This window comes from Diabrotica virgifera, chromosome 3 (assembly GCF_917563875.1).
Source record: "Diabrotica virgifera virgifera chromosome 3, PGI_DIABVI_V3a".
NCBI lineage: Eukaryota > Metazoa > Arthropoda > Insecta > Coleoptera > Chrysomelidae > Diabrotica > Diabrotica virgifera.
This window is the reverse complement of record NC_065445.1, coordinates 226,031,157-226,103,245: the sequence shown is the minus strand read 5'-3', so window position 1 is coordinate 226,103,245 and position 72,089 is coordinate 226,031,157. Positions and strand designations below refer to the sequence as shown.

Below are 72,089 nucleotides of genomic sequence, written 5' to 3'. Positions count from 1 at the left end.
CCAAAAAAGTAGAAGAACAGCTTGGTGATACACAGTTTGGATTCCGCAATAACCTTGGGACCAGAGAAGCACTGTTTAGTATTCAGTAGGGTGGATCGATTATCGCAATATTTTAAAAAAATTAACACATTGATTTGGAATACCCACCAAAAGTTTACTTTAGTAACGACAATAAAAAAGTGTTATTACAACTTTTTGATAAAATTACATCTTCTGTGCTCTACCGGCCTTTGAAGAACGAAAAAAAAATAGAGTAATAATCACAAAATAAAAAAAAATTGACAAATTGAATTGGAATACCCACCAAAATTTACCTTTAGTAACGACAATAAGAAAGTATCATTATGACTTTTTGATAAAATTACATCTTCTGCCCTCTACAGGCTTTTGAAAACGAAAAAAAAAACAATTTTTTGGCATTATTAACAAAAGCCCGGTCCTGGCGGCCCTGGTTTGTTTAGTCTATTAGTCCAATCTTCGGGGTGCGGGGGTGCTGTGACTTTGGACCTTCAAGAAACAAACTGAGAAGAGCAAGAGATCAACCAAGAAAAGGTTTTGTGCAAAACTTCCCCGAAATTTTGAAGGCCATATATTTTGACGGAAGGAAAGATAAAACCTTCGTTATCCAAAATATTGAAGGCAAGCCACACAGAAGAACCGCAATTGAAGAGCACGTTTCATTAGTTCAAGAGCCAGGCTCCATATTTTTAGGTCACACAGTACCCCTTTCTGGATCTGCTCTAAGCATTTATCAAAGTATTGTGAACTTTTTAGAGAATTATAGGTAAAATCTAGAAGAACTAGTGGTAGTAGGATATGACGGAACTGTGGTAAATATGTGAAGAAAAAATGGTATAATTTTTCAACTATAGAGTTAAAGTTAGGCCGCCCTTTACAAAGATTTATCTGTCAGCTTCACGCGAATGAATTGCTTTTACGGCATCTTTTCCAAAAGCTTGACGGTCAAACTCAAAATCCAAGAGCTTTTGCAGGAACTATAAGAAATCAAATAGTGAATTGCGAAAATATGCCGGACTGTGAGTTACCAGAAGTAGATTTAATTGACTTAAGTGCCGATCAGAAATATTTGTTTCAAATTTGTGTCTCAATTTCTACAGGCGAATGTTCTGTGGATTTTTAAACCAAAACCCTGGAAAGTTAAGTCATTCTCGATGGCTAACGTTGGCGAATCGCATTATACGTCTTTATGTTAGCACTGAAAATCCAACATTAGAATTAAAGGAACTGACCAAATTTACTGTCACGGTTTATGCTCTTTTATGGTTTCAGATCAAATGCAATTCATCATGTGTGAATGGTGGAAAGCATGTTTTACAAACAACTAAGCGTAGTTTATACTTAGAGCAAAATTTGAAAAGTTTTATAGACCCTGTAATTCAAATAAATTCCTATTTTTTTACATCCGGAAAATCTTCTGCTATGCAGGCTGCATGACGCTCGCCTGCATATAAGAGACCTTGCACTTCGTCGCATTCTCAATGCAAAAACTAAGGCCAATAATAATTCATCTAACGTTGTTCTGAAGCTATTTCCTTGTGGCATTTTTATAATTTTACGTATTTTTTATGGGAAATAAGCCACAATTTTACTAAAAAATGAATTTATTAACGTTTCGAAGCCCAAATCGGGTTTCGTTGTCAAAATACAAAATACTATTAAAATAAAACAAACATGTTGCTAAGTAAAAAAATTAACGAAACGTTAATAAATTCATTTTTTAGTAAAATTTTGGCTTATTTCCCATAAAAAATACGTAAAATTCATCTAACATCCTACCTTTTATTATTCCACAAATTAATTTTGAAGCAGATGACTATATTGATTTTATTGATTGACAAAACAATAAAATAACTTGCCCTCCATTGCCTCAAGGTTTGAAAGTAGAGGATTTAAAAAATATTCAAATATTGAATGGGTTGCATATAATGTGAGTCCATATTAAATGTAGTAATGAAACACAGACTTACAATCATTTAATTATGCTTTGACGACCGGTTTCGATCTCTACATTATACAGATCATCTTCAGGTCGGCGTTACAAGTAGTTAAATAATACAATAAAAGAAAACCAGAATTAGAACATTATCTGGTTGCACAAATATTAATAGAGAGCCAAATTCGAAAAAAATTTTTTTGAAATAAAGGTTTGCAACTGTTGACATTTCAGAATATTGATACATACAAATGCACACCTATGAGTTAAAATGCTCATAAGCATATATGAGCATTCATAAGGTCGTCAAAGTATAATTAAATGATTGTGAGTAAGTCTGTGTTTCATTACTACATTTAAAAAATATTATTTCCGGATCTCCTGAGAAAATCATTGACATCGCTACATTTCCCTGTCACACCCAATCTGTAGAGAGAATCGTGAAGCTCGTAACTGAAGCATCTTCGTCGGTTATTGGGTCACAAAAAAGAGACAATTTTATCAAGGCAAAAATTGATTCGCGCAAAGATATGTAAAAATTTGAGTCCAAAAGAGACTACAAACAATAGTTAATCAAAATTAAGGGGGAGGGTAGGGAGTGAGTAGAAGAATAAATATGACATATTTCAAAAATATTGCAATTGGATATCATTTTTATAATAATAACATGTACTTATTGCGTAACTTTTCAATTAAAATGAAGTTCGTATTTTTTATTTTTTTTTTATTTTTTAACCCCCGGTAGAGGGCAGAACATGAAATTTTTTTGAAAAATCGCAAATAAAGATTAGGTTTGTAACATTAATTGGCAACTTTTGCGCACTATTCCAAAACAGTTTTCGAAACTTCGATTTTTCGATCCACCCTAGTATTCAGGTTACGGTACAGAGATGCAGATATGTCGGACATCCGGTTTATATTATGTGTTTCATTGACTTACCATACCGAGGTGATTGCTATTCTTCAGAAAACGGGTACTGATGATAAAGCAATCAAAAAACGCATTATTAAAACGCATCCTACGCATTATCAAAAATGTTTACTGACATCAACGTGCAAACATCAGGATTGGCCGGGACACGTCTGAAGAACTTCAAATACGAAGAGGGGTAAGGCAAGGCTGCATTTTGTTCACACTAATATTTAACATCTATTCTGAGTTTGTTTTCAATAAAGCAGTGCATAATGCTCAATGTGGTATCAAAATGAATTGCGTCAATATTAATAATTTGCGAGCAATTATAAAGAACTTCAACGTCTTATTAATAGGATTACCACAACGTGGGATAAATATGGACTCAAGTTGAATACCGCAAAGACCAAGGTGATGGTTTTCAGTAAGACGTCAATACAACCGGAAGTAGTAACAGCTTATGGTGAACAATTAGAGAGAACTAACAGTATCCTACCTTGGTTGAAATCTAAATGAGAACTGGGACATCAGCAAAGAAATTAGAATAGGTATAGAGAAGATCACAGCTGCATTCTTTAAGATAAAGAAATTTTTATGTGAAAACAACATTACTCTGAATCCGAAAATTAGATTAGTGAGAAGTTCTGTGTTGTCTACTCTTTTGTACGATGTCAAAGGTTGGACTTTAACAGATACACTTCTCAAGAAATAGGAAGCCTTTGAAATCTGGGTATATCGGAGAATCCTACGAATAAGTTGGGTGGATAGAGTACGTAACGAAGTTGTTTTGAACCGAATAGGAAAAGTCACGGAAGTTGTCAGAACAGTTTAAAATCGAAAACTTTAATATTTTGGTCATGTTATGCGGCAACCAGATAGATATAATATACTCCACTTAATAATACAAGACAAGGTAGACGAAAGAAGAGGGCCAGTTCGAAAAAGAACGTCATGGCTTAAAAACCTGAGAAAACGGTTTAACAGATCCTCTGCATCCCTTTTCCGAGCTGCTGTCAACAAAATAACTATAGCCAATTTGATAGCCAACGCTCGATAATCGAGCACGGCACATGAAGAGGAAGACCAGATTTCTCAAAGACTATAGCAGAGATGATGTGAGTATTCAACGATCCCAAAAACACCCGATTAACAACTCTGCACACTGATTTTGTATCTAATTTTCACAGAACTACCGGAAACGAGGCCCATCCTGATCAGCGTCAAAGGCCATAGCAGTCATGAGATTCGTGATCAGCTCCCCTAAAAACACCCGAGTAACGAGTTTGCACAAAAAATACTTTATCGAATTTCCATAAAACTCCAAATGAGACCCATTAGGTATGGGCACCAGGTTTCAAGGAGACCATAGCCACAGTATAGAGAGGGACAGTAGAATTACTCTCCGAAAAATTGGAAGTAAAATCTTTCAACGCGCATGGCGACCGCGCAAGGTTCCCTGTCGCTAGACCACCACTCTTGCATTGTTAGTCGCGTAGAAACGTACGGGTTTTAACAGGGAAAACCCGCATCCACCACTGGTGAATTACCAATTGCGTACTGCCGGTATTACTAGTTGATATCAAAGTGCCGACATAGAAGAGGTTTTACTGTCCCTGTTTATACTGTGCCAGAGCTGAGATGTTATTAGTGTTCAGCGACCTTAAAGACCCGAAGTAACGAGGTTGCTTTGATTTTGTATCTAATTTCTATAAAACTTCAGAGGGCAAGGTTCATCCGTTACACCAGGTGTCAAGGATATTTTTATATGTATTATTATTCGAGTTAAGCGAACTCAAACCCCTGGGTAGCAAAAGTGAACTCATTTTCATCAATTATTCCAAATTGTAAAATTTGCAAAATTGCTAAACGCATTTTCGTTGTTCATTATTTGATAAAGTTCATAATTTTTGTTCACAATGTTTTGTAAGATCTTGAAAATCGATTGCCAAACTCGATTAATCCAACTGCAAAATTTGTTATTTGTTATGTTTGTAGGTTTTGGGTACTTTATTTCTTTATTGCCTCATTTAATTATTTAATATATTTGATTAGGTACAGCGCATCATTTAAGGAGTTTTTTGATAAAATATTATGAAAAGAGGATATTCTGAACCGTTTGTTCAGAAACTATCACCAGTTATTTTATACAAACAGTTATTTTAAGATAAAAGCGAAGCATTTTATTCAAATTAAAATATTGCATTTCCTTAGAAAGCGGTAATCTCGATCTCGAGCTTTATCTAGAGCGAATTTAAATTTAAATTTAATGTTGACTTTGTAAAGCACCCTTCAACACTACTCGTCTCAGGATTTAAAATTGTTGTGGTTTTAATTTTCGAGAACAAAATAGCACCAGTTGCTTTCGCCTGCAGTTCTCCTAAGCCAGGATGGACTATATTCGCAAACTAACTTACTTCAAAAATACAAAACTTCGTTCTGTAATAATTAACAAAAGACAACAAAAATTGTGAAAAGGTAAAAAGAGTAAATGGCAAAGTATATTTTGTGGTTTATTTAATTCAATATTTTCGTTTAATTAATGAATGACAATAGATCAAATATCGTACACATTTAGGTCTATGTATATATTTTTCTTCTTCATGTGCCGTGCTCGATTATTAACGAGCGTTGGCTATTAAATTGGGTATAACAATTTTCTTGACGGCAGCTGGGAAAAGGGATGCAGAGGATCTGTTAAACAATTCCCTAAGGCTTTTAAGCGATGACGTTCTTCTTCGACCTGGCCCCCTTTTTTGGTGTACATTGCTTGCATTAATAAATGTAGACCATTATAAATATCTCTCTGGGTATTGCGTAACAAGGCCAAAATATTCATGTTTTCGATTGTTAACTGTTGTGACGACTTCCGTAACTTTTCCCATCCGATACAAAACAACTTCGTTACTAAATCTATCCACCCATATTATTCCTACGACACCGATACACTCAAATATCAAAGGCTTCTAGTTTCTTGAGAAGTGCATCCGTTAAAATCCAACCTTTGACACCGTACAAAAGAGCAGGGAACTCATAACATCTCACTAATCCAATTTTTAGATTCAAAGTAATATTATTTTCATGTAAGAGTTTCTTTATCTTACAGAATGTGGCTCTGGCTATGGCCTTCTCTATATGTATTCTAAATTATTCTTTTCTCATATCGCAGTTTTTATTTAGATTACAACCAAGGTAGGTGATGCTGTTAGTTCTCTCCACTTGTTATTCTTAAGGGGCCATTTTCTATCGAACGTTGGATATCAATATGGCAATTTTTATTCTATTTACAGCAGATCTAAATAGTCGATTAGAGCTCAGATTGCATTAGATTTTGTAAGGAGGAGATTCGTCTTCTTCCTATATCTATTTAACTTTTCATTTTGACTTCTATAATCAAACACAGCAGAACATAACCAGTACACACACCTAAACTTATATGGAATCACCATGTATTTTAAAGTAATATTTATTTCTTCTGAAAAAACTTGTTATTGTTGCGAAGAATAAAGGTTTTTATTGAAAATAAACAAATATATAAGACAATCGGATAGTACAGCTCGGTACAGTATAGGTTATTTGCTTGAGTTGCAAATTGATCGAAAATAAATAAACTAAATTTTGCGTCTAAAAACGAAAATATGCCTCATGTGGGGTTAAAGAACTTACAACGGGGAAAGATTATTGGTCTTGTGGAGAAAGTAATGTTCTCAGAGGGACATAGCTGTAGAACTAGGCGTAACACAGGGCGTTCTGTCCAAAACCTATGCTAGGTAACAGGAACTAGGAAAGCTCAAAAATAAATGAAGGGAAAGTCGCCAAAAAGTAATACCGGCTCGCCACGATCGCTTAATCAATCAATCAGCTGGATGACACGTTTTTGGAAGCTGGAAGTTACAGGGAAGATCGTTTAATTAATCAATCAATCAATTAATCAGCTGGAAGACATCCAACTATTTCTCACCTGCCTCTCCAAAGGCAGCTTTTGGAAGCTACAGGTGTAATTGTTTCAGTTAAAACTATAAAAAGAAGAGTTCGTGTCAAGAAGTATACAGCAGGAGAGAGTTATGGGTTCCCGAGTTATCCAGGCAGCAAAAGATTGATCGCCTAAATTGATCTCTTCACCACCAAAACTGGAACATTTTGAATTGATAAAATGTGAAATTTTCAGAAAAGGTCAGGATTTGTCTAAAATCAGATGACCCACGAAATTGTGTACCTACAGGTCGAGGAAGACAAGCAAGAACGAAAACTGTCAGTTCTGTTCACAATTATACAATGGGAAGTGCAATATTCTGGAAAGGAAATGTGATCCGTAAAAAAACTCCTTTAATTTTCATTCAATAAACTTTAACTGTTCACAGGTATGTTGATAACCTGTAGTCTAGCTCTGGAGAGGTGCAACAGGAGAAAATTTATGATAATGGACCTCCACATACCATTAGAGTGACTAGAGACATCATTTAAGCAGAAGGCATCTCTTGTTTGGAGTGGCCTGCTTGCTCACCTGAGCTTAACACTATAGAGTATTTATGGGATATACTTAAAATAAAAATTAGAGATCGCCATAAGGCTCCACAAAACACCACACGGCTAGTACAAGCTGTTCCTGAAGGATGGAGCAACCTACCAAAAAGAAGTTGATAATTTGATTAAGAGCGTGCCCTGCAAATTGAATCTTGCATAAGGACTAGAGGTGATAACACTGACTACCATAAAATACAAAAAAATAAATAAAAATAATTTAAACATTATTTGTTTTACATTGAAATTTTGTATGCTATTGACATTAAAACAACTACTTTCAATTTGTTTGTTAAATACTTCATTGTTTTATTTAATTGTTATTGTATTTATTATTAAATGGCTTTAAAATAAATATTGTTTGAATCTGTATTCGTTTTTTTTTAATTTGCACGAAATAATAAGAAATATCAGGCGATTCCATATAAGTTTGGGTGTGTGTACATCTTACTATATTATGACCGAAATATTTTTGCATCTGCCTCTTAAATGTATGCACAATTTTTTCCCTTCTATGTATCCTATCAATGACTTGAATATTGTTAATTCGGTCTACCCATGATATTCGTAGCATCCTTTGGTAACACCAACGCTCAAATCTTCTAATTTATTAATGTCTAATCAAGGGCGCCCATATAAAAATTTTTAGGGGGGGGCCAAACGTGAAGATTACATTTTGTATATTTCGGATAACAATATATACAGTAGACTCTCTCTATAACGAAGACGGGTATAACGAGGTTTCGCTTGTAACGAGGTGCATTAGGTGTCCCATGAAATTCCTATTGAACTATAACGCTCTATAACGAGGCATATTTGGTTACAACGAGGAAAATTGAAATCGAAGAATACGTGTCTTTACCTGTTTTTAGCGTTGTAATGGTCATAAATGAATAAATGCCCCAACTGCCTGTACATAGAAATGCCCAACATTTGTCTTATTATCGAGGCCAGTGCTGTAATAAACTCGGCCACCTGTAATAAACTTCTGTGTGTTTATCGACCGATATTGAATATTATAGGAAATTTACAATTTATGACGGCGAAGTCTCATTGTTCACTGTTGAGGTTGACCATCGACATCTAATAAACTACGTAAGAGGCATCAAAACATTTCATTATTATTGTTATTTGATATAACAAAATCCGCTTATAACGAGATAATTAGTCCACCATTTCAGTTCTCGTTATAGAGGGAGTCTACTGTAGTTTAAACCACCTACAAAACCTAGTTTGAACCCTGTTGTGAGAAATTATTCATACATTTAAATACTAGACCAAGTTTTTAAATGGAAATGTCATGGCTACCACAAAAGTTGCGCCTCTCTTTAAAACCCGTTTGAAAAGAATACAATGCTTGCAAAGCCCTGCCTTCAACTTTGGCGAGTAGACTAACCATGAGTATGTGTCGAACCAAGTTTTTACTTTAAAATCTTAAAAAGGAGCCCCCTTTTTTTGCAGATATAGAATCTTTATGAAAAATAAGTCACATATATTCCAAACATGTTTAGAATCGTTGATAGATGGCGCAAGTAAATCGCATTTTTCGATTATAGCGCCATCCGTCAATTCTAAAAAAAGTTTCGAATAAATATTACTTATTTTTTGAGGAGGAAACTCAATCTGTAATAAAAAACGGGCGTTCCTATTTAAGATTTTTAAGTTAACTCTCACCCCACCTCCAGAGTGTGGAATGAAAAATCCTGTTTGGTGTCATTCTATAGATTTTTGAAAAATATTAAACACATGTTTTTTAGTTTTTCATTTGGAAGTATATTTCTCGAGATATTAGACCGTTTCTATTATTTTGCTATGGTATCACGATATATCGATTTTTCCGATTATAGCGCTATCTATCCACAATTCGCAAAATGGCTCGAATAAAATTTGCTTATTTTTACAAGGAAAATCCAAATCTGCAACAAAAATTAGGGATTCCATTTAAGATTTTAAAGTTACCCCCCGCTACACACCCAGGGGTTGAAGTGGTGGACTTGTTTAGTGTCATCGCATAGATTTTTGAGAAATATTTAACACATATTTTTCAGTTTTTCGATCCGATGTTCATTTCGCGAATTATTCGACCTTTCCGCTACTTTTGGGACACCCTGTATATAACACTCATTCGTCATGAAAGATCACCTGTTTTTCATTTAAATAAAATTGTTGTGTTCATCATAATGTACACTTTAAAAATAATCTACTTACTAAAAATTTTTTTGCAAACTAAAATTTGACTAACTATGTTCAATAAATTTATTTCTGTTAATAAAGATGATTCTATTCGGTGTACACAAAACTTAATATTATAGAAAATAAATATAATCACAGATTTTACACTTTATCTTTATAGTGCCAGTTCTCAAAGACGAATGGCTCATTAGTGATTATCGGTCAGAGATCGGATTTCCTGCTGATATGATTTTCTTTGCAGTATTATAAATGATTCATTTAATTTGTAATTTTGGGTGTCGGTTACAGTATATATTATGTTCCCACGCTTCTAATCTCTTTCAATGTTTTCGTTAATAGCATACCCTGACTGTGCGAAATGTGTATTGTATTATGCACATTCCATATAGACCACTGTCGCAGACACACAGATTTTCTGTTAAACTATTAATTACCCAATATGTGAATTATTTTATTAATAAATAATGTTGTTTCCAATTTATCTCTCAAAATTATCCAATAATTTTTTGACAAAAATACGTTTATGTAATATAAATTTAATTTTTGTTCTTTCCCGAAAAGCTAGGGGGGGCCACGGCCCCCCCCTGCCCGTGTGTATGGGCGCCTATGTGTCTAATTGCTCCAATGTCCAGGCCCTGAGATCCATAGAAAAAACTTGTAAAAACGTAGCAGCGCAACAATTTTATCCTGAGAGCTATTCTCAGGTTTCTACTACATAATAGGTGTTTTCACAAATTTTTCTCTTGCTTTCGATTCACAGACGGCACAGACGAAATGATTATTTATTATATTTTCTTTTAGTTCTACTTCTATTCTGAGTATTGGGAACTAATCTTTGTTTGAATTTTACCATGCTGGACAGGCGGGAAGTGAGATGCAACCTGATAGATCTCTCCCTCGGCATTCTTAGCTCCGGCAATTCGTTGGCTTGCAAAGTTTAGAATGGTGTAACCAAAAGATTAGTTCTGATAAAGTTTTATTTTTAATATTTTAAATCACCATCATCACTCTCTTTGCCTTATCCCTATGCGGGGTCGGCTTCCCTAATTGAATTTCTCCATACAATTCTATCTTGGGTCATATCAATATTAATCCCCTTGACTAACCTGTCCTGCCTAATCGTCTCCCCCCACGTCTTCTTTGGTCTTCCTCTCCTACTCCTTCCAGGAATATGCACTTCAGCAATTCTTTGTATTGGGTGATTAGCGTCTCGATGTTGAACATGACCAAACCATCTCAACCTATGCTCTCTCATTTTGGCATCAATTGGTGCCAGACCGAGACTTCCCCTAATATACTAATTTCTAATTTTATCCTTCTTTGTCACTCCACTTATCCATCTAAGCATTCTCATTTCCGCCACATGCATTCGTTGTTCCTCTTTATTTTCACTACCCAACATTCAGTTCCGTACATCATACCTGGTCTTATGGCTGTTTTATAGAATTTTCCCTTCAACTTTATTGGAATTTTCCTCTCACACAGCACACTACTCGCTTTCTTCCACTTCAGCCATCCAGCCCTAATTCTACTGCATGCATCTCCATTTATTTCTCCATTACTCTGTAATACCGATTCCAGGTATTCTTTTTCTCATAATCATCTTTCAGTGCGTCACAGTTTTTTGATTTCTTTCTAACGCATTAAATTGTATGTGACAGAAAAAAGGTATGTCCGTGATTACAACATTTATTCTAGTTATTCTAGTTGTCGATAGATGGCGCCATAATAAAAAAATTATTATTTTTAATTAGATCATAATATTACAAATATAATCTGTATAATTTATAAGACTATACAAATCAAAGAAAATACCATTTTATAAATGCAAGAAACATATTTGATTTGTTTTTATTCCAAATTGAAAATAAAATGTGACAATTATCAGATTTAACTAAAACGTCATGTTAGAATAAATGTCATAAATGTGTATTATCACGGACTTACCCTTTTTCCTATCATTTGTTACGCACTGAAAAATGCTCATGAAAAGGACAATACTTGAAACTATTGCTTTTTACAATCACTTCACCATCCAAAAATACCATTTTATTTGTAGTAACTCCATCTTTAAATGAACATTCCAAATTCTCTGTTTTTGTCCTACTAAGTTTTAAACCTTTTTCCTCCAGAGCTTGTCTCCACTGTTCCAGTTTTTGTTCTAAGTCTCTTTCACTATTTCCTAGTAACACGACATCATCAGCATACATTAAGCACCATGGAATTTTACCATGTAGTTTCGCTGTTATCTGGTCCAAAAATAATGAGAATAAATACGGATGTTGTTCTGAAGCTATTTCCTTGTGGCATTTTTATAATTACGTATTTTTTATGGGAAATAAGCCACAATTTTACTAAAAAATGAATTTATTAATGTTTCGAAGCCCAAATCGGGTTTCGTTGTCAAAATACAAAATACTATTAAAATAAAACAAACATGTTGTTGCTAAGTAAAAAAATTCTTCTAATAATTTATTTAATCTGACTCATTTATATTGGCAATTCAGACGTATATTATACATTTTAAAGTAGAAGACTTTAAAATGATATCGCCAATATTTATGAGTTGCGTTCCTGGGACGACTTTACTAAAAGATAGTTCATTCGATTACATGAAATCAATCCCAACTCAAGAATATCCGTCGCAAAAAAATCATAGCATATGATCTGTCTTTAAAAAGACAACCAAATGCAACGATGACAGTAAAATTCTCGCGTTAGAGATTCCATAGTAAATCACGAGGGAAAACCAGGAAAAAACCTCGTGATACTATCCCGGCATCGTAAGTATTTGGTCTTACATTTAATCTACCTTCAAAAAACTAATACCAAATTCTGACTTTAATATGTTTAAATTATAAATAATATTAATATTACATAGATATACAATAAGTAACACTAAAATATAAAATTTGTACTAACTCGATATGTTATTGACTTACTAATCGTGGTATTTTCTTTCTATTGACTTCCTCTTTCAATATGGGTAACCACATCCTACTGCATTCTACCGAGGAATTTGCGACACAATTGGTTTCATTTAGCATAATTAGAGCCGCTTCTTTGATTTTTCTCTTTTTACTATCTGATTCTTTCAGGACTATACTTGGATCTCTCCACTGAACTCTATGTTCATTATCCCATGCGTGTTGACATATCTGAGATCTATAAAATTCTCTGTTTTAATATAAGACTGATGTTCACTTATTCTAACGTTTAATGGTCTTGATGTTTCACCTAAATAAAATTGTTCACATTCACAAGGTATTCTATAAATGCAATTCTTTGTTCTTTCTTGTTCATTGTTAGGTTTAGTTTTAGATAGAATAGATCTCAATGTGTTTGTTGTTTTGAATGTTGTTGAAATGTTGAATTTATTTCCTATCGTTTTAAGTTTCTCGGATAGTCCTTTTATATATGGTATTGTTATTGTATGGTATGGTGGAGATATGTAGATGATGTGTTTTCAATATGGCCTCATAGATCAGAATTGTTGGATACATTCCTGAATATTATAAACGATCAAGAAGAGACAATAAAATTTACAATGGAAAAGGAATACAATAACACTTTGCCTTTCCTCGATGTTTTAGTCTCAAAGAAGGATACTGGATATGAGACTCAAGTGTATAGAAAACCAACACACACCAACAGATATCTCAATTACAAATCAAATCACAACATCAACGTTAAAAAGGGAATCATTAAATCCTTATATGATAGTGCCAAAATTACTTGTTCTAACGAAAATTCATTTTTAGAAGAAAAACAATTGTTAACATCTGTTTTATTAAAAAATGATTATCCTTTATCGTTTATAAATAGGGAATTGACAAGATTAGATCGAATGGAACAGAACAACTTAGAACGGGATCCTACAACATTCACAAGAAATAATACGAGGAAAATAACAATACCATATATAAAAGGACTATCCGAGAAACTTAAAACGATAGGAAATAAATTCAACATTTCAACAACATTCAAAACAACAAACACATTGAGATCTATTCTATCTAAAACTAAACCTAACAATGAACAAGAAAGAACAAAGAATTGCATTTATAGAATACCTTGTGAATGCGAACAATTTTATTTAGGTGAAACATCAAGACCATTAAACGTTAGAATAAGTGAACATCAGTCTTTTATTAAAAACAAAGAATTTGATAGATCTCAGATATGTCAACACGCATGGGATAATGAACATAGAGTTCAGTGGAGAGATTCAAGTCTAGTCCTGAAAGAATCAGATAGTAAAAAGAGAAAAATCAAAGAAGCGGCTCTAATTATGCTAAATGAAACCAATTGTGTCGCAAATTCCTCGGTAGAATGCAGTAGGATGTGGTTACCCATATTGAAAGAGGAAGTCAATAGAAAGAAAATACCACGATTAGTAAGTCAATAACATATCGAGTTAGTACAAATTTTATATTTTAGTATTACTTATTGTATATCTGTGTAATATTAATATTATTTATAATTTAAACATATTAAAGTCAGAATTTGGTATTAGTTTTTTGAAGGTAGATTAAATGTAAGACCAAATACTTACGATGTCGGGATAGTATCACGAGGTTTTTTCCTGGTTTTCCCTCGTGATTTACTATGGAATCTCTAACGCGAGAATTTTACTGTCATCGTTGCATTTGGTTGTCTTTTTAAAGACAGATCACATGCTATGATTTTTTTGCGACGGATATTCTTGAGTTGGGATTGATTTCATGTAATCGAATGAACTATCTTTTAGTAAAGTCGTCCCAGGAACGCAACTCATAAATATTGGCGATATCATTTTAAAGTCTTCTACTTTAAAATGTATAATATACGTCTGAATTGCCAATATAAATGAGTCAGATTAAATAAATTATTAGAAGAATTTTTTTACTTAGCAACAACATGTTTGTTTTATTTTAATAGTATTTTGTATTTTGACAACGAAACCCGATTTGGGCTTCGAAACGTTAATAAATTCATTTTTTAGTAAAATTGTGTCTTATTTCCCATAAAAAATACGTAATAATAAATACGGACTAAGCACCGAGCCTTGGTGCAATCCTACTTTCACAGAAATTTATCAGTCTCTCCCACACCTGTCCTAACACTAGTCGTTACTCCCTCATACATATCCCTGACAATCTTTACATATTCACCAGGGACTCCTTTCTTATTGAGTGCCCACCACAGAATCTCTCGAGGAACTCTATCATATGCTTTCTCAAGGTCAATGAATACCATAATATGAGCGTTTGTTTCGTTACTCCTGTATTTTTATATCAACTGTCTTATAATGAAAATTGCATCTGTTGTTGATCTGCCCTGCATAAAGCCAAATTGATTCTCGGATATTTCGGTCTCTTCACGTATCCGTCTATCAATTACTCTTTCCCATATTTTCATGGTGTGGCTAAGCACTTTTATAGCCCTGTAGTTTGTACATTGTTGTATATCTCCCTTGTTTTTGTAGACAGGTACTAATATACTGCTTCTCCATTCGTCTGGCATTTGTCCAACTTTTATAATTCTATTAAATAAACCTGCTACCGACCTTGTTCCTGTCTTTCCCAATGCTCTTCATATTTCCCCAGGAATATCATCTGGCCTACCGCTTTTCCTTTCTTTATTTTTTGAAGCGCTTGAGCCACTTCCTTGTTTATTATTTTGGTGACCATTGCTGCTACTGTCTCCGTTGACTCTACAGGCTGTCTGTCAAATTCTTCATTTAATAAGCTGTCAAAGTACTTTCTCCATCTCTTTTTGACATCCTTTTCGTGATCTAGTATTTTATTATTTTCATCTCGGATACATCTAATCTGATTAAAATCTTATGCTTTCTTTGCTCTTTTTTTGGCTATTTTATATATCTTCGTTTCGCCTTTCCTGGTATTAAGTTTTATTAAGTTTATTTATAATATTTTTAATATTAAAAGTAAATCTTTCGTTCGTCTTTAGCAGATGCCGCCACGGCATCCATGTCATCATAATCTTTCGTTTGTGGATCGAGACTGACGGCCAGAATTTTAGTGGTTCAGAGAGAATCAAATACGTGCTTTTTGAAGAAACTCTAACAAAAGTCTAAACTAGTTAGAGCACTTTTGGCGCTCTCTGAGCTAACTAAAATAAGATGGCTCTTGTTTCGATTCACCACGAAATGATTATTTATTATATTTTTCCACCTACCTCTACCGAAAGTATACTTTTCCAGACCTGATTTTAGGGAGCAAAGTTGTACTTTTCCTCCCTAGGGAGGAAAAGTAAAACTGACGTCATGGTATTTCATTCATGAAATATAACTTATTGACGCCCTGTATATATCTATTTTCTATTATATAAGTATCTATACATTTTAACGTTTATCTATAAAACACCCTGTATTTTGCAGAATGGTAAAAAAAGTAAATTGTTATTTTGATTTAACAATGTTTACATTAATAATTTGACTTTTATTTGACAATTGATAGTTATATTCCACCTACTTGTTAGTTTTAGTTCTAATAAATTTTGTTGGTTAGTTACATAAATAATTTAAGTAAAAATGAAAAAGTAACTTGTTATTTGAGGAAGGTTGAATACCTTGAATGATTACTGCCCTCCGCTACGCATCGGTAAACTTCATTCTCGGGAGGAAAAGTAGCACTTTCCTCCCTTGTTATACAAATAGCTATTCACTTGCTATTTCTATATGGCTTTTAATCTCTCGTGTTTGTTCTGCGTTTAGTTTATATATATTATTATGTAGAATAAATTTATGTGATTGTATAGTACATAAGATGTAAAATAAACGTCATGATTAAGTTATACAGGGTGTAACAAAAATACAGGTCATAAATTAAATCACCTATTCTGGGACCAAAAATACTTCGAATGAACCTAACTTATCTTAGTACAAATATGCACATAAAAAAAGTTACAGCCCTTTGAAGTTACAAAATGTGGCATTTTTATGGGAGGAATATCTTAAAGAAAAATTACAGTGAAATTTGTGCACCCCATAAAAATGTTATGGGGGTTTTGTTCCCTTAAACCCACCCAAACTTTTGTGTACCTTACAATTAAATTATTATTGTGATAATATTGGTTAAATTCAATATTTTTAAAACTTTTTTGGTTCTTAGTATTTTTCAACAAGGCAATTTTTATCGAGTTGCGGCTTCTTTTCTAATATGTTTACATAGAGATTTTATGGGGGTTTTGTTCCTTTAAACCTCCCAAATGGTTGTGTATATTTTCGATAAGGCACCTTTTATCAAGATGTGGCTTCTTTTTTAATATGGTTCAAAATATACCTAAAAATGTAAATCATAAATAAATTTTCCTATTATTATCAAGTCTCCATAATCGTACTTAGCCATATACAAATATTTGGTGGATTTGAAAAATATGCAAAATAGCTCGATAAATACTGACTTTTCGAAAAAGTACTAAGAGGCGAAGAAGTTTTTAAAGCAATGTGTTTAACTAATGGTACTACAATAATAATTAAATTGGAACGTACACAAAAGTTTGGGGGGTTTAAAGGAACAAAACCCCCATAAAATTTTTATGGGGTGTCTAAATTTCAGTATAATTTTTTCTTAAGATACTACTGCCAGAAGAATGCCACATGTTCATTTTCAATAAAAAATCTCCAATAATTTTCGATATATTGGAAAAAATCGATTTTCATTTTGTAAATTTAAAGGGCTGTAACTTTTTTTATGTGCACATTTATACTAAGGTAAGTTAGGTTCAATCGAACTATTTTTGGCCACAGAATATGTGATTAAATTTATGACCTGTATTTTTGTTATACCCTGTATATCCCATCCTCTACATACCACAAGGTAATATAATCATTCTGCAATGCTATAATCGAATTGCACTCCCTTGTTAAGTCGCTCAGAACGTTAAGTGAGCTGGTGGTGGCAAATAAATTCAATTTTAAATTTATGGCACTTAACTTCGTAGCAGAGCACTTTCTAACGTCTCTGAGAAACTGAATTTGTGGTTTTAATTTGCACGAACAAACCCACTGTTAGATTGCATCGAATCTAGATCAAGTTCCTAATTATTGAGCTTTCAGAAGGTGGTTGAAGGAATTCAGACTATTTTATTTGCTTGCAATTCAGAATAGTGGTAATGAACCCAGATATAAATACATAGAGTTGGCTGCAGGTCCATTTTTTGTATTTTGTGTATTTTATGAAAAACTACATTTCTAATTTTTTTCAGATTTTTCCGTAAGCCACCTTCAAAAATCCGAAAAACTGTTTTTGAAGTTATACTGCTTTAGGCGCGATTGAGATTGAGGGTGAATTTATATTAATCTGCGCGCATGCGCACACCGACAGTATGGTATAGGGGCTCTGATTGGGTGTTGAAATGATCTGTCAATAATAAATAATTGTTCAATATGAAGGTAAACAAATGTATAATACAGAGAAGGGCTAAATTATGGAATAAATTAATTTTCTCTAAAATGGACGACTTTGGAGAAAAATCCCGAAACAGGTCGATTTTTATTTTTAAATTACAATTTTTTGGCATATATTTCATACTAGTGACGTCATTCATCTGGGCGTGATGACGTAATCGATGATTTTTTTAAATGAGAATAGGTGCCGTGTGGCACCTCATTTGAAAGGGTGTTCAATTCTCTATTCAATAATATAAACATTAATATCATGATTTATACAGGGTGGCCAAAAAAAAAATTTTTGAATTAAATTAATTGACGAAAAAAGAAGAATGTATGCAATTTATTTAACTCAAAATACATTCTATCACTTTCAGAAAATAGGAAATAATGTTTATTTGGCAAATAAACATTGCTTTTCGCTTAAATTAAATGTTCAAACTGCCAAGTGGTAGGTGGGAGGCTGTTTGTGATTTAATTTAAGCGAAAAGAAATGTCTATTTGTGAAATAAGCATTTTTTTCTATTTACTGACAGCAATACAATGTATTTTTAGTTAAATAAATTACATACATTCTTCTTTTTGCGTCAATTAATTTAATTCAAAAATTATTTTTTTGGTCACCCTCTATAAATAATGATATTATTATTTATATTACTGAATAGAGAATTGCACACCGTTTCAAATGAGGTGCCACACGACCCCTATTCCCATTTAAAAAAATCATTGATTACGTCATCACGCCCAGATGGATGACGTCACTAGTATGAAATATATGCAAAAAAATTGTAATTTAAAAATAAAAATCTACCTGTTTCGCGATTTTTCTCCAAAGTGGTCCATTTTAGATAAAATTAATTTATTCCATAATTTAGCCCCTCTCTGTATATTAGTTTTATTGCTGTGGGGACAGAAACAAAAAGTTTATAATTGTAGTGATTTTTAAATAGTTTTTAAAGCAACACATACGTAATAATTGTAAATGTATCATAGGTACCTACCTATTTGAACCTACAAAATACATAGTATGTAATACTTTTATTTACATAATTTGATTACCATCAAAATTTCTATCAATATTCACCTAATATATTGTTTTCTTACTCTATGTTTTGTTGTATTTTTTCAATTCTAAATCATTTCAATTCAAAATCAAAATAATTTGATTTACCTCAAAAATGTCAAAAGTTTAATCCGTTTAGTTAGTCGATCTTTGCACATAATAACACATTGTCTCCGTGGCGAAGCGTTTAATGCGAATGAACCCCAATACAACGCCAATACCAACCGCGCTGATAAGTTGGTTCGAATCCCAATAGAAACTGTTATTTTTTTATTTGTTTATACATTTTATGATTGTAAGTATAGTTATTATATAATTGTATTTTCAGAAAATACGTATTTAGTTAAAAAAAATTCCGACAATTAATGTTCAGAAATCATTTATGGCATTTTTAATGTGTTTGTGTGTGTTTTATTCTTTTATTATTTTAACTTTTGGCACTGTTTTAATAAAAATGAGAAGTAGTAAGTAAAAATTAGTTTAATATTTAAATAAAATATAAATAAAACGTATATTAATTTCGTTACTTCATACGTGCGTACAAAGTACACACACATTCTTTTTTTGATGGGGTTTTTGGGAGTTTAAACCTGTTTGTTCCTTTTTCGAATATTCTACAGATGTTTTAAAGAATGTTTAGGAAAATAGTGAAGGAAACAATAAGTTGTTTTACAGAACATTGAGAAATATGAAATAACCAAAAAAAAATAAATCTTAATGAAATAAAAGATCAAAAGGAAAATATCATAACAGACGAAGAAAAAATTTTCGAGCGATGGCAAGAATATTTTACAGGGCTACTAAAGAGTGAACATAAAATATTGACAACGAAAAAGAAAAATGGAGATGCCAACATAAATGAATCAAATATAACTGGAATACAAATGGAAGAACTAGGCTTTAAGTAAAATTAGGAGTAAAATTAAGAGTGAAATTCCTAGGACCAAATGTAAAGAAAGAATTGCTGGAAATACTATATAGGGCATGGAAAACTAAAAAGATTCCATCAGAGTGGAATATCGCAACAATATTTCCTATACATACGAAAGGAAATACTGGGGTTTGCGAAAATTATAGAGGAATACCTCTTTTATACGCAGGACTAAAAGTATACGAAATAATAATCTGCAGATGCACAAAGTGGATTTAGACCAGCGCACAGTGTACACTACCACAATTTTACTTTGCAAAAAATAATTAAAAAAGCCATAGTCAAACATGAATAAATCTATTTAGCTTTCTTAGACATCAAATAGGCGTTTGATATGGTGGACAGGACAGTAATAAGGCAGAGCCTAGAGAACAAGAATGTAGATGAAGAACTGTTGAAGGTGGTATGTAGTCTGTATTAAAATACGAATAACCAAGTAAGAACAAGAAACAGAACGTCAAAAATCTTTAAAAATAACGATGGAGTCAGACATGATGGTGTATTGAGCCCATTATTGTTTATAAGCGTGATGGACGAAGTAATTAAAGATTGCAATCCAAAAACAAAAAAATATATTGTAGGTTACAAAAACACTCAAGTAGTCAAAATAGAAGCATGCGTATTTACAGACAATATAGTGCTTATAGCAAAAGCAGAAAAAGACCTTAAAAAAGCGTCAATGTCGACAGAAGTATTAAAATCATACAACTTAAGAGTAAACACCAAGAAAACTAAAGTGATGGTAGAAACAAAAAATGATACAAAATAAACAATAACATTGAAGGAAATAGAATCGAACAGATAGAAGTATTCAAGTATTTAGGGATAAGTTTGGATAATAAAGGGACACAAGAGACGAGATTGGTGTCAGCATAAAATCAACAACTAGACTATATGATGCATTACAAAAACTTCTTGAGCAGGAAAAAAATAACAACAAAAACAAAAATGATCGTATACCAAACAGTGTACCAACCTGTATTAACTTACGGGGCAGAAGACTGGGTACTCGACGAAAAACAAACAAAACCACTGCAAGCAAGTGAAATGAAATACTTTAGGAAATTTCTGGGTGTTAGAAGAACAGACAGAAGAAGAAACGAAGACGTTAGACAAGAACTATGAACGAAATCACTAAAGGTTAAAGCAAAAAAAAGGAACTGAAATGGTGGAGACACATGATCAGAATGAACGGAACTAGATTGGTCAAGAAGTTATGGGAGGCGAGAAAAATAGGAAGAAACTGTAGAAGACAAACAAGAAAAACATGTAATAAGAGCATAAACGAGATTCTCGATGAAAGAGGGGAGAAATGGAGTGAGGCGAAGGAACTAGCAAGAGACAGAGAAAATTGACGTAAATTTGTAGAAAAAATTTAAGAGAGCTTGTACACATCGACACCAACGGGTATAAGAGGTTTTCGATCATGTATGTTAAATTTATGGCACTCAACCTCGTAGCAGAGCACTTTCTAACGTCTGTGAGAAACTTAATTTGTGGTTTTATTTTGTGCGAACAAACCCGATGATAGACTGCATCGAATCAAGATCAAGTTCCTGATTATTGACCTTTCAGAAGGTGGTTGAAGGAATTCAGACTATGTATTTTATTTGTTTGCAATTCAGAATAGTGGTAATGGACCCAGATATACCTTATTTATCTTTCACGTACACGTTGTATTTTAATATTCACAAAATGCATGCTTCATTCTCGAGGAGTTAAGGTAGAATGAAAAAGTTGGATCTGCCTGGAACCATATGGTAGATATTTTAAAACCCCAAAGATTATTGAAGAGATCAAATTACATATAGGAAAAAATCCGATTAACATTCACTAATAAGAGAAAAGAAAAAGTATTTTCTAAGAATGGTGTGAGTTTGAGAACTCAAATATAAATACTGAAATGTTAGATATGTATTTTCTATGTTATTATTGAAATAGAGACTTGGACGCTAAAAAAGGATATAAGTAGGTAATGTAACCGAAGCATTTTACTTGTGGGCGTAGTATAGAATAATTTTAAAAATAAATTGGATCGATACTGTTATGAACAACGACCGTTTTCTAAAAGGAATGAACAAACAAAATGAGATACTAAACGCAATTAAAATAAGAAAATTTCGGTATCTGGTCGCCATGAGAAATGATAATATAGGTATACGTTGTTGTGGATCATTATGCAGGGAAAGATAACGGGCAGAAGAAACATATATGCAATTCGGGACTCTTTTCTTGGCAACTTTTCTTTTTTGTTTGAGAAACAACTCACCCCCTCTTCTTTCGTGTCCAAAATGGTCGGCCATTTGTTTTAGAACGAAAGAATGGTGTCGCGTGTTGTAAAAAGTGGAAGTACTGCTAGTATGGAAATAATAAGTCGCAAGTACTTAAAATATAAACGAACTAGTCATTTTTAGAGAAAAATAAAACACACACAGCATTACGACGCCTCGATTTTAAGTTAGATTAACATTAAAAACGAGTGGCATTATTGACAGCAGCATTAAAACTAAACGGTTTTATTTCCAAGGCAACCTCGCTTTTATGTAGGATATATGCTCTTGGAAATATATAAAATAAAACCATTTGATCTTAACAATTTTCTGTCGATAGACCAAATAGTTTTATTTGGATTACGGCCATATTGCTTTCTGAAGATGCTGAAAGCCATGATATATTACAATATAATGCTTACATAAAAATTATAAATAAGCTTCTTAAAGACATAAATTCGATTTATTTTAACATTAAAACATTAAAATTGTAGATAAAATAATTTTTCTTTTAAATTAATATTTTTCGGATATAAATTTTTTTATTGTTTTTATTTTTTTAATCGCCAAAAGTCAGAAATTTTAGGGCGTGAGTTATTTAGACTTATTTTGTTAACATTATCAATAAAGTTTCGTGCGCAAGTGTTTTACTATATTGACAGTCTGAAATAACCAATTACTTTTTATTGTTTTTTGGATACACAAATACGTATCTACTTATCATAACACATGTAAAAATTTGTTGGCCTATATGGAGTCAGTATATGGGTTTAAAGGATCATTTAATATGGTAAATTGTCTTTAAAAGTCTCCATTTAAGAAACCTTTTAAGTTTGCTATAAAACTATCTGTATTTAAAGTGTCTTTTAACATGGTTTTGAAAGCACCTTCACAGCAGCTTTAAAACCAGTTACTTGAGAAAACAAAGTTTTAAGAAGGTTTATATTTTTGTTTTGTTGACCTCTTTCAGAGTGGGCACTTTTATGCAGAAAGCGGTTTTATTGCAACCTTAAGGTTTACTTAAAAACCAAATGGTTTTAATTTTAGTTTTATTCTACAGTTTTAAAGCATCCTTAAAAGACTTAATATACCCGTTTGGTGTTACTAGGGTATTGCTAATAATGATTAATGAAATAATAATAGTGCTTACTGAAATTTTTGCACTTACCATTTGTAGTTTTTGTTGCTATTTATTATTATGGATAATTTTCATATTTATTTCAGTTTGTTTTTATTTATTATAATTATTATTTTTTCATCATATAATATTATCTATTCATGCTACCAGAAACATATTTTAGTTTCTCATAACGTTTTTTTCACTACATATTTGCTTTTAGCCTTTTAGGCGAAGTTTGAAATATAGATGTGAACTTAATCACGTTCTCGTTATTGCTGTCCAGCATGTGCAGTTAAAATGTGCCATAAATCTGCTAATAAGTAATAAAAGCACTGAGATTAAAACTCGGACATATTAGGGTAATCTCCCGGAAGCGTTTGTAAAAGATCCATCATATTAGTGCATGTTCATTAACCAGAAAAAAAATACTATAATATATAAATAATTATTAAAAGCTACAACAATCTAAGTTTCGGTTTTTATTTGATACAGAAGGAAAGGCGATATTATTTTCCTATAATATTATGCTGCATCTAAAAAAGGGAAACTGCGAATTTTTCCAATTTCCCAAAAGTGCCAGATTTCTACATATATTGGTAAAAAAATCGAAGGATAATCTGAAAATAAATGTTTTATTTTTAAAACTGAATTTGAAGAGACCGCGGGATGATTTTTTAATATGTTTCCAAAAGTGTTTATTAAAACACATTTCAAGGAATAAATAATACTAAAACAGCAAACTATATCAATTATAAAAAATAATATATTTACCTGCCAGTGGTCGCTATATGAGATTATCTCTCACGGTTTCAGCAAATTGCGCACAACTTTATTTCTGGGAAATTATACGCGCTGTAGTTCCTTCTAGTCTCCTAACTATCCTCCCTCGACAATCTAATAGACTCGTCCACTCAGATAGTGACTCAGTTTACTTAGTATCACCACAGTATATAGAGGTATCACCATATTGTTGAGTCAGTGCGCTTCATGTGAGAGATTCTCTCATCAAGCGACCAGCGGCGTCACCAACTGAGTATAAAAATTAATTTTATTTTTCCCCTTAAAACCTTAAATAATATCCTTTTATGATGAAATAAAAGGCGCCGTGGATGTGGTCGATGATATGACAATCCTATATTCTGTTTCATATTCACGGGTTAGTTGTAGATGGTCATTTATCATATATTTTTCAATGTTAAATATTGGCGGCATCAATATTTACATTTTATATAAAGATAATAATAATAAAACAGAAAAACGTCGTGTCTTTTTAAAGAAAATGGCTTTATCGTTGATGAAACCTCATCTTTTTTGTAAAATTTTGTAAGGAAATGCAAAAGTTGGATATGTGAGAGAAAATCTTACGCGCGACCACTCGCGTAACAACCTACCTAGCGACCAATGCCGGGTTAAGCTAACTTCATTGTACAAATTTTATCAACAGTTCCTCTTCTTCCTCTCGTAGCACTACAACCTGGGCTGGGTCTTGGCTAACTGCACAACTTGATTCCATGTTGAAGGTCGTCCATCATTGTTGGGTCACTAGGACATTCCTTCACGGTTTTTGTTGTTAATTTCAAAGAACCGCTTGGATTGACATGAAATTTGGCATACGTATAGCTAACATGTCAAAGAAAAAAAGTGATATTGTGCCGATGAGTTCTTTTGCCCTATGGGTGAGTTTCACCCCACCTCGGGGGTGAAAAAATATATGTCCAAGATAAGTCCCGAAATGGATAAACTGACTAATTTTAAGCAACTTTTGTTCTATAGAGTATTTTCACCAAATCAATACTTTTCGAGTTATTTGCAAGTGAATATGTTAATTTTTCAACAAAGTAACCACGTTTTTAGACGCTTTTCCGCAAATATCTCAAAACGTAGGCATTTTGTCGAAAAAAATATTTTTACCAAAACTATTGCCTATAAAAAAGTGAAAAAGCGGTGTATACACATAGTTTCAAAAGTTATGCGTCACCCCTCGCATTCACGATGTTGACTCTTTTATAAATCCGTATGTTTAACACATCTTTAATGGACCTATTTTTATAAAAAATAGACCATTTTTGGTTTTTTATTTGATTTGATTACCCATTTAATTGACTCGGTTTTGCCAAGGTGTAAACATTTGAAAAATTTATTCTGGTGAAATTTTAGAAAACGTGAATAAAAATGAATCGTACTTTAATTTCCGAGTTATAAGAATTATCGATTTAGTGGAAGAAGGCCATTCACAGCGGTTCGTGGCGGAAAGAGTGGGTGTTTCCCAGAGTGATGCCTCACGGATATGGAATAGGTTCCTGGAGACAAACTCGATACGGAATAGAGTCTGGTAGACCCCGAGTTACCAATGATCGACAGAAAAGATATATCAGAATTTCCATCTGTAGAAATTCTTCTGTGTCTCTACCAGCCCTCGACAGGTATGCTACAGGAGTCAGAGTATCGTTGGCTACAATAAGAAGAAGAATTTTAAACTCAGGTTTGAGGAGTCGTCGACCAGTAAGAGTTCCTCAGCTACAACCTGGACATGTTTTGGACTACCTCCAGTGGGCCCAAGAACACATACAGCTCCCCCAACAATTTTGGAATTTTGCGCTTTTTTTAGACGAGACCAGAATCTGTTTAAATAGTGATAACCGGCGAATTCGTATGTGGCTAGGCAGCTCTTGTTAGCTCTCGCCATACACAAAATCGCCGGTTATCACTATTTAAACAGATTCTGGTCTCGTTTGAAAAAAGGACAAAATTTCAAAACAGTTGGGGGAGCTCTATGTGTTTTTTTTTTGAAAAATAGCTTTGGCAGAGCCCATTAGCCAGACTTGTTTGTGATTGATTGCAGATTCATAGTCATAAATTTCTTATAAACATAAGTACATTCTACAATATTATTTTTATAGATACATTGGTACATTGTGTAGCTATTTTTTGTTTGTTTTTTTTTTTAATTATTTTAGTGTTTTTTTAATATATATTTTAATTTGTGCGAAACACTTTTTTTTACTTCTTTTTTTTCTATTCTTTTTTTATTTTTGTTTCTATTTTTTTTCTTTTTTTTTTATTATTTTTTTGTTATTATTTTATTATGTGTTTTTTTATATATTATTTTTTTTTTTAATTTTTTAAAACCACATTAACAAATTATGCCTATTATATTACGTTTACAATTTCTATTTACATAATTTAACATGTTTATAAATGAGATGAAGAATTTCCATATCATTTGTAAATATTAAAGTATTAAGGTTTATTGGGAAAAAACATTTTAAATCTTTTAATTCCTTATAAAGGTCGTTTATGTTATTTATGTTTAAATGACATTCTAATATGACATGTGTTAGATCTCCGATTTTGCCACAAGTACAATTGGGAGTATCTGACAAGCCGATTCTATGCATGTAATATGGCGTAAGAGCATGATTGAGCTCTTGAGCACACTGGAGGCGGTCCAAAACATGTCTAGGTTGTAGCTGAGGAACTCTTATTGGTCGAATTTCACAGAAGAATTTCTACAGATGGAAATTCTGATATATCTATTCTGTCGATCATTGGTAACTCTGGGCCTACCAGACCGAGCTGTATTCCGTATCGAGTTTGTCTCGATGGTTTGCTATACAGTAGGGGAAAAAGGGGCTTATTGTAACAGGGGTAAGTAGTAACACGGCTTTTTGATAGGTTATTTGACAGTTTTTAACTAATTTAGCTGACTCAATCTTATTCTCTTATCGCCCTGCAAATGACACCGTCTAGCCAGCTATCCTCCGATAGTTGCAAATAGTAGTTTTGTGCACGTGCTTCATTTGGATGAGGTAATTTAAAATTTGACTCTCATATAATTTTGGTTATCGCTATTGTTTTAAACGGAAATGAATCTTTCGGTGTTCATTTCTTTTTTAAATATAGTTATACTTTGATATTGCTTAACGATTTTACGATTAGCAAAATATTTTTACAGTTATTTTAATAAATATATAAAAGTGTGCTACGGGGTATGTTGTAACAAAACGTTGGGGCTTGTTGTAACATGATACAAATTGCGCTGAATCTTACTAAATTTATGATCTACAATATAAAAACGTATTATAGTTAAGTAATAGTCCAGAACGAGACAACATAAAAGAAAATCAGAAAGGGCAACTCAAAGCCAGGAAATGAAGTCTACGAGTTAGGTGCAGCGGAAATTTTAGATAATCAATGTAGCATAAATCAAGCAAATAAAACAGCACGGACTGTATCATGTATCTTTATAACGATGTAGAAAAAAAGAAAAACATGAAAAGTCTACAAGCGGGCTGTACTAAACCAGGGATAGTTTTTACAGCCGAAGAAGAAAGTAAAATGGCTTCGTATATTCTGAAGTGCACCGAAGTATATCTTGGACTAATTCCCATGAAGATGCGAAAACTGCCTTACCAATATGCTGTAAAACTCAGTGCTAAGCAACTTCTTTCTTCTTGGTATCAAAATTATACAGTTGGTCCAGATTTGGTCCAAAATTTTATGCGTAGAAATCTACATTTATATTTAAGAGCAGCAGAAGCCACCTTATTAAGTCGAGCAACGTCTTTCAACAGGACCAACGTTGGTATTTTCTTCGAAATATTCCAAAAAATTCGAGTTTTCGTAATGTTACAACCTGACCCCAATAGATGTTACAACTAGCCCCAAGAGCGGGGTAAGTTGTAACAATGCACTTTTTTGGTAAAATGCTAGTTGATTAAAAAATAACAGTCTTCTTAACTTTTCTTCAGTTCAATTTTATTCAGAAAGACTTAAACTAGCGTTTAGTGTGTAATTAGTAATAATTGGGAAAATAGCTGTCAAGATATATTTGATTTTATGAAAATTGTTACAATTAGCCCCCTGCTCCCCTACATGTCTATTCTTAATTCAGATATACTTTCCAGCTTACCTCACCTTTGCAGTGTACGTCAACTTAACAAGAAAAGTTAGGTTATGTAGAGATGTTGGTGGTGGACATATACAGCATATTGTTTGATTTTATTTATTATTGTTACTTATAATTTTGTTAATTCTTTTTATTTTTGATTAAAGTTTTGTGTTAAAGGTTTTGACTGATTTTTTATGTTTTATAATCTTAATCAAAATTAATTGATAAACCAATGATATAAATTCAGATTAAAAAAGACATACGTAATTTTTTGCACGGCTAGCTTTGATCCCGATAATTGTCGATTGCTCGTTATGAAAGTGTGCCAAAAAACAGTGCGAAAAAGTAAACCCCATTTAAAATACATTGTTACTTCACGCACTGCTATCTAGCTATCTATAATGACATTTTTCACAAACTAAAAACTTATGCATATGAGATAGAGTAGATAAACCTTGTTTTATATTCGTTGCAGGAAAAATAATATAAACGTTAATTTAGCGAGGTGACCTACAGCTGGCTGAAAACTGGAGATCTTTAGAATATTTTACCAGAAAATTTAGTATTAAAAAATTACATAGGTATGTGGATGCCAGAAGGAACAGTTAAGAGGAAGGAACATATTGACGCCTGTCAAAATTTTCAATGTATTTTAAATGTAATCATTTTTTTCGAATCCTGACAAAACTAATAAGTATTTTTGAAAAATTTAAACGCAGAATGAAAGATTACTTTATTACCGAGGGCCGAAAGTCCCTTATAAGAAATAAAAAGTTTCTTTTGAACGAGAATAAATTTTCTCTTAGTTTTTCACCCCTGTAACTTATTAAAGTAAACATTATAGAAGTTTTCAGGGACTGTCGGCACTCGGTAATAACGTAGTCTTTCATTCTGCCTTTAACCTTTTCAAAAAAACTGATTAGTTTTCTCAGAATTCGAAAAAAATGAATCCCATTTAAATAACATTGAAGCCGAAAGTTTGTACCCATCCCCTTAAGTAATATTTCAAGAAAAGTCTATAGTCGAGGAAATGAAGCAATTTGGCTCGAAATTATTTCGTCCAGCATGGATTTACTTGAAGTTTTGACAGAAGGTAGGGAATAGTCCAAGGATCATTTTCTATAAAATGCCGCTGTACGCTAAAACCTTGGGGGTGGTTGCCACCCCATCTCGGGGGCGGGAATTTTTATTACATGTTAACCATGTAAATCGATGTAAAACTTTATTCTAAGAAAAAAATGTTTTTTATATTTTCTTCGTAAAACTAATATTTTTCGAGTTATTCGCGCTTGAAAGTAACAGTTTTTCGATGAAAAAATAGACTATTTTAGAGGGTTTTTTCAGAATACCTCGAAAAATATGCATTTAGTCAAAAAAAAGGAAGATATCAAAATTGTGTCTTTTAGTATCACAAACCAAATTCTTTTTCTGAAATATCTTTAAGACCAACACAAACCGAGATACGGTAAGTTAAAAGTTAGCTTTTTTCGTCAAATGCATAATTTGAAATATTCAAAACAAAATAACGGAAAAACTTTGCATTTTTCGAGAAAAACTTAAATAATCTTCTTTTAAGTGTACAGTTAGCCCTTTCAAAAAATAATAATAAAAAGTTTCTAGACTGAAAATTAAGCGACTTATAATCAAAAAAGTTCGGTACCTGCTTTTCTCTATGAAAAAATCAGTGAAAACAACCCCCTAACTACCCTCCTAATTAAAAATTGGTCTCACCTTTCTGTAATTCCTTTTACATTTGTATTGTCAATACACGAAAGCAGTTTGACCTATTTAGAAAGCCTAATTTTAGAAAAGTTGGAGTTTAAAGGAAAATTAATTTTTTGGAATTTCCCATTTTTCACCTTTTACTTCAAAATATCTCCGAAAATACTGGAGATACGAAAAAAATGATAGACTACTAAATTGTAGCTTTTTTAATAAATAAAATTCCTGTGTACATATATCTACATTACAGTGAACAGTCAGCGAGATATAGCTGTTTAAAACTTCTATTTACGAGCAAACACTCCCTTATTCAAGCCCTTTAAACCCACCCTAATTAATAACTAAGGGATCTTACGGAATTTAGTTTACACAATCCTATAACTCTTCAAAAATCATACAAAGTCATTTAAAAAAAAATTATCGACAAAAATGAAGGAGCTAGGTTTATAAAACGGATTTTTTTTTTTCGCAATTATGGATAATTTTCAGTGTATGTATAATACCACAGAACCGGTTCGTATACTGGAAGATGACTAAAAACTATTTTTATTTGTATTTGTAGGTACATATTTGTAAATTCGTATTTTTGTGTAAATAAATGTTTTTGTAATTCTTTAATTTTACTTTTTTTCTGTAAAAATTTATTAAAATATCTACTTATAAAAACTGTAATGTTATTAAGGGTTGAAATATTATGATCTTTTATCCTAAAGTATAAAACAATCATTATTTAACCAATCAAAACCAAATTTTACCCTTATTAAAGTTTAAAATGTTTTTATATAATTTCTGAAAATAAGGGGTACTTTACACCCCTAAAAATAATCAACGCCCTTAAGCATGATATAGGATATGAAGTACAGGGTGAGATGATCCTAATCCCAAATTTTATGTAAATCGATGCAAGCCGAAATTATTCTTTTGGGATAAGTAAATTTTTTATATATAGCTCCAACAAGGGTGGTTTTAACGGTTGAAATATTATGACAGTATCTCTTTGAGTATAAAACAGCCATTATGTAACTAATAAGAACCAACTGTTGACAATATTAAAGCTTAAAATGTTATTTTATAATTTTTTACAATTAGGGGTAGTTTTCACCCTTAAAAAACCAAAAGCGTACAACGGCTCAATATAGAAAATGAACCAGAGGGTGTAATGAGCCTAAACCCAAATTTTGTACAAATCGATGCTGGACGAAAAAATTGCGAGGTTTTGCCATTTTTTCAGATTCATTTACTCGACTACTACCTGTTGTCAAATACTTTATACAGATATGAAGAAAAATGTGCCAAAATAATGATACAATATTCTACGAATTAACGTCAATAATATTTAAACGTTTGGACTTCTCAGCCTCTCGAGCATCATCAGGGTTATTTCCTCCAAAAAGGAAGCTATCCAGCATATCCCGGAATGTCGTAGACAAACACAACTTAAAATTCTGGATTATAAAAAATATTAACAAATAAAAATATAATTTATAGTACAGTCGAACCCGCTTATTGGAATAGCCTTCGTGCCAAGCAAAAATATTCTTATAACCGGGAATTCTAATAACCGATCATTGGTGGCTAGCCGTAATAAGTGTAACGAATAAACGTAATAATGGTACATACTATGCTAATATGTATATGTATATGGTTTTAGGTCTTTTTATGTCAATAATACAATAGCCTAACGTATTTATTAAAAAACCAAATTACATTATGTGGATGCATACAGTAATTAATATGAAATATATGCAATATATATAGTCGGAAAAATAAAAGAATAGGGCTTTTCATTCACATTCATTTGTTTCGAGCTTCTGCCATGTGCCACATAATATTAATATTATATCTACGTCATACGTTATTGATATAACCAAATGATACAAACCAAAGACGTATGACGTAGATTTATTAATATTATGTGACACATGATAGAAGCTCGAAACAAATGACAATCGATGAAAAGCCCTATACGCTTTGAGCTTCACTGGTGTCGTTCCTAGCGGATTACTAATGCAACTTTACCCGGTAATTTTTAAATTTAATATTTAATTGTTATCGCTTAATATTTACAACGCAAAAAGTAATTAACTTGTAATCGATTTTTTAAAGATTTTGCTAATCATTTTAACGTTCTATTAATGAAATATTAATTTCTTACTTCGGATACTTTCACAATTATCTTGTAGATGGCGCTTAGATTAATTTATAATTACATATTACGAAATATTAAAAAAACTTAAATTCAGTATTTAAAACGTAAGTATATTTATTAAGGTAAAAATATACCAGAGCTTTGACCAACTAATATTATTTCCTATATAAGTTTTTAATTTCAATGTTTTGAATTAATCACTTTGACATTTATATCAAATTTCCAGTAAATGCTTACATACTTGTCACTACTGGCGCTCGCGAATTTTGAATTATCCCCTCTACCTACGAGCTCATAGCGTATACCCATGAACGATCACATCAATCACTTATTTTGTATTTGCTATCTTTTTCTATAACAAACGTTTGTTATTTATATAAAAAGACAGGAAATACAAAATAAGTGATTGATGTGATCGTTTATGGGTATTCTTTCATTTTTCCGACTGTAGATTATGTCAATATTGTCTTATTAAAATACATAATGTAGGTACTGAATAAGAAAATTACTTATTTAGTCTTGAAAAATAAACGGTAATTGTAATTGTTTTTTTGTTACATAAAATACTCACTTTTCTTGCTCTGAATTATAAAAATTAGAAAAATTTACAATGGTTTGACTATCTCGAAAAGGTTTTATAACTTTACAAGCGATTAGGATGAGAGAACTGTTTCTTAAAAATTTTATAACAGGCAAGTGAATGGCAATATGTATTGTTTGCAGACAAACAAATTATTTTACGACTGAATTTGTGGGTAAACGATTGAATTGGTACTCATAACAACGCAATAAAATATTTATTACCGATCTGACAAACCCAAATAATATAAATATAACAGCACTACAGGCCTTCGAATCCCTTGGCGAGAAACCATAATACAAGACATAATTTAAATTTTTAGGAAAATCGAAATTGTAGGTAAAAATTTAATCGTTGACCTGAATAATATTCTAATAAGCGATCTTGTTTTATTAATACGTATTCCAATAAACGGATAAATATATTAAGGAGTAAATGGAAACGTTTCGGTACCTTCAGTTTATATTCCATAAACCGGGATATTCCTATAACCGGTACTCTAATAAGCGGGTTTGACGTATATAAAGGATCCCGCAGAAGCTTTATGGGAAATGGATCTCTGTCAAATGGTCTGAAGCTTTGGGTTCTGGTAGTCCTTGATGTGTAAAACAAAAAAATCGATGGGCGCGTAGCTCCAAAAAATCATGGTTTTAAGATATAAGCCTCTGAAGTTATATGTACAGTGAGGATGTTCGAGTTGGAATAAATTAATTTTTTCGATAATGGGTCGGTTAATGGGATAATAATCAGGTCGATTTTTATTTTTAAATTATAATTTTTTGGCTTATTTATCATACTAGTGACGTCATCCATCTGGGCGTGATGACGCAATCGATGATATTTTTTAAACAAGAACAGAGGTCGTGTGGCAGCTCATTTAAAAGGCGATTCAATTCTCTATTAACATTAACATAATTATTTATACAGGGTGTCCAAAAAAATTTTTGAATTAAATTAATTGAGACAAACAGAAGGATGTATATAATTTATTTAATTCAAAATACATTTTACTGTTGTCCGGAAACAGGAAAAAAGGTTTATTCAATAAATAAATATTGTTTTTCGCTTAAATTCAATACTAAAGCTGCCTCCCACCTGCCCCTTAGCAGTTTGAACGTTTAATTTAAGCGAAAAGCAATGTTTATTTTTCAAATTAACATTATACGTTCTTCTTTTTGTCTCGATTAATTTAATTTAAAAAAAATTTTGAACACCCTGTATAAATAATTATATTAGTGTGTAAATTACCGAATAGAGAATTGAATCCCCTTTCAAATGAGCTATCACACGACCTCTGTTCTTATTTAAAAAAAAATCATCAATTGCGTGATCACGCCCAGATGGATGACGTCACTAGTATGATAAATATGTCAAAAAATTATAATTTAAAAATAAACATCGACCTCTTTTGGGATTTATCTCCACAGCCGCCCATTCTCGAGAAAATGAATTTATTCCAACTCAAACGTCCTCACTGTACCTATAACTTCAGAGGCTTATATCTTAAAACCATGATTTTTTGGAGCAACGTGCCCATTGAGTCTTTTGTTCTACACATCAAGGACAAACAGAAGCCAAAGTTTCAGAGCATTTGACAGAGAGCCATTTCCCATAAGGTTTCTGCGGGGTCCTTCACAATTATATCAGAATTCGAAGTTTTAGTTCCGGAAAAATAAACAATTCTCCTAGAACTAGAATCTAATTACACCTGTGTTAGTGGTTTCTATTACTTGCAAATCAACGAACTACGCGTCGATATTCGCTTGGCCGAGCTTTCGATGTACTCTGTAATGTCATCTTCAGTGCTTCCAGTGTCTCAGTCTCCTGAGTCCCGAGACACTACTACACTGTACACGGACCAATGCAATACAAGTTTCCGAGAGGTGAGCGTTGATTTGTACCATAATTCTCTGGAAATGCGCTTGCATAGGGGTTGGCGCAAATGGTGGCTTCTGGATTAATGCTTGGGAAGGATTTGGCGCGGTGAGATTAGCCAACTAAGCATTATAGGGGAAGTTATTCCTACCTATTATATTTGGATAATCAGAATCATTCAAATATATCAACAATTGATCCATTGTAAAGTTTTATTACTTAATTTTACTAATTAACTATTTAGATGGGAAATAAGCCACAATTAAATTGAACAAAATAATTTTATTAACGTTTCGACGTTTTTGTATTTTGAATTTTGACAACGACAATGAAGAAATAAGTCACACTTAAATTGAAAAAAATAATTTTATTAACGTTTCGACGTTTTTGTATTTTGTATTTTGACAACGACACCCGATTTGGATGTCAAAACCTTAATAAAATTATTTTTTTCAATTTAATTGTGGCTTATTTCCCATCTAAATAGTTAATTATAAAAATGTTACAACGAAATAGTTTCAGAACAACATTAATTTTACTATTCAACCATTCAAATTTTGTTCTTTAACTACAGATTATATAACTATTTCGGTATTTTGATGTTAAGTCAAATAATAGTACCTAATACTTCATAAAAAAAAGAGTACGTGTTGTCATTTGTCATGTCCAGGAATGACACATGCCTTAACTTATATCAACTAAAGCCGGCACACGTGGATTTAAAGTGTTTTTTAATCGTCTTATATGACGTCAATTTTGATTTTTTCGTTAATTTCTCACCTGTTGTTCACCACTTTCGAAAGACAAATCTCACAGTTTATAAAAAACAGTTTTGTTGCATTTTGAAAATCAAAATGAAAGAAAATAGAGGGAAGCATTTTATTATCGCCTAAGTGATGGTGCAATATCTTTTAAAGCATCAATTGAATAATATGTATGTCTTATGTATGTCCTATTATTAAAATCGATTTCATTGGTGAAACATTTAGACTTTGAGCAAGCTTTTTATTCGTATCGTGTTGATTTTGGACGTAGGATAAACCTCCATCTTTCTGAACTTTTTCCATATTCTTCCTTGACGGATCGCCTGCGACTAACACTGGTAGATTTGGATCTACCTGAAATAGATACATAACAAATTAAAGTGAGTGAAATACATTACACGTCATCTTGCCAGGAAGAGTTGGAGGAAAATAAAGATCGGGAAGAAATCTTGGTTGAGGATTATCAGAGATTGGACTAACCTCAGTGTTGAACAGATATTTCACGTTGCAAAAGATAGGGAAGCGTTTAAAGAAGTGATCGCCAACGTTCGTTAGAAGATGGCCTAATAAGAAGAAGAAGAAACACATTGCGACATAATATGTGGCAGATGTGAAACGGGGAAATAAAAAAAAAGAATGTGTGTGTACTTTGTACGCACGTAAGAAGTTATACTTCTAAATATGATTTCAATGAAATAAATATACTTTCGGACAGTTTATTTGTATTTTATTTAAACATTAAATTAATTTTTATTTACTACTTTCCAAACATTTTTATAATAAATAAAATATGTTAAAATATAATAAATATAAACAATACCAAAAATTAAAAAAAGATTAGAAAACACTAGGATTCGAACCGGGGTCCTCTTGATCTCCAGTCCAACGCTCTTCCACAGAGCTATACCCTTTTGATTAGCCGGGCTACACGATTTCTCAGACATAGTGACAAACAGACGAAGTGAATTATAAAATATGTATTTAACCTTTAACTACCCGCGCATCAAGTTATAACATAACTACACGCGTGGCGTACTTTATACGCCACAAGAAAATACACTTAAAAACAGCGGATTTGTTTGTTTTTTTTTGAAAAAATACACTTAGTTGTTTGTATAAACCTTATTCGGCATCAGTGAATACTTGGAGTTCCTTCTCAGTAAGCCAATTGGGATTTATAACTGGAATCATGGAATAACTGAATTCCATGATAAATAAAATTACTAATAAAAATTTTTTTGAAATGTGATTTTTTACAGAAGAAAAAGTATTGTTTATAAAGAAAAATATATTTTGTACCATATTGACTAAAAAATAATTGAAATATGTACTTATAATACTACTTATATTAATATAATCGTGGCGTATATTGTCCACCACCGGAAACAAGAAATAATAAACTGTAAATTACGATCTTCCCACAACGCCGATTATAACGAAACTAAGACCAAATTGTAAAGCACACTCCAGTGATAGAGATAAACAAGGTCAAAAATAAAATTTTTAAATATATTTGCAGTAGAATTCTTATATCTAGCGTACAGAATACGCCAGCGGGTGTAGTTAAAGGTTAAATATTACTTATTATCTTATTCCCGAGGTAGACAAGTCCAAATACACAAAAATTATATAACAGTTATTTATGATATAATTGTTAAAAGTACAATTTTAAGGCATGTAAGTTTCGTGTGAAAGATTCGCTTCGCTTATTCTGCAATTCACATTAGTGTCTTAAAAATGTACTTTTTAACACGTACCTATATCATACAATATTTTTTCTACAAACGTCTTATTTTCATACAAATTATAATTGTTGATATCATATAATTTATTCATTCTCAATTACAGGACAATACCTACAAAAACTTTTACTTGAACTTGACTGACATTCCATTTTTATATTTTTCTTGACATTACATCAAAACTGCCTATACTGTCAATACGTAGGTAAATCAGAATACCATCTACTTTTATTTTTGTATATTCTAACAAATTTTAATAGTTTTTTTCTACAAACGTGTTAAAAATGCAGTACAGTTTAAATTAAATTTTAAAAAACCTTTTAAACCACCTTTTTCAAATTTCGCAAGTTGTATTATTAATATCAATTAATGTTAATAAATGAAATATAAATATTTTGAAGTTTCACAATTTGACAATTCACTTTTAACTGCAGTTTCTTAAAATGTTTAAAGCACCGGTGCTTTAAAGTATCATTTTTAACGCTCATATGGAATGCTATAAATTGCATTTTTTACACGTTTGTAGAAAAATATATTTAAAAACACTAACATATTCTTTCCACACCTTTTCTGGACCGATAAATACATAAATTAAAACATTTAGTAACGAACTCCATACTGCCTGTGTGCGCATGCGTGCAGATTAATAAAATTTCACCCTCAATGAAATCGCGCCTAAAGGAGTATAACTTCAAAAATCATAAGAAAGTAGTTGACTAAAGGAAATAAATATTATGTATCCTTTAATTAAAGAAAAATGAGAGTAATTTTTATTTAAAAAATACATAGTGGTTTAATACCAAGTTTACCCTTAATGTGGCTCAGTGGTAAGAGAGTCTACTTTTCGATCAAAGGGTTATGAGTTAAAATCTCAGCTGGGTAGGAAGTTTTCCATTTATTAAAAATTAATAAATGAGAATAATAATTTATGTCCTTGTGGGAACGGTACTCATCGGCGGTCCACAGACGCTCGACCTTACTATGTAACAAGACATTTACTCAACACACACACTACACATTGCACTATCTCATTGCCGAATCAACCGTACCATGCTAATGGCCATTAGTTTAGTTGTCGAGGCATGAATAAAAAAGGAAATATACCAATTTTTTTAAACTATTATCAGTAGTAATTACACAAGAGCTCTAAAATTCTATATTAATTTTAGAGATCGCGTGTAATTTGTTGCGATTATTTCATGAATAAAACTGTTCATGTTCAACACCAAAATTTTATTGTAATTTATTTATGTAAGTACAAATTAGTACAACTAAACACACAATTGTTATAAATATTAATTTGACGGTTGAAAGTCATCACTTTTATAATTTTTAAAATATTAATTGTTATTAATGTCAGTGAATGTATTTTTTCGTAGCAACGAAGGGCATCTGACGTGATATACTTGACGACGGGAAATTATCAAAAATTATCGGGTATAATATCACAAGAGAGTGACAATAAATTGAAAATAATGCGACAGTTTTTCGAAAATTTGTTGTCTGGCAATAGACACGAGAGCCCGCAAGGCTCGAGTGGCTATTGCCCAATGACAACAAATTTGAGTAAAAATGAAGCATTATTTTCTTATTTATTCTTACTGTCGTATGATATTCGTAAGATTATTTTTTAATACGTATACAGGGTGTTTCATTAATAATTGTCCATATAGTAACTGGAGAAACCTTAGCACAAATAAGAAGATATAACCTAAAACACTTAAATAAAATGTGGTTCCTTACTAAGTTACAGGCCGTTTTATCTAAAAATTTAAAAACTATTTTTGCTCAGCATTTTAAAACTATTCGACGTATCCTTTTCGTATTTTGCAGGAAGTATATGTACTGTACAAACTACTAAATTATGTTAAACAAAAGTTTCTGTCTATTACCAGAGGCGTACGACGGGGGAAAGTGAATGGTTGACCCTTTCCAAATTTTACGCCACTGGCGGAATTGATATTTTACTTCAATTTTTGGATTCTCAAATACTTTCTATGATAATAATATACTCTTCGTTCGTAACGATAAAGTCATTAGTTTTCGAGATATTTGAAGTTGAAAATAAAACGAGACGGTTATTTTGATTAATGTATTGTGTCGCTTTATTTTTAGTTTCAAATATCTCGAAAACTAACCACTTTATCGTTACGAATGAAGAGTATATTATTTACATAAAAAGTATTAGCAAATCAAAAAGTTACACTAAAATAGCAATTTCGTCAGTGGTGTAGAATTTGGGAAGGGTCAGCCAGCCACTATCCCCTGTCGTACGCCTCTGGTAGTAGCTAGAAACGTTTATTTATCTTAATTTAGTAGGGTATACAGTACCTACACTTTCTGCCAAGTATGATAAGGATACGCCAAATAGTTTTAAAGTACTGGGTATAAATAATTTTTAAATTTTAATCATATGAATCAATATCATAAATGAATCAAAATGACTGTGCCGTTTCATATTTAACTTCAAATATCTCGAAAACTAAGGACTATATCGTTACCAATGAGGAGTATATTATTTACGTAGAAAGTAGTGTAGAATCTAAAAATGGTACTAAAATAATAATTCCACCAGTGGCGTAGAATTTGAGAAGGGTCAACCATTCACTCTCCCCTGTCGTACGCCTCTGGTAGTAGCTAAAAACGTTAGTTTATCATAGTTTAGTAGGGTGTATAGTAGTCGCACTTTCTGCCAATTATGAAAAGGATACGTCGAATAGTTTTAAGATGCTGAGCAAAAATATTTTTTAAATTTTTAGATAAAACATCCTGTAACTCAGTAAGAAACCACATTTTATTTAAGTGTTTTGGGTTAAATCTTCATATTTTGTCCTCCAGGTTTCTCCAGTTACTATATGGACAATTATTAATGAAACACCCTGTATAATGGATATTTTCTTAAATGTGACAGTTGTCAAAACTAGGAAACTGGTTGCCATTAAACAGAAGCAATCTACTTAAAAAAATTCTATCGGTAATTTTCTACAGTAGATAATTCTCAGTGTAATTTTAATCTGATTGGACAGAATTAAACACGTGATCAAATATCTTACTATAAGATTGGAAGTTAAAATCATTAAAAAATAATCGATTTAATTTAGATTTATGTAGCTTTCTATTGGTCAGAATCTCCTATGAATGAAATAATCAGAATTATACTTCTCTCATATTATATTATCAGTTTTATTAAACTATAATTTTCAATTAAATAAAACACAGGACAGTTGCCCCAAAGAACAACACTATTGGCCAATCTAAATAGTCGAAGAATTAGGAGTGTGGTTCACTCAACCGAATGGTCAAATAACCAACCAGATAGACCATAATAGACAAAAAGACAGAAGAGCGGCAAGAAACGTAATAGATACGAGAGCCAGGAGTGGAGTGATATGCGGCTATGATCACTTTTTTCTACAAATAAAGGCTAGATGCCGTATTTATCACAAATCATTTACCAAGTCGCATATAATGCGGCCCTCACATTCTTGTTTTCTTACATAGAGGCCTCCAAACTAGTTGAAGTTGAACAGCTCTGGTTTAGAATATACGCAGTGCCAACAATATACTTAATGCTAACTTACAGGTTCCATATTTCGTAAGTGATTCATCAAGTCACTCATTCTATTTTCTACTCCAGGTGCGAACACTTTTGGATTAATCGCTATAAAGGCATGTCCTATATTTTCTAATGTGCCAAAGTTTGGTACTTTTGGACCATAATTTGATCCTGGAAATAAAAATAAATAAAATTTATTTATATTTATATTAATCCATTCGGTGTCTATCTAAAAGAATGGAACTCGACTAGGAACCATTCTTTTGAACGGCACCTGACTGAAGTAAGCATATCACTCGCTGGTGTATGAACGGCATTTGACTGAAGTAACCATATCACGCGCTGACGCGTTATCGGCGGCAAATGTGTTAAAAACATTCCCTTTTTCTGTAAAATTTTCAGTTTCTATATCATTGATTTTTTATTGACGGAATATAGTCAATTAGACTAATAGTAAAGTATTATGCAATTTTTTTCACATGTTATTTCAATACCATGTATAAAAAAGCGAATAAAGTAATTTTATACCTGATAAAATTCCGGATAATACATCCACGACTACAGCCAAACCATATCCTTTATACCCAGCGTTTATTTCTTCTCCTCCAAGAGGAACCAGTAACTTATCCTGAAATGCGATATCGGCATCTGTTTCAACTTTGCCTTCTTTATTTAAAGCCCATCCTGGTGGAATTGGTTTCCCCTTTCTACGTTGTATTTCAATCTAAAATAAGCATTTATACAAATTATTACACAAAAAAATATAAATTTTGTTTTTTTTATTTAACGCTATTTATCTTCTTTTTCTTTAAGTGCCGCCTCCCAATCGGAGGTTGGGTATTACCTATTAGTACCTAACATCTTCTTCTTCATGTGCCTTGTCCGTTGAGGACGTTGGCTATTCTTTCAAAAAATCGAAAAATTGCAATTTTTGAACCCAAATAACTTTTGATTGACAAATAGAATAGCAATTCTGTTTAATGCATTTGAAAGTTCAAGAGAAATTCTATCGGTTTGCATTACATCCATTGCTAAAAAGTAATTTTTTTATTATTAAACAAAGCTATAAACACATAGTGATTGAATGATGTTTTCAATGCATTTCTCAATTGAAATCGAACGAGTAGGCGCGCATACAGACAATGTCTACGTAGATTACGTACATTAAAATGCATGCATTGGGCACGGGAAACACTATGTGTTTATGGCTTTGTTTAACAAATAAAAACTTAATTTTTAGCAATTCATATAATCAACACCGATAGAATTTGACGTGAACTTTCAAATGCAGTAAGCAGAATTGCTATTTTATTTTGTAATCAAAAGTTATTCGGGTTCACAAATTGCACTTTTTCAATTTTTTGAAAGTTTAACCGCGTTTATCTCGAAAACTATGCATCCTACGGAAAAACTTGTAAGACCATGTTTTGCTGAGAATCACCCAAAAAATACAAAAAAATGTTTTGTTTTGCGAAAAATCGCTGTTATGTAATTCCTCAAGTTCTTTGTTTATAAGAATCTTATCGACATCCGGATCAACTGTTACCCAAAAAATTCGTGTTCTACGGGTCAAAATACATAAAAAACACTTGGGTAAGTCCATCTGAATTTAGGAGGCCGTTGTACCCTCCTGGCGACAGGACTAAATTGTTTTTTAGACTATAACTTACCACTAACTCAGGGGAGTAATGTGTAGTGTGTGTGCTGAGTAAGTGTCTTGTTACTTTGCAAAGTCGACGCCATTGTCTATGCAAAGAGACGCTAATTGTATCCGAACGTCTACGGTCCCTCCGGCGAATACCGATCCCACAAGGACAGAAACTATTTTCATTTATTAATTTATAATAAACGAAAAATTTCTGACCCTGGTGAGATTCGAACTCACGACCTTTTCGGATTTTTCGATCCATAGGTAGGCGCTCTTACTACTGAGCCACGGAGGGGGTCTGTTTAGATTGAAATTAGTTTTTAAATAAAAAATATTTAAAAAATTAAAGAAAAAATTATTAACTCATTAATCGTAAACTTGGTTTTTGATGTATTTATGGACAGCCTTGCTTCAAAGCTCACTCATTGTATTCGTTCTAACAGCTCTATTGCACCAAAGACGTACTCGAACAGAAGCTTCAACTAACAAAGGTTAGCGCAGTTGCCACAATTCTCTTAATGTATGTATATTCCCTAGGCCAGCTGAACGATTTACGTACTGTATATATGATTTTGGTAAAGACTTTGGTGATATGATTAATTAGGCAGATTAGTCTATGTTAGTCACACAATTTAGTGTTTGGGTTTTAGGTATGGCTACGGAAGTTGATTGTAACCAATTTTCCGGAATTCTGCCGCTGTCTTATATATCATTAAGAAAAGTGTTTAACGTTTCTAGGGATGAATTGTCCGTTTCACATAAGAGTATTTTCTTACCTTTCCTAAAGCAGCCACGGTCGTTGCCATATCTAGGACAAAGCTATCCCCATCTTTCGCAGGGACTCCGAATCCCATTGGATTTGTTCCCAAAGCCGACTAAAACAAAATTGCTAATTAGTAAGTCAATTAGTTAAGGTGCTATGTTTTCTCCGTTCTGATGTACGGCTTGGACATTAAAAAAGATAAACATCAAAAACATTGAGGCATTCGAGATGTGGTCCTACAGGAGAATGTGGAAAATACCATGGACAGAGAGCATAACAAATCAAGATGTTTTGATATAAGGATATAAGGAATACGAAGTCATTAAAATCATATTAACAAGAAAACTGGAATATCTAGGCCACATGGTCAGAGGGGAAAAGTACTCCCTGCAAAGACTCATAATCCAAGGAAAATCTCGGGAAAGAGAAATGTGGAACGTAGGAGGATTTCCTGGTTGCGAAATTTAAGGGAGTGGTGCGGGTGCAGTTCAATATAATTGTTCAAAGCTGCAGCCAACAAAGTTAAAATTGCTGTGATGGTAGCCAACCTTCTATAAGAGGCGGTACTGCAAAAATAAGAAGTCAATTAGTAAGTCAGCGAAAGATATGGACTGCTGCAACTAATCTTGCAAGAAAAAGCAGAAGGAAAACGAGAACCAGGTAGGCGAAGGATTTCCTGGCCGAAAAATCGTGGTTCATATTAAAGTAAAGTATTAAAAAAAATAAAGTATACAAAGTATACTTTACTAGTTTTTTAAACTTTTTTTATACTTTACGACGCTTTACCATAAAGTATAAAAAACCATGTACGTGATTTAGCACAACAACCACAAACCTTTTTAGAGCAGCAGTGTGCAAAGTACATATTGTCATGATGGTCGCTAACATCCAAACCGTCTAGGCACTGCAAAAAGAAGAAGTTAATAATCTAATAGATAGTTAGAGAACTAATCTTTTCTTATTTTCTTACCTTTTTTGCTCTGGTTGGAACCATCAAACATGGAGAGTTAGTTGCACTAAATCCTATGAATCCTTTTTTAATGGCTTGCAAAGCATACATTCCAGCCATTCCATAATGATTTGAAGCTAAGGAAAACAAAAATTTACAAAAACAAAAAGTTAAAGTAGAAAGTTAAAATTAATAATTAAAAAAATGAATTGGAAATATATTTCTGATCTGTATGCATACAAGTCATCGGTTAATAATGTGAACTTATTAGCAATATTGGTCAAGTATGCAACAGTAAAAGTAGAAGAATATAAGGGGAAAACGATATAAATCACATTTAAATAGTTTTGAGATATTGCTAATTTAAGATTAAAACGTTTTAAATGAGTGGCGATGAAAAATAAAACGATTATTTTATCAAAACTCATTGTAATAGATATTAGTTATATTAACAAAATCAGTTTGTAAATATTAATTCTGAATTATACAAATGAAAAATTTATAGAATGGTAGTGTTGTAAAAATGTATGCAGAGATCGATCTAAGTCCAGTTCTAGTTAAAGTCTGTAACGTGAGTTTCGACTTTTAAATCTAGAGATTTGAATATGGGTTTTGACCAAAATTTCTTCAGTAACCTTATGATGATGGTTTGTATACTTTCCCCTGTTATCTTGTAGATCTCCTTTATCTTTGAGATATTTTTTACGACTTATCAGTTTTAGATTTGTAATTCCATGTAAATTAATAAAAGCTGCTTGAGATACTTGCATTTCCTTAAAATATATTTCCTTTCTTGTTAAAAAGCCTTACTATGTATTTAATTGCAAGTGTTACCTTAAAAATTTGCTGACACTTGGACGTCTTCTTTGTACATTACTTATACTAATGAAGCCACATAAATGAATATTTTGTTCATTTCTGTCGCAAATTTTAATTGAAATTAATAATTGCGTTTCTGCATATAAGTACAGACCAACCCGCTTATTAGAATACCGGTTGTAGGAATATTTCGCTTTAAGGAATAGAAATTTGAGGTCCCTAAACGTTTCTACTAGACACCAGTGATCGGTTATTAGAATATCGCGGTTATAGGAATACTTTTTCTTGTCACGAATGCCGATACTGTAACGGTCTGATACGTTACTAAATCAATTTTGAACTCCTGAACTTATTTTTAAAATTATTTTCTTTTGATCGCTTAATTAAATTTCTCTAATTTCCTAAGTCCTCGTAAAGGACTACTTACGTGACGGCACACTTCATCGTCTACGGAACATACTTGGTGAATCGTTCCTTGACGTTTAATTCGGGTTGCGTGGTCGTTTGACGTTCTCCTCTTTGAACGAAAGAGGAATTATCGGAACTTGGCTGGTGGCTGTATGTGAGGTTGGTTGGTACCATAAAATGGCGGATGATTTCCATCCAACTTATTGTATTCAGCATCAATTTAAAAGTTAAAAGTTACCACCAATGGTTTTCTGGAGTAGGGAGACATGTGTGTGACACAACTCCTCTTGGAGCCTGATTAGGAATCATTCGGTGAGGGTTTTTTTATAATTATTTTTTGTTAGCCTTGGGATTTCTTTTTCTTATGAAATATAAAAATATTAGTCCCATTGTTAAACTTTCTTAGTCAATCTATTAGGTGAAGTTTATGTAGATTATTTCGATTTTTATGTAATATTCATTCAAGGGAAATTATAGGTATATTAACATGTTTTTGGTTTTTACATAACCAAATATTTCTGAAGTCCTCAAATTAATATTGAAAATAATTATCATTACAGTGGGACCCCGATAAGTCGGCCCCCGATAACCCGGAAATCCGGCTAACCCGGACCGATTTTCATCAGACAAAACAAACATTTTTTCACTTTGACTGAGTTTTTTACCAAGAAATAAACCATAGTGTATACCACTGTACGTAATTTAGATGTACTGTGCATAAATATTTCATGTTTTAGCAATTGTAATGTGTATTTTCCTATTAAAAATATTTATTTTACTAATTTTTACCATATTCTCCGGCTAACCCGGATTTTCGATAACCCGGATCGGCCGCGGTCCCGATTAATCCGACTTATCGAGGTTTCACTGTACTTCGCTGTAGGTTTTAAACTGACTGAGCATTAAATATTTTTATAAATTGTCAAATAAATATCTTTTGCCTGGTTTCATACCATTTCATGAAGGTATATAAAATGTATGTAGATGGCTATTATTATATTAATCTCATATTCTCTCAGATAAATCATATTGTATGTTCCAATTTCAAATTCAATGTCATTATTTGTTCATGTCTTCACACCCAAAATAGTTCAAGGTTACCTGAGATTAGCTTTTGTTCCATTTAAATGGTCACTTTTTCAGTATCATTTCTTCTTAAAAAAAGTTTTCTCATTTATTTCTTCTCTTTACTTTTTGCTCATGTTTATATGGGAAATAAAACTGGGAATGTTTTTTAGCCTTTGGAGGAAACCATCATGTGAATTCGTAGCCCTTTGACCACATAAGGAAACCATTACAGCCACATTCAAGTCATCATGGGAGTATGTCATTTGAAAAACACACTTTGGGCGTTTCAGTCCCATTTTCTGTCATCGTTTCACCTGCACCTGCGGATAGGACAGGTTAGCACTCTCCGTCTGCTCATTTTATGGATTGCAGCATCGAATTTTATCTGGAAGTCGTTCGATGAAGAGATTTGTTTGGGAACATTTAAGTGTGTGTGGATGTTGAGTAACTATTGTGTTCTATATTCCAGACTTTTGGCTTAATCCATTATGTTTATTAATTGTTTGTTTTTAGATTTAGCTTACCCTTTTTTCTTTTATATGACATATTTGTATATTAATGTATTAGGTTCCCAACTTATTTACGATCCACGGTAAGTTCTTTTGCAGGGGAATTAGCCTAAACAAACTTAGGTTTTATACTTTATTATTAGTTTGATATTTATTGTGTAATATTACTTGCTTGTTTACCATTTATTCGGTTAATTCGTCTTTTCGGTATTTATCTTAACTTCATTTCTATAACTTTTATTCATTAATTTTGCTTAATTCATTATTGTATTTTCTCTTAGTCAGGCTTGTGCCTATTTAGTTGTATTATTTTCATCTTTGCCGGTTTCAATTTAGTGGTACGTAGCAAGCGTACTATAATCATTTGGTAGAAGTCTCATGTGAGTTGTACCCTATGTATAAGTAAGAGGTATAAAATTTTGTACATACATATAACAGGACTGTTGTTATATTGTATATCATGTTTAACGATAACTTTTGTCATGTTAGAGTCACATTACATTCATTGTTAAAGCAAGAAACCCATTATGAACGGCCGGCACGGCACAGCCCGGCCCGGCACAAGACAGTCCAAATTCATTTGTATAGTTTTAAATGCAACGTAATCCATTATGAGCGGCCGGTTCGGCCCGGCACAGGCCAGCACGCAAACGGAACGGCCAAAATTCTCCGAGGAGAATAAAATCCGTTGAAGTCGAACGGCCTGAACGGCCAGTCGGCGCCAGTGCGTCATAATTGTTGGTAATAAGCAGATATATTGCTGATTTTTTAATTGAAAAGCGCGTTGTTTCTTTTGAAATACAATAATATGGAAGAACTTTTCATTGAGAGTGTCAGAGAATACCCATTTTTGTATGATGCATCGGACTCAAGTTATGATGATAGTAAGAAAAAGGACAATACATGGGTACAAATATCCGAAAATTTTGATCAATGGACAGGTACGTACATTATCTTTTAACCATGAATTCGTTTTTTTAACATGATGCATATTCATTAAAATTGTGTAGTTTATGTCTTTTAAAAACTTTTATTTTACGATAGTTTTTAAAATATATGATCATTTTTCCGGTGCCGTGCCGTGCCGGCCGTTACAAATGGGTTTTTGGACGTGCCGGCCTGTGCTGTGCCGTGCCGGGCTGTGCCATGCCGGGCGTTCATAATGGGTTTCTTGCTTAAAGAGATTGTCAAAAATCTAGTAGTTATTTTTAATGAATGTTAATTCATTTTGTATATCATTTTTATTATTTCTTTATGTTCACATTTACTGATTTATTATATTTAATATTTGACAGCAGTGTAAGATACCTGGGAAAGTGATCGAAGACCATTTTCCTGGCGCCCATGATGTGTTAGTTTTATTTAATTTGTTCTTCTTTAGCAATTATTCATCTTTATTTATTTTCAGAACATTATTCTTATCTCAGTATTTACCTTTGCTAGTCATCATTATCTGTTTTGACCTACTGTTCTTCGACAGGCATGCAAACGAGCCGTATCCATCCTTGAGTGTCAAGTTGTTCTCTTGCATCTCTTGCTAGCCAACTCCATTCAGTTTGCCTCTGTCTCTTCATACTTCTACTTCTATCCCTTTTAATTCCCCTTTTCTCAACATCATCTTATCATTATTCCCCCCATACAAGTACTACTGCACAAAGTAGTATTTTCCTACTTCGGCTTCTCCACGTTGAAGCCATTCATTTATGTCCCATTAGACACATTAATTTCTTTTCTTTTCCTTAGATCTGTTGGAGTTTATCGTTTTCTTTTCTTTCACTCCAACAGAAGTTTTTTCTTTTTCCAACTAAACGAACATAATTCATGTTGGAAGAGCACGTATACCGATACCCACTAAGGCCTATTTCATACTTTACGACTTTGGTCGTCACGACAAACGGTCGTACGACCGTTTGACGTGCTCATTGGACTTTCACACTTTACGACAATATTCATCTTATTGTCGTAGAAAGCACAGGGCGTAGAATGAATCGGGCAGAAATTTTGGCTTTATGGTTAATTTATTGCCGTATTCATATTTCAAAACAGAGACGTAATCGCCTACATTGGGTGCATCCAATCAATGGAAGAATAGAAAAGTAGGTTTATATCATACACCTTTTGGAGATTTAAGAAATGACCAAAATAATTTTTTAAATTATTTCCGCATGTCAGTGACATAGAGTTTTCTCGCCCTTTTTGGGCGAGTTTTGGATCTTTTAGGATCCTTTTCTCCTGTCATGCATCTTCGCTTCGTTTTTCCGCTGTACTATTCTACTATTTTATTCTACTATTAAGGGCGTCCAGAGTCCAAAAATTTAATTTTTAAATTTTTTGGTTATGATTGAAAATTATTCTCGGAAATCTTCTGTTTTCAACGATATATAACATATTATAGTAGAAAATATCCATGGTTACAAAATTATTTGTTTTTTGAGCGTCTTCACTCAACTTATCGTTTACCGGCAGCTTTTTTTATAGCCTATTAGAGTGTTTTATGTTTTTGTGACTTCCCGAATACTAGGTTTTTTAACTTTTGATGTCAAATATTTCTGGATCCTTTGATATAGAAGGTCCAAATTTTTACAGTAGTAGTTGTAGATAGATATATCAAGTTGCTCATAAAGTTTTATTTAACATGTGTAAAAACAAGTAAAATAAAATATAAAATCCAAACTTTTTGGGTTTCATTTTGTAAAAGTATTTGAAAAATTTTTCACACCCTTTTTCAATAAATATTGTTTTCACTCTAACTTTACAAAAGTCTACGCAGAACTAAGCAATACATCTAGTTTTAAATAAAAAAATTACGTCTCTAACTACTTTGGTTACAGAGATATGTGACGAACATTTTCGGTAAATGGGACTTCGGGTGAACCAATCCGAAATATCTAAATTCTCAATAAGTAAGTTCTTGATTTTTATTAGGGGCACAGGATTTCTTGTAGGTGTTTAAAAAAAGGAGAGGGTTTTATACAAAGTTCTCACGAACCACTAATATTGAAAAGTAGTGCCGTCGCATCTGATTGTAAAAGAAGAAAAAATTATTAAAATATTTAATTGTTTTTAAAATTTAACTAAATTTTTTATTATCTCAACTCTTTTTTTTCAAGATTAGTGTTTTCATAATTTCTATATCGTCTATATAAAGCTATATGGTGAATGTTAAAATTCATTTTTTTTTAATTAGTGTTACATTTAGAAAAAAAATATGTTACTTACCATGACACACAACTAATCCTATTCCAGTGTTTTTAGCCTTTTCTATAGCCAAATTCATACAATATTGACCAACAACAGCACCAAAGCCATTATTTCCATTGACTAAAGCAGTGGCCTCTGTTTCTTTATCTATTGTAGGCACGGCATTGGGACTTACAAGTCCGTGTTGTAAACAGTTAATGTAGGTTTCTAAAATAAAAAATGTGGAAAACAAAAATACAAAACCGCTAAACGCCGTAAAAATGAGTTGCGTAAATATATTCCAGCTAGAGAAGAGCTAATATGAATATTACGTATTCATTTTCATATTTCAAAAGATTTTTCCACAATATTTGCTAAATGCTATAGCGGGATAAGCTGGTCAAAAATGCCCCCGCACCGATCAGCCCTGCTAGTTGTGTTTTCAATAAAGGATATAAATATTTTATTTTTTTTGAGTGCAATTTTGCTTTAAAAAATTTGAAAAATTCAAGATGTATCATTTGAGTACAAAACAGCCTGATTTTTTTCAAATTTTTATATTGAAAATTGAGACCACAAAAAAATTTTGAAATTTTCAAAAAAAAATTTAGGTTATTATAATATGATTTGGCCAACTTTTAAATAGTATTTTTTGTGTATTTTTTGCCGTTGTTTTTAATGGCAGAGGCAGAATTTTTAATATCTGAGCGGAAAGAACGAAAAAATCATGTCAAAATCTCTATGAATGAAATAATCAATTTGATAAATTATTGCAAAATATGTAGTCGTATTTTTAATACATTCAAATACATTCAAACAAATAAATCTAATGATAGAGCCTACATTTATTTGTATAATTTAAATAATGATCAACTTACGTTAATATTATATTCAAACAATTATGTATTATCAATTTGATAATTTATTGCGACAATAATATAGTCGTATTTTTAATAGATTCTAACAAATTTAAACAAATAAATCTAATGATAGAGCGCCCGCCTACTGTTAAGCAATTAGTCTTCCGAGAGTGACCGAGTGCGAATTAGCGTTAAGCCCTGAGAATTTTTAGGTTACGATAATATGATTTGGCCAACTTTTAAATAGTATCTTTTTTGTGTATTTTTTGTCGTCATTTTAAATGGCAGAGGTAGAATTTTTAATATCTGTGCGGAAGGAACTGTCTCGAGATGAATCTCGGGACAGCTTAACGCTAATTCGCACTCGGTCAGTCTCGGAAGACTCGTTGCTTAACGGTAGGCGGCACTCTATCATTAGATTTATTTGTTTGAATTTGTTAGAATCTATTAAAAATACGACTATATTTATTGCAATAAATTATCAAATTGATAATACATAATAGTTTGAAAATAATATTAATAGAGGAAATGAAGCTGAAAAAATGGCAAAACCTCGCAATTTTTTCATCCAGCATCGATTTGTACAAAAATTTGGGATTTGGCTCATTACACCCTCTAGTTTATTTTTTATATTGAGCCGTTGTACGCTTTTGGTTTTGTAAGGGTGAAAACTACCCCTAGTTGTAAAAAATTATAAAATAACATTTTAAACTTTAATATTGTCAACATTTGGTTCTTATTAGTTACATGATGAATGTTTTATGCTTTAAGATATACTATCATAATATTTCAACCCTTAAAACCACCCTTGTTGGAGCTATATATAAAAAAATTACTTATCCTAAAAGAATAATTTCGGCTTGCATCGATTTACATAAAAATTTGGGATTAGGATCATCTCACCCTGTACTTCATATTCTATATCATGCTTAAGGGCGTTGATTATTTTTAGGGGTGTAAACAACCCCTTATTGTCAAAAATTATATAAAAATATTTTATACATTAATATGGATAAAATTTGGTTCTGATTGGTTAAATAATGATTGTTTTATACTTTAGGATATAATATCATAATACTTCAACCCTTAAAAACCACCCTTAATAACATTACAGTTGTTATAAGTATGTAGATATCTTAATAGGTCTATACAGAAAAAAAAAAGAATTAAAGAATTACAAAAACATTTATTTACACAAAAATACGAATTTACAAATATGTACAAATACAAATAGTTTTTAGTCATCTTCCAGTATACGAACCGGTTCTGTGGTATTATATATACATTGAAAATTATCCATAAGCGGACTATCCGAATTTTTCAAAAAAAAATTCGTTTTATAAACATAGCTCGTTTATTTTTGGCGGTGAAAGCTTTTTCAAAACTAACTTTGTAGAATTTTTGAAGAGTTATAAGACTGTGTCAACTAAATTCCGTAAGATCCCTCAGTTTTTAATTAGGGTGGGTTTAAAGTGCTCGAATAAGGGGGTGTTTGCTCGTAAATAGAGGTTTTAAACAGCTATATCTCGCTAACTGTTCACTGTAATTAAAATCTATGCACAAGGAAATTTTAGGTATTAAAGTAGCTACAATTTGGTAATTTATCATTTTTTTCGTATCTCCAGTATTTTCGGAGATATTTTGAAGTAAAAGGTGAAAAATGGGAAATTCCAAAAAATTTATTTTTTTTAAACTGCAATTTTTCTAAAACTAGGCATTTTTAATACGTTAAGCTTCTTGGATGTATTGATAATAAAAATATAAAAGGAATTACAGAAAGGTTAAGACCAATTTTTAATCAGGAGGGTAGTTAGGGGGTTGTTTTCACTGATTTTTTCATAGAGAAAAGCAGGTACCGACTTTTTTTAATCATAAGTCGCTTACTTTTCAGACTAGAAACTTTTTTTACTTTTTTTGAAAGGCTTAACTGTATACTTGAAAAAATGTTATTTAAGCTTTCCTCGAAAAATGCAAAGTTTTTCCGTTATTTTACTTTGAATATTTCAAATTATGCATTTGACGAAAAAAGCTAACTTTTAACATGCCGTATCTCGGTTTGTACTGGACTTAGCGATATTGCAGAAAAATAATTGGGTTTGTGTTACTAAAAGATACAATTTTGATATCTACAGTTATTTTGATTAAATGCATATTTTTCGAAGTATTCTCAAAAAACCCTCTAAAAAAGTCAATTTTTTCATCGAAAAACTGTTACTTTCAAGCGCGAATAACTCGAAAAATATTAGTTTCACGAAGAAAATGTAAAAAACATTTTTTCTTATAATCACTTTTTACATCGATTTACATAGCTAAAATGTAATAAAAAATTCCCGCCCCCGAGATGGGGTGGCAACCACCCCCAAGGTTTTAGCGTACAGCGGCATGATATAGAAAATGATCCTTGGACTATTCCCTACCTTCTGTGAAAATTTCAAGTAAATCCATGCTGGACGAAAAAATTGCGAGCCAAAATGCTTCATTTTCTCGACTATAATATAAGTTGATCATTATTTAAATTATACAAATAAATATAGGCGGGGGCTCTATAATTAGATTTATTTGTTTGAATGTATTAAAAATACGACTACATATTTTGCAATAACTTATCAAATTGATTATTCCATTCATAGAGATTTTGGCCAATAGAAAGCTAGAGAAATAAAAATTACAGCGATTATTTTTAATGATTTTAACTTCCAATCGGATAGTAAGATATTTGATCACGTGTTTAATTCTGTCCAATCAACAAAATTATACTGAGAATTATTTACTGTAGAAAATTGCCGATAGAATTTTTTTAAGTATATTTTTTCTGTTTAATGGCAACCAGTTCCTAGTTTTGACAACTGTCACATTTAAGAATATATCCATAATATACCTATTAAAAAATAATCTTACGAATGTCACACGACAGTAAGAATAAATAAGAAAATAGTGCTTCATTTTTACTCAAATTTGTTGTCATTGGGCAATAGCCACTCGAGCCCTGCGGGCTCTCGTATCTATTGCCAGACAACAAATTTTTGAAAAACTGTCGCATTATTTTCAATTTATTCTCACTCTCTTGTGATATTATAGCCGATCATTTTTTATAATATCCTGTCGTCAAGTATTACGTCAGATGCCCTTCGTTGCTACAAAAAAAAAATGAACATTTAGTGACATTAATGACAAACATTCATATTTTACAACTTGTCAAAGAGAACACCAAGAACAGATTTAGCAAATATTCAGGCGAAGATATCAATAAAATATTAGTTAAAAAAATGATTTAAAAAACAGTTTTGTTCATGAAATAATCTCAGCGATATACATTCGACATCTCAAATTATTATATCGATAATTTTAGAGTTCTCGTGCAATTACTACTACTAATATACAGGGTGAGTGGGGAGGAATGTGCCAAACTTCAAGATTGTATAATATACGTAAATATAATCAAAAATAACCACCCCCAAGGTTTTAGCGTATGATAGCGGCATGATAAAGAAAATGATCCTTGGACTATTCCCTACCTTCTGTGAAAATTTCAAGTAAATCCGTGCTGGACGAAAAAATTGCGAGCCAAAATGCTTCATTTCCTCAATCGACTATTGGGGCCGACCGACCGGCTCTGTCCCGTCATACAGCTGACCGACTATAATAACTTTTATTTATATTTAATTTAGAATCTGTGTACTGATTTTCAGCCTTAGTAAATGGAAATAATTACCTTCGTAGGAAAGCAACTTTGATACCCTCTCAGTAACCCCTGTTCTACGTTTCGCTTGACCGACCGCAGTATGTTTCTCTACACAATCACAGTAATCAACTGTGAAAAATTTAGCTTTAGTAAATTCAAATAGATTTTTCACCACTGCCTCTCCGTCTATTAGGCAACGAGTCTTGGGCGAGTCCAAATTAGCGTTAAGCCCTGGGAAGTTGGAAATGATTTCAATGACATTATAATAATATTATATTATTACACATTAATTGGTTCAATACTTCAATGCAATCAATTTAAACATTTTATGATAAAATTGATGAAGATGGTATTGATGTAATGGTTGAACTCTTTAATCTAATATATCAGACTGCCACAATCCCCAAACAATGGCTGCAATCGACCTTTGTAGCAATTCCCAAAAAGTCAAGTGCAACAACCTGCTCGGATCACAGAACAATATCTTTAATGAGTCACACACTTACAACATTTTTGAAAATAATACACAGTAGAATTGTTAAAACTCTCGAATATGAAATCAGTGACACACAATTTGGCTTTAGAAATGGTATGAGCACGCGAGATGCTTTGTTCGGCTTGAATGTGCTGACCCAGAGATGCATGGACATGAATCAGGATATGTACTTATGTTTTGTAGACTTTGAAAAGGCATTTGATAAAGTTCAACATAAAAAGCTTATAGATATATTAAAAAGCAAAAATATTGACAGTCGTGACATGAAAATTATATCTAATATATATTGGAATCAAACTGCCAAGGTAAGAGTTGACAACCAGGACACCCAAGATATCAAAATACAGAGAGGAGTCCGTCAGGGTTGCGTGCTGTCTCCACTACTTTTCAATGTCTACAGTGAAGCGGTATTTCAAGAAGCGCTCTTAAATTCAATAGAAGGTATATCTATCAATGGAGAAGTTTTGAACAACTTACGTTTTGCAGACGATACAATAATAATAACAGATAACAACAATGATTTACAGAAAGTTATGCAACGCCTTAATGAACGCTGTCATGAGTACGGACTGAAGATGAATTTAAAGAAAACTAAATGCATGATCATAAGCTAGACTTAGGCCAATATGCAAATTGCATATTTTGCATATTATGCATAAAATATGCAAAAATGTAAAATTTTGCATATTTCTATAAAAGTATGCATAAAGTGCATATAACTTGAAATTTCATCAGCTGTATAGATATATTCAGAAATAAAATCAGCTAAGAGCTTGGAAATCCGAATTTTGTTTCAATATTTCTAGATATTTATTGTAATTTTGTCCTTGAATAAGGGTTCCATAATCTGCTATTTTATACCTCTAGGTAAAAATTTTTATTGGGATGGTCAGTTTTAGAAATCAATTATTATATTGTAAAATTGATACCGGTAACACCTGTCCTTGTAATATTACTGTGAATTGCAACTTTAAACTGCCGAAAATAAACGCTGTGTTTTCTTGTACAATAGCCTTTAGTTGCGTGCTCCTAATTTAGGCTCATAGTATTTTTTCTTAGATAAAGAGAGAAAAGCCAAGAATCTCCTGTAAATATTTGGGGGATCTTCCTGCTTTCATAGTCATATTATCTTGATATTTTCAAGATTCCTGATTTTAATTGCTATGCAAATAGTTACCAGGTCCTTTCTGGAGTACTTAGTTCAAGCCCTAGGTGGGACATTTTTAGGAACCATTTAATTTAAAAGCAAAGATTACCGTATAGGTATTTGGAAAATGCCCCAGTTACATTAGTCCTGTCGCCAGGGGGGGTACAACGGCCTCGTTAATTCAGATGGACTTACTCAAGTTTTTTTTATGTATTTTGACCCGTAGAACACGAATTTTTTGGGTAACAGTTGATCCGGATGTCGAGAAGATTGTTATAGACCAAGAACTTGAGGAATCAAATAACAGCGATTTTTGGCAAAACAAAACACTATTTTGTATTTTTTGGGCCATTTTAAGTAAAAAATATTTCTACAAGTTTTTTCGTAGGATGCACAGTTTTCGAGATAAACGCGGTTGAACTTTAAAAAAATCGAAAAATTGCAATTTTTGAACCCGAATAACTTTTGATTAAAAAATAAAATAGCAAGTCTGCTTACCGCATTTAAAAGTTTAAGTCAAATTATATCGGTTTTGATTATTTCCATTGGTAAAAATTTATTTTTTTATTGTTTAACAAAGCTATAAACACGTAGGGTTTCCCGTGCTTTTACATGTGTTTTAACGCATGTAACGTAGAAATAGTCTTGATTGCACTAGTACCTATTCTACCTACTCGTTCGATTTTAAATGAGAAATCATAGAAACATCACTCACGCACTAGTTGTTTGTAGCTTTGTTTAACAATAACACAATAAATTTTTAGCAATGCAAATAATCAAAACCGACATAATTTGACTTGAACTTTCAAAGGCGCTAAGCAGAATTGCTATTTTATTTTTTAATCAAAAGTTATTCGGGTTTAAAAATTGCAGTTTTTCGATTTTTTGAAAGTTCAACCGCGTTTATCTCGAAAACTGTGCATCCTACTAAAAAACTTGTAGAAATATTTTTTGCTTAAAATGACCCAAAAAATACAAAATATTGTTTTGTTTTGCCAAAAATCGCTGTTATTTGATTCCTCAAGTTCTTGGTCTATAACAATCTTATCGACATCCGGATCAACTGTTACCCAAAAAATTCGTGTTCTACGGGTCAAAATACATAAAAAAAACTTGGGTAAGTCCATCTGAATTAACGAGGCCGTTGTACCCCCCCTGGCGACAGGACTACATCAGTTCATGTGGAAAGAAGTTTTTTCATGTACAAATATATTAAAATATGTACCTACTCTGAAACCATATAAGTCTGGATCCCGCGTATGAAAAAAAAGTTGATTAATAGCAAGCTGAAAATTTGTTAATAGCTTAAGGGTGTCTAGTCTGACAAACTTTGATATATGGGAACACTGGAACAGGGGAAGTTTTAATTGTGGAACAGGTTAAAAATTTGGAACGGTCAGACCACGAAAACGGCGCATGTATTTTGTCCGACAGAACAGACTTAAACTCTCCGAACAGAGATTAAACTCTCATGCAAAAATCAGACTGCTATTTATCACCAAATGGGCGTTTTAATGAGTGGAACATGTAGAATATGTCAAATGACAGGAATTATGACAGGTGGTAAATAGCAGTCTGATTTTCGCATGAGAGTTTAATCTTTGTTCGGAGAGTTTAAGTTTATTCTGTCGCACAAAATAAATATGCCGTTTTCGTGGTCTGACTGTTCCAAATTTTTAACTTGTTCCACAATTAAAATTGTCCCTGTTCCAGTGTTCCCATATATCAAAGTTTATCCGACTAGACACCCTTAACCTATTAACAAATTTTCAGCTTGCTATTAATCAACTTTTTTTTCATACGCGGGATCCAGACCTAATAATTTTTGTTAGAAAATTTTAAACAGCCGTTAATCATTTAGTGTTAGCACAATTCAAAGTAACATTTATTTGTTAAATACTTAAATAGTTAAATACCTAAGCTTAGTTTGTAAAATAAATAAATGTTAATTACTGTAAATTATAACATAATTAAAATATTTTAAATATTTTTGTAAATAAAATGGATACTACTTTCTTAGTTATTTATATATACAGTAAAACCTGTCAGTAACGGCCACTAAAAATGAAAGAGTAATTGGTCGATATAGAAAGGTGGCCGGTATTGACAGTTTTTGTAATGTACATATAATTGGTTTGGGGAATTTTTAAACTGGCCGTTAGTACAGGTGGCCGGTAACACAGGATTTACTGTACGTATTTATTTTTTTTTAAATTTTATATGCATATCTTCTAGATAAACATGCATATTTTTGTGGAAAATGCTGCATATTTATGCGCATATTTCATATGTTTCTATTTGCATATTTGCCTAAGTCTAAATCATAACTAAATCAGCACAAGTAAACATCCAATTAACTATTGAAGATACTGTGATTGAGAGTGTGGATAACTACAAATACTTAGGAACATGGATAACATCAAATGTAGGCCAAACCAAAGAAATTAAGACACGTATTGAAATAGCACGTGCATCATTCATTAAACTTAAAAAGTTTCTTTGTTGTCGGGATATAAGGTTAGAACTACGTCTAAGGATGCTTCGATGTTACGTGTTCTCTACTCTTCTTTACGGCTTGGAAGCGTGGACGTTGAAACAAGTCCATTGGAATAAGTTGGCCGCCTTTGAATTTTGGTGTTACAGAAGAATCCTACGAATATCATGGATTCAAAGAATGTCGAACGTGGAAGTAACTAGAAAGATAGGAAATCAACCGGAAATAATACTAACTATCAAAAGACGAAAATTTTAGTACTTGGGACATGTGATGAGAGGGCAAAAATACTCATTATTACAACTTGTTATGCAAGGCAAAATCCGAGGAAAGCGAAATGTGGGAAGACGAAGAACATCCTGGCTTAAAAACTTAGGGGAATGGTTCGAATGCAGTAGTGCAGAGCTATTTAGAGCGGCAGTCAACAGGGTCCGCATTGCTATGATGATTTCCAACCTTCGAAAGAAGATGGAACTTAAAGAAGAAGATGATAAAATTAGTAAATTAGTCACTATATTGAATTTATGTTTTGAATCTATTAAAAATACGACTATATTAGTTGCAATAAATTATCAAATTGGCAATATACAGTGTGTCATATTTAACGCCGTGATCTCCGTGATTTAACGCATATGATCGCCGATCGGTCTATGGAGGAGCAGTACGGCAAGGGATATGGCTTAGGGCTTGGTGATACTCCTCCATAGATCCCTGCTGGAAGGGCATTGACGCCTAATAACAGTATATGCTGGAATATTTACCTAATCTGTTCATTCCATGGGTATAGTGTCCCCTGTAATCAGCTTCCAGCAAATTATCTGATACTATTTCAGCATGGGTTTGATTAGATCCCACTGCTTTAAAACAGTCAACCATAAATCGCCTTGCTTCCTTTAGTGGGGTAATAAGTTGTCTGTCTAAAACCAGTAAAAGGAAATAAGGTAAAATTCTAAAGAATGGATAAAAAAAACTGAACTAAATCTACAACTAGCTTTACGAAAAATACGTGTCATCGTATAGTATGTATTGGCTACGTTTCAGAACTTATTCAAGCTAGTGCAGATGCCTTTACCTTCTAATTTTTCCTACTGTCTCTTGTCAGTCGACAAAATATGTTGAGAAAAATAATATGTTGAACTGTTAGTGCTAATTCGATTTTCAAACATTAAATCTAGTGTTGACACCTAATGAAAAAGCTATTTTGTGTTGACTGTCAACGCAGTACCATTTAATGTAATGCCACAGTTTAATGATAAAAAATCAGTTAATTGACGCTTCCAATTTTGAAATCCATTATTGAGAGAAAATTTTGAATCCGCGATGATAACGATTAATCACGGCAAATGCGCGACGATAGCAACAAATCAGGGCAAACATAGGATGCCGTTAGTTGTCATTTATCTGCCCAAAGGACTAAAATTTTTGGTGCGCCGCGCCGTCACCAAAATGGAACAGAGAGAACAATAGGGCAGTTAATGAGGGTATTTGGCTCCGAATTCCATAGTACCACATCGATTTACTTGATATTTTCACAGTAAGTAGGGAATAGCTCAAGAAACTAAGTCTACCCTATGCCGTTTGAGCCTTTATCTTGGGGGTGGTTCCCACCCCTTCTCGGGGGTGAAAAATGTTTTGGTTAAAATAGCCACGGAAAAGGCTAGATAACCTAATTTTAAGCAAAAACTGTTATTTTATTTATTTTTTGAAAACTCAATACTTTTTGAGTTATTCGTGGTTGAAAATTGGTCATTTTCATTCAAAAATGACACCTTTTCGGACGGATTTTTGCGAATACTTTAAAAGCTATGCATCTAACTAAAAAAAACTATATAACATATTTTTGTAGCTTACAAGAAAACAAAGAGATTCGTTCCTTTATAAATAAATCTTCTAGTTAAAATACAAAGAGGGACATGGTAGGTAAGAAGAATTTGTTCTTTTTTGCTGCATGCTTAAATCGTTGTATTCAACTTAAAATAACAGAGAAACTGTCAATTTTAGGTGTATAATGATACTAATAACTTTTGTAGCGCTTGAAAAGACCTTTAAAATGAGCAATACTAGATGTCTATTGCATTCAAACTAAGCGAGATATTCTGCAAAAAATTGATGTACTAATGTAATGATGTAACTAATGTAATTTAAAAAAAAATGAGAAGTATATTTAACGCCTCATCCATCAGAATTGAAATACATCGTTTTCCTTCTACAATACTTTTTACTATTGGGACCGTGCAAGTTCAGCAAAGCGACCTCTATTTCTACGCTCTGTACTTTTATTCGCACTTTTAATTATATTGGCCAATTATATTAGATTTTGGCCAAAAAAATAATAAGAAGAAAAAATAAGATGCAGGTTATGTTTAGCAAACGTAAACAATTGTATGTAGTAAATAAAATTAGTTATTAAAATGCAGTACTGCAAGCAAAATACAATTAATTAAATTTACCTTTATATTATAATTGCATATCATATCAATATTGTGGAGCAATATATAATTTTTCTGCGTCAATGACAGACGGTATGAAATATACGTCAATTTGACAATTTCAATTGACAATATGAATTATTTAAGATAGTTGCAATATTTCTCCGCGACTCGCGCACGGTCGTTTCTCGTTTCCCTTCCAAGTACTTGCACACCGCGAATAGTGTTATTTCTATGTTCAAAGAGTTAGACTGGATTAAATTAAATGGTTTTTGAAAATAATAAGATTAAATTTTAGAGCGCATTTTTAAATTTTCTTAAAAATCTTCCTTTTCCTTCATGTAACTCGAAAAAGATAAGAGATACAAAAAAAGATACCACTCAAAAATGTAGGGCTTTTTCAGATAAAAATTCCTTTTTTATTTTTCATTACTGTATCTCTTATCATTTTCAAACTATATGGAGAAAAAGGATGATTCTTAAGAAAATTTAAAAATGCTCTCTATAATTTGATTTTTTTTTTCAAAAACCATTCATTTGAAACCCGTCCAGCTTTTTGAACATAGAAACAAGGCTATAATAAAAGGTATTGTGGAAGAAAAGCGATGCATTTACATTTTGATGGATGGGGGTTAAAATTACTTCTCATTTTTTCTTAAAATGCATTAGTTACTAATTTTGTTTGCAGCATATCTCGCTTAGTTTTCCCTTAATATAGCTCATTTTAAAAGTCCTTTTAAGCACTACAAAAGGTATTTGTAGCATTATATACCTAAAATCGACAAAAAACAAACTATTTTCACCTACCATATCTCTTTTTGTATTATAAGTAGATTTATGGAGGCAAGTGTCGTTTTTTTATATAGCCCCCAAAAATGTTTAATATAGTTTTTTAGGTAGCTGCATAGTTTTTAAGGTATTCGCAAAAAACCGTCCGAAAAGTTATGTTTCAATGAAAATGGCCAATTTTCAACCACGATCATTGAGTTTAAAAAAAATATATAATTTTCAAAACAGTCTAGCGAATTCCGTGGTAATTTTAACCAAAAAAAATTCCAAATCTAAGAAGGGGTGGGAACCACCCCCAAGATAAAAGCATACATTGGCATAGGATAGACTTTGAAATGGGAGATAAGTAGAGGATAGGCCCAAAATTTCATTAAAATCCATGCAGTAGGATAGAATTCGGAGGTCTATTCTTGCTCCCATTGACTGGCGTAAAAGGATTTTCGCGGAATGGCCCTACTGATTCTTTAGCATTATACTTTGGTAATGAATTCTTCGACTTAATTTGAATAGGTCTGATTTTTCAGTAGAGAAATGAATACCTCCCAAAACTTTTAGACCACGAAGGTACTTTGTTTACAACCTTTGGCATCAAGTTACAATTTTATAGTTGTGAACATATTTTTTGAGCGACAATATAAAATCAGGTCAGCTTATAAATTTAATATGATATAGGTACTATAAGGGTTGTGAAAATTTATACAAATACGTACCATTGGTAACTATTATGAATACAATGGAACAGTTTCTTGAGATACGCGACATTCCTCCTTCCCCTTCGTTACCTTATGCTTTGAAGCGACGGCGACGGTTAGAGAGAAATTGTTCCATAAATTCTATTTACCGTAATATTCTATTCTTTTAATTTGTTCAATAAAAAATGTCAAATAAACGTCAAATTAAAAGGCGGTTTTTAAAAAGTTCTCTCATAGGGGAGTCAATATAGAACGAAAACTTTTCACGAAACTATAGAACGAAAACTTGGTCAACTGAAGTCTGCCAAGTCACTTGACCAACATGATTGTTTGAGATTTCACTTTGCGCAAACATTAGCTCGACGTACTAGCATTACTCTCATTAGAATTACATACTGTCATTTAATTTAAGATTTGTTCTACTTGTTTATATCTGTTATTTTTTATGTTAGCGTTTGTTCCGTTTTCGTGTATCGCTCATGTTAGAAATAGATATTTTTAGGGGAGTGCAATTAGAACGAAAGCATGCATTGTTTTGCAAAACAAAAACATGCAAAACAATATCAATTATTTTGTATAAATAATTTTAAAAATATCGTTGAATTTATCATTTTACTTTGATCAAATATGTTTCTAGTTTATTTTTGGATATGCTGAATCCGAATATGTCATTACAATTTGAAAATTCTTATAGATAAGCTCTTATACAGTATGTTTGCTTAGCTAGGAACCACATCGAAAACTTTTTTATTATCAATTTTACGAAAAAAATGTATTCTTCATAAAATACTCTGGATAGTCAAAAATCCAAAACTCGACCACTTGATTTCAAATTTTATCAATTTTATACGAGTTATGTCAATAATATTAATTGCTTTAAAGAGTAAAGTACCTTTTTATTCCCGAATAGCAAAAAATGCTATTATAAAAAGTTGTTTGAAATTAAAAACTATGTTTTAATATACAACAATATCATTCTAATCGAAAAAAAAAAGAATGTGTGCGTACTTTGTACCCACGTAAGAAGTTATACTTCTATTATATGATTTCTTAAAAATAAATATACTTTAAACAGTTTGTTATAATTTTTTTTTAAACACCAAACTAATTGTGTGCTTACCGCTTCCAAAAAATAAATAAAAAGTATAGAATTGCACTGGATTCGAACTCAAGACCTTTCGATCTCTGGCCGAATTAGTCGAGGCATTGAAGCACAAAAAAAGACCTTACTGTCGATTTTTGGCTCAGTGAGACGGATTTTAATGCAGTTTGGTGCGTTGGATTCGTGAAAATGTCAGGAAATTCTGTGAACTAATGTAATGAATAATAAATCTGAAATTGCATTTGTTCTTAAGAAAAATGCATTTCAAAGGTGCATTTTGAAATAGGCAATTATTATAAATTTGTAACTCGGTAAGTAGTTGGGCAACATCCCAATTATTTATTTTAATATTTTTAATCATTTTTAAGTCCAAATTTTAGTGTAAGATGTCAATAACCATTAATAATAAACAAAAAATTTTTCCTTATGGGGAATCGAACCATGTAAAGAAAATTAATACATACTTAAATGTATTATAAAATTAATATATTCCTAAATTTTAGAAGAAACATTTCGTCGTCGACACAAGAAAACCGTGTAACTCCAATTTTTACTTAAAATGAGATTTTACTGCCATCCATTAGCCAATTGCCTATTCTAGCCATCCGACAAATAATACGTCATTTAAATGTAGATTTCTAATTTTAAAATGTATACTAGAAAAGCAGGTATCTCCCTTGTCAAAAAATTATGTTAGTAAAACACGCAACTCCTTCTGGTAAGTCAGTTAAGTGATTATTGCCGTTGATTTGATTTGTTTTTTTGGAGTGAAATAGAGGTTTTTACGTTCTAATTTTACATCTGTAAGGAAATAAGATAAAGTAAGTTGATTTGGGTAATAAATGTTTTTAGTACGATTTAAAAATAAAGGGATTTTTGTTGCTTTAAACTATCGCTGGAGTTACATGGTTTTCCATATTTTATTTTATGAACCCATCTTGGAGTTACATGTTCTTCTAAATTACTGTTTTTAGGCTCTCCTGAAAAATTAAGGAAAATGGAGTTACGAGTTTTTCTTGTGTCGACGACGATTTGTAAATAGGTACATTTATACAAAACATTCGAAAGATCGACACTTCAATCCTTCAATGCCTCGACTAAATGCTATACCAAATACGCTACGAGGACTTTGTCTGCATCGGTTCGGACGTACCTAATGACAATTCACGGTAACAAACAAACAAGGTGAATAAATAGACAATAAAATGTTCTAATAATACTCATATTATTCCTGAGGAAGACAAATCGAAAGACACAAAAATTATAATAAATATATTTACTAAAAACACTAACATATTCTTTTACTCATACTGTCTGCATGCGTATGCGCGCAGAATTATGAAATTTTACTCTCAATCGCGCCTAAAGAAGTATAACTTCAAAAATTTCAATTGTTTCTCAAATTACGGATATCCATCACGATTTTATTACAATTATTGTAGCTATTTTATTATCAATTTTACGAAAAAAACTTATTCTTTATAAAATGCTCTACCTGGTCTAAAATCTATGATACAACCATGAGATATCAAACTCTTTCAGTTTTATACGAGGTAATGTAAAAGATATGAATTTTTCTTAAGAGTCAAGTGCCTTTATTATTCACAATATTTTAATTAGAAGGACGTAGTTGAACACTGAAACATAATATTTTTTAATTCCAAATAACTTTTCTTTCTAACAATTTTCGATATTGTGAAATATAAAGGTACGTTACTCTTGGTGAAATTCATATTTTTTAAAACACCTCGTACAAAATTAATAAAATTTTATATTTGATGGTTGCATCTTAGATACTATACGATGCAGAGTATTTTATAAAGAATACCTTTTTTTCGTAACACTGATCATAAAAAAAGTTATCAATAGGTTCCAAGTTACGCAGACATACTGTATAAGAGCTAAAAAATTTTTTTTTGTTGAACATTTATTATTGTTAAAGCTTATTATTAAATGTATTTTAGATAAGTTGTACAGAAAAAAGTTTTGATCACTTTGTATAAACATTTTTTTAGGTGGTAATTTTCGATTTTTTATTGTATTTTAAAGACTACATCCGGAGCTTTAAAAAGCACCTATAAAACTGTAATAGATCTGTTGAAAATTGCGTAATACCGTCTTAAATTGGTGTTAATTCTGTAAACCAATGAAGTTTTCAAAAATTACATTTTTTGAGGACTCGTATCATTTGAATTAAATTTTTGAGATTTTTTTGAATAGAACAACGTTTAGTAAGATGATTGAAAGGTAAGTTGTGCAAAATTGAGAATTTTTTTAAGAAAAATTTTATTAGTTACACATTTTTAAATCATTTTTAAACAAAATTCATGTAAGTCTCACTTTCAGCCCACACCGTACTTATGCTCATACATTTTTTTTCTTTTTATTATAACTCTAAGATAGCTTAATTATTTTTCTTTCAAATTATTTTCTTCTTTCAAATGTTTAATTTGTAAAATTTCATTTCATCAATTAATTCAAGAAGTAAATTAAAAATCTCAACCGTGCACTTCACCGTAGGCTCGTTTACAGTGCGCCAATACAATGTTTGTGAGAAGGGTGACTTTGGCGTTATAAATAAAAAATTATAGAAGCTACAGATTTAATTTTAGAAAAATCTTTATATAAGGTTTTTTTTGTAAAATTTTCTGAATTTTTCATTGGCTGTCAGTTTTTTCAAAAGTTTATATTTTCGGAGTTATTTAAAATAATATCTATTTTCGCAGTTCATTTGTTTAATAAAAAATGAAGCACCCACTTCTCGAGTAGAACTTTTTGATATGTTGTTTATTAAACATTTCTTAATGAAATTACAGAAAATTCTATCTTGTTTGAATTTTTCCGAAGTAAAAATCTATATGCACTCCCCTACATAACAAGTAAATAAAAATACTATAAAATAAAAAAATTGTTTTAAATACGTATTGTTAGATAAAATCTAAAGCGCGACCGATTACGTCACAGAAAAGAGCGCGACTGTTCTTGGGTTAACAAAATAGCTATCTCTATCGATGATACATACTGCCGTGTTGGTCCTAGGTGAAACTCATGAAGAAGCAACAAAAAAATTACAAACCTCTTTTAATAGACTTAAAAATTGGACTAAATGCTGAACTAAATAAATGAAATGAAGTCAGTTCAAAATTAATACAGTTAAAAACTAAAATTTATAATCAGTTAAAAACAAGACAACATAGTTCTCTTATCCCTGGTTGCACCAACACATCTTAGGCTTAAGACGTGCCTTAAGCTTCGCTTACGAAATATGCGCGTTGCATCATTGAGTCTTAGATCAATTTTCAGCTTAACACAGATGATTGCCCCGTATATTGTACCTTCAACTTATCAGGTCAGACGTGTTAAAATAGACGAGTACTGTCTATAAGCTGAGCTGGGATAAGATGCAGCTTGCTCTTAGCATTAAATCTTAGATTAATTTTCAGCTTACCAAAGATTATTGCCCTGTAGATTGTACCTTAAACTTATCAGGTAAGACGTGTTAAAATAGACGAGCCTTATCTATAAGCTGAGCTGGGCTAAGCTGCAGCTTAAAATTTGTTGGTGCAACCAGGCAAGCTCTGCCAGTAAGCTGCTCTGGAGGGCCCATGTTAAAAAGAAAAGAGAATAGTTCAACATCAATTATTATAAAAATGTATTGGCTATTAGAAAGATGCCCCCTTTAAATCTAAAACAAAGTATTTATATACAGTCCATCTAATTTACTTACCGTTGCGCGTCATTATCTGCGCCAGAGATCTAAGTTGACATAGTTGCCAAATTATAAAAAAATCCTGAATCCATTTTAAATCAAATAGATCACATAATTATTGTAAACCTGGATTATACAACAAAACAAATTATTACTAAATGTAAATAAGTAAACACTTAAGAAATAAAGAACAAGGATTAAGTTATAATATTTTAAGATTTGCAGTGCAAGCGTTTTTGCACTGCATTGTTAATCATTAAAAAACGGCTCCGAACTCTTGGCAAAAAGCCGGTTGGTTTCTTTGTATTATGTCTACAATAACAACTAAAAAAGTTGTCAGATACCTCGATTATTCCAAGTCGTGATAAAATTAGGTGAAATTTATATTTTTATTGTAGAGCATTTTTTTATAGTAAAGTAAACAATAAAAACAGTAAATATAATAAAACAAATACTTATAGTAAAGAATATAAACAAATATGAAGGTGTCATCACCGTAACTGTCAAATAAATGTTACCAATTTATTCTAAAATATCACCTTCGTTCGATTACACTTACAGTGTGATCCGAGCAAATGTGCTTCATAAAAACGCTTTATAATCCATTTATACAGATTAAATGAAACATAATATTGTGTATTTTTTAGGTTAACATTAATAGAAATCTTTAAATATCATCTCTACGCGTATATAATAAAATATGTCTAGTGTAAAAAATAACACACCTACCGGCTAAAGATTTCGTGTTGGTATCATGCGACGTCACAGGCTATGACGCGGATGACGTCCAACGGTTAGTAAATTAGACGAAGTATACAGTGATGAGCGCACTAATAACCGACAAAATAACACAAAAGGTGGAAAACATATTGAGTTGTGGGATAAAAAGGGATGAACCTAGTGGAGGTGTTAAATTTAGCGATAGTAACTTATAGATTGACATTATATTGATTATTTCCCACCATTAGACGTATCGGACGAGTTTAAGAAATACCATTGTCACAGTGACAGTTTTAGTTGACGTACGCCTCTGATATGTCTAAAGGTGGGAAACAATCAATATAATGTCAATTTATGTGTTACTATCGCTAAATTTAACAACTCTACTAGTTTTATTTCTTTTTTTCTCACAACTTAATACATGTATGTTTTTCATCTTTTTCGTTATTTTGCCGGTTATTAGCCTGTTTATCACTGTATAAACAGATTTTAAAACCTATAATGACATGGAAACCAGCTATTTAGTCAAGGGCGCATCTGTTTTGAGATGGGCGTTGAGACGTGACTCATATTTTTTGCAGAAATTGCTTGGAAATAACTCATATAATAATAATTGACTTATCCTCCCACTCAAAAAGGGCGGAACATTGTTTAAATAATCAAAATGTCAAAAAATGAAGGAAAAATTGATTTTTTTCTTCGGTTTTTCATTATAACTTTAAAAGTATTCACTTCCGAGAAAAGCTTCACTAACATAAAAGTTGTGAAATTAAATTTCCTACAATATAGGATTGGGTAAAAATTTTAAAAATTGTCACCCTTGTTGCAAAATAGCAATAATTGCGAAAAAAACATAAAAAAAACTACGGCATTTTACGTTTTTCAACCATTTATGCTAAACTAAACACCTTCATATTTTACACAGAAAAACTATATGATGTAACAAAATAGTACTGTAAATTGTATTATTAAGATCGGTTGAATAATTTTTGCACAATAAATTTTGCAATCCAGCTTTCGCAAAAAAATTTATTTTTTCAAAATGTTTCGGGACTGAAAATAAATTAGATAGCAAGTTGAATTTTTTTTAATGTAGAAGAATATTGTACCTTTTATTTTCAATTTGCAAAATAAAATCGGTTAACTACCACGGCGTCAGGATTTTTTAAATAAACATTAATTTTTGGTGCCACGCGCAGGACAGCGGTGTTCGATTTTCACAAGCTGATTTTCACCAAAAATTTCTTCCAAAATTTATCTAATATATTATTTTCTTACTCTATATTTTGTTGTATTTTAATATTTTAATTTCACAAAATTTAAACTAATTTGATTATTAAAAAATGAATAACCATTTTCAATTTTAGTATTTTTAATTTGATTATTGTTTGTGAAATATTGTATAAACAATTGCATATGTTTAAAAATAATAAACTTTTATTCTCTAAGTTAAAATATATGAATAAAGAAAATTTTTGCTAAAAATAGTGTTATTTTAAAGGACGAAGTATGTGTTTTTATTTTGCAATAAACAATTTTTTTTATTTATATGGAAATTTACTTATATTAAAACTTATCAATTATTATCAAAGGTAATTAGAATGCCCAATCAGAGCAAACGTATCCGCTATCCTGCGCGTAGCACCAAAAATTAGTGTTTATTTAAAAAAATTCCTGACGTCGTAGTAGTTAACAGATTTTAATTTTACAAATTGCATATAAAAGGAACAGTATTCTTCTATACGCTGTGAGCTCGTACGTAGAAGGGATATTTACAAATTCGCGAGCGCCAGTAGTGACAAGTCTGTAAACGATTACTGGAAATTTGACGTAAATGTCAAAGTGATTAATTTAAAATTAAAATTAAAAACATTAATTATAAAAAGTATTAGTTTGTCAAAGCTGTGTTATATATTTTTACCTTAAATATACAATACGTTTTAAATACTGAATTTAAGTTTTTTTAATGTTCCGTAATATCTAATTATAAATTAATATATTAATCTTACCGCCATCTACACGATAATTGTGAAAGTATCCGAAGTACGAAATTCATATTTTATCAATAGAACGTCAAAATGATTAGCAAAATCTTGAAAAAAATCGATTATAATTTAATTACTTTTTTGCGTTGTAAATATTAAGCGATAACAATTAAATAATAAATTTAAAAATTACCAGTGAAAGTTGATTAGTAATCCGCCAGGAGCGACACCAGCGAAGCTCACAGCGTATACGTAAAAAAAATCAACTTGCTATCTGTTTTATTTTCAGTCCTGCAACATTTTGAAAACATGAATTCTTTTTGCGAAACCTACATTGCAAAATTTATTTTGCAAAATCTATTAAAACGATCTTAACAAAATTTAGAGTGTTGTTTTATTATATTATTTTTCTGGGTGAAATACGAAAGTCCCAAGTGTAGCATATATGGTTAAAAAACGTAAAATGCGAATACTTTTTTTTGTTTTCTCGGAATTATTGCTATTTTGCAACAAGGGTGACAATTTTTAAATTTTTAACCAATTCTATATTGTAGAAAATTTAATTACACAACTTTTATGTCAGTGCAGCCTTTCTCGGAAGTGAATACTTTTAAAGCTATAATCAAAAAACGAAGAAAAAAATTGAATTTTTCCTTCATTTTTTGACATTTAGATTATTTAAACAATGTTCCGGACCTTTTTGAGCAGAAGATAAGTCAATTATCATTATATGAGTTATTTTCAAGAAATTTCTGCAACAAAATATGAGTCACATCTCAACATCCAAATGTACTAATATTTTTACAGATGCGCCCTGGTCTAATTGGTTTGTGCTACCAAGACTAATTTAGATATAACCCAGTGCTCATGAGCATTGTCCATGCTCCTCGGACTATAGGAACAGTGACCTCCATCAGAACCTAGAAATGAATATTTTAAGAAGGCAGGCAGATATAGGCTAGAAAAAAATTGCTCATATATCGTGATTTAATCAGATCAGATTGTAATGTTATTAAACATATTATTGGTGTTTAGTAAAAAAATTAATTGCATATTAACAGAATAATACAAGTTAAACACTTTGTAAAAATAAAACTATGTTTATTTTCAATAAAACCACATTTAGTTATTTTAAGTTATTTATAGTTTTAGGTGGCATGACTGTGTAATTTTAGTTTGAATGACATTTGTAAATAATTATTTGACAGTTGTCAAAAACTCAGAGTAAGAAATAGCATGTTCTTGATTCTCTTTTTTAGGTTTGTATTTTTAAGTTATTTTAGTATTGTTGTATTAATGTTTATAATCTTTATTGTACATATTGTAAATAAACTCTTTTTTAGATGAATTCATACGCCTATCTCTTACACGAATAAGAAGTATGAAACTACTCTTTTATATAACTTTTATATACTTTTATATAAATTATGCTTGTGAATGTTTTTAAACGTGAATCTTTCTCTAATCTAACCTTTATATAATCACATAACCTCAGCTTAAAGATCTCGTCCAGCGTACCACTGCAAATTGAATTGAAAACTTAGGATTACCTCATCAACAACAAAATATTCCCGGAAACTTTTTTAATAGAATTTCCTTTGTTGGGAAGTATCATCTTGGTTGAAGTTACACAATTTACACTTTTGACAAGAGACGCTATTTAAGTGAAATATTTCTCATTCTACACACGCACATTTTGTTGCTTCTTGTGTTAGGGGAGTCCCTGAAGTCTCAAAACATTCCACTAGAATGTGTTTCTGTAACCGATCCCTGAGGCGCTGAAAAAACGCCGAATGGATTTTATACAACAGGAGTCAAATTATAAAAATTGATGTATCCTAAAATGATATTATTTTTACCGCTATTTTTTATATTAAAATATTTTTATAAATTTTAAACAGTACATTATATTGCATCGATACATTCATATAATAGGTTTGTTCTAGCATCAGTTTCAAACGGTTTGAAACCATCAGCGAATAGTGGATCAGCGCGAGTAGAGGG

At 31.8% G+C, this 72,089-nt stretch overlaps 1 protein-coding gene across 3 annotated transcripts; it reads right to left on the bottom strand.

Moving 5' to 3' along the window:
* Positions 1–35,457: 35,457 nt before the first annotated feature.
* Positions 35,458–62,736, bottom strand: LOC114330532 (uncharacterized oxidoreductase YjmC-like). Of its 3 annotated transcripts, XM_050645883.1 has the most exons (9): positions 62,588–62,736; positions 59,421–59,576; positions 50,020–50,208; positions 44,018–44,133; positions 43,883–43,951; positions 43,061–43,159; positions 41,165–41,360; positions 40,662–40,807; positions 35,460–35,692 (listed from the first exon to the last, which is right to left on the bottom strand). In XM_050645883.1, exons 1-9 carry the CDS (start codon positions 62,637–62,639, stop codon positions 35,516–35,518), a joined length of 1,200 nt encoding a protein of 399 aa, XP_050501840.1. In that variant the 5' UTR covers positions 62,640–62,736; the 3' UTR covers positions 35,460–35,515. The 3 variants fall into 3 exon arrangements, with proteins under 3 accessions (XP_050501841.1, XP_050501840.1, XP_028135688.2); XM_050645884.1 differs by lacking the exon at positions 40,662–40,807 and having other exon boundaries at positions 35,458–35,692; XM_028279887.2 differs by lacking the exon at positions 43,883–43,951 and having other exon boundaries at positions 35,463–35,692.
* Positions 62,737–72,089: the final 9,353 nt, after the last annotated feature.

What these genes read in the sequence shown, in the direction of transcription:
- LOC114330532 (XM_050645883.1), bottom strand. Translation starts at nt 62,639, where the DNA reads ATGTCGCGTATCTCAAGAAACTGTTCCATTGTATTCATAATAGTTACC. An exon ending in CCATGGAATGAACAGATTAG is followed by an intron (nt 50,209 to 59,420) that starts GTAAATATTCCA and finishes TTTTTATTTTAG; the next exon opens with AAACCTACATTAACTGTTTA. An exon ending in AGGATTAGTTGTGTGTCATG is followed by an intron (nt 44,134 to 50,019) that starts GTAAGTAACATA and finishes TGTTTTCCTTAG; the next exon opens with CTTCAAATCATTATGGAATG.